This window comes from Scyliorhinus torazame, chromosome 11 (assembly GCF_047496885.1).
Source record: "Scyliorhinus torazame isolate Kashiwa2021f chromosome 11, sScyTor2.1, whole genome shotgun sequence".
NCBI classification, from domain to species: Eukaryota; Metazoa; Chordata; class Chondrichthyes; order Carcharhiniformes; family Scyliorhinidae; genus Scyliorhinus; species Scyliorhinus torazame.
The window spans coordinates 98,508,059-98,580,147 of record NC_092717.1 but is presented as its reverse complement, the minus strand read 5'-3'; the positions used below and the strand labels follow the sequence as shown (position 1 = coordinate 98,580,147).

The following is a 72,089-nucleotide window of genomic DNA, read 5'->3' as shown; positions in this document are numbered from 1 at the left end:
TCAATTCATCCTTCTTGGCAGGGTCACTCAGCAGCTCGAAACAACCTTGACAGTGACCTGCCTAGCTGCCGCATCAACCAAGTAAGTCTCCAGTCAATGCACGCTACGAGATAGGCGCTCCCAGCTACCAGTCCATACCAGCTTTTGAATCCTGCAGACTCAGAATCAAACAAAAGGCCATTTGTCCCCCTGACCTGGTGGACCAGGTCCGAAGCTATGTATAGGCCTTTTAATGATAGAGATAGTCTAGTAAGTAGAGTTTTATGCATGAGTAGTGATTGACGGTGTGTAATAAGTGTGTTTTGATTTGAATCTTACTAATTGGTGTATTGAGTTATTGATCAGCACTTGAACTTGAACCTCGTGGTGGTATCATAAAGATACCTGGCGACTCTAGAGCAAAAGTTGCAGCAAAAGAGCAAATTAAACAAATGACACAACGGGCAACATTTAAGAGCCAACCAAAAGTTAGCAACAGTATCTCACCATAAAAGGGATGAGGCACTCACACCCCACCTCTTTCCCCAGACCAACATCTACAGAGTGAGACAGGGTGTATCCTCAGCATCACACACCAGCACGTGGCTTAGAGCAAGGCTGGTTCAGTTAGACTGAGTTCCTACATTTAGATTTGGAGAGAGTCGAACTCATTGGGAATTGTGCGAATAGTTCAATAAAACACATTGAACTCACTTCAAAGTCTGGAGCATCTTTTACTCAAAACTGCATCAAGTGGCAGCTTGTGTTATTCCAAATTACATAACACAACATGATACCAGGAATCTGTTCAATCTAGTTAGTTCAACTCAGCAAGATCAGTGACGACCAGCGAATGTATACCGGTACAATGGAAAAGATTCAGGCTCCTCACCAGCTCAGGACCCCCGACAATCTCAGTGCCAACTGGCGGACTTTTAAGCAGAAATTTCAGCTTTACGTCAAAGCATTAGACCTCAATGGTGCGTCTGATGCATGGAAGATAGCTCTTTTCCTCACCACAGCGGGTGATCATGCCTCGGAAATATTCAACTCCTTTCACTTTGCCGAAGATCAGGACAAGACAAAGTTTCAGACCATCCTGGACAAGTTTGACAGCCACTGTGAGGTGGACACCAACAAAATCTTCGAGCGCTACATATTCAAGCAGCGATTGCAAGGTAAAGACGAATCCTTCACCTCATATTTCACTAACCTGAGAATGCTAGCGAAATCCTGCAGCTTCGGTGATATCACTGACTCCCATGATCAGAGACCAAATCGCTTTTGGAGTTCACTCTGATCCTCTGAGAGATCAGTTACTGAAGATCAAGCATATGACCCTGCCAGTCACGATTGAGACATGCACAGTGCATGAGCACACTAAAAATCGCTATTCCCAGCACAAAACGGCAGAAAATGATAGACTAACCTCCCACGAGGCGGAGTGTGCACCCATCTCCCGGATACCATGCCTCAACAAATGGCCTCAAGCGGCCATTTTGGGCACTCTTCCCGGGGCCCAACACATGCGCGATGCGAACGGAATAACGAAGCTGCCGAAACCCACACTGCGCAGGTGCAGACGTCTGAGGACCGCACTGCGCATGTGCAATGACACACAGAGACGTCATGACGTGTTCGAACTGTGGCACCGCCCATTTAAAGAAACACTGCCCTGCAAGAGGCAGACGCTATTTAAACTGCGTGAAACCAGGCCACTATGCAGCCCTGTGCAGATCTGCACCACCAGTCAGGAGCCAGCGCTCCCAATTCCGACGACGGCGCATCCGGAGTGTGCAACAACGCCTACAGGATTCTGATCCCGGCAGTGCAATGGATCCAGATGAAGAATGCCTGGACAATGCTTACCATGTGGGCGTTATTACAACGTGTGAATATGCCACACCAGACACATCGCAAGTCCAATCCATCCAAGCTGTGGATTCCGAGGACGAATGGCGAGCAGTGATGAAGGTCAACCACTGCCCCATCCAGTTCAAGCTGGACACAGGTGCCTCTGCCAACCTCCTCTCGCAGGCAGACTTCAGACGCATTAAGAAGCCCCCCACGGACCTTCCAGCTGCCTGCAAGCTCCTGGATTACAACGGGAATGCCATCACGGCACTGGGATTCTACTATCTGCACGTTTCTAACCGACACACACAGAAGCACGGTTAGACTTTGAAATTGTTAAGCCGGACAGGGCATCCCTACTAGGTGCACACTCCTGCAAGCAGCTGAACCTCATTCGAAGGGTTTACACCACAACATCCTCCCATGTGGATCTTCAGGCCGGCATCAACGACATCCTCGCCCAGTATCCAGATGTATTCAACGGGATGGGCACGCTGCCGTATCGATACAAGATTCTGCTATGACCTGATGCCAAGCCAATGGTCCACGCACCACGACGAGTCCCTGCTCCACTGAGAGAGCCCCTAAAGGCACAGCTCAAGGATCTTCATCAAAAAGGCATCATATCCAAGGTCACCGAACCGACTGACTGGGTCAGCTCGATGGTGTGCGTAAAGAAGCCTTCGGGGGACCTGCGCATCTGCATTGATCCCAAGGATCTCAATCAGAATATCATGCGGGAACACTACCCCATCCCGAAGCGGGAGGAATTCACGAGTGAGATGGCACTCGCGCGCTTCTTCACCAAATTGGATGAATCACAGGGATTTTAGCAAATCCAGCTGGAAGAGGCCAGCAGAAGGCTCTGCACCTTCAACACGCCTTTAGGCAGATACTGTTACAATCGCATGCCATTTGACATCATCTCGGCATCGGAGATATTCCATCGCATCATGGAGCAGATGATGGAAGGCATTGAAGGGGTTCGTGTGTATGTGGACTGACATCATCATATGGTCCACGACCCTTGAAGAACATGTGTCCCATCTCCAGAAGGTATTCCGCCGTGTACATGCCAACGGCCTAAAGTTAAACAGGTCCAAATGTTGTTTTGTCCCATCGACGCTCAAGTTCCCAAGAGACCAGATCTCACAGTATGGTGTGCGCCCAGACACAGATAAAATCAAGGCCATCGAGGCGATGAAGGTCCCCAAGGACAAAAAGGCGGTGCTGCGCTTCTTGGGTATGGTCAATTTTCTGGGCAAGTTCATTCCAAACATGGCCACACACACCACGGCCCTACGCAACCTGGTGAAAAGGTCAACTGCCTTTGAGTGGAAGACGGCACACCAGACAGAGTGGCTGGAGCTGAAAGCCAAGCTCACCACTGCACCAGTCCTGGCATTCTTCGACCAGGACCGGGAGACAAAGATATCCACAGATGCGAGTCAGGATGGCATCGGTGCGGTGTTGCTTCAATGAGATGACACATCATCCTGGGCACCAGTAGCCTCTGCATCAAGGGCGATGACGCCCACTGAAACCAGATATGCACAGATGGAGAAGGAGTGCTTGGTCTTCTCACCGGCATCCTCAAATTTCATGATTATGTCTACGACCTGCCGACATTCACTGTCGAGACGGATCATAGGCCTCTGGTCCACATCATCCACAAGGACCTGAACGACATGACGCCTCGGTTGCAGAGAATCCTGCTTAAACTTAGGAGGTATGACTTCAACTTGGTGTACACCAAGGGCAGCACGGTAGCATTGTGGATAGCACAATTGCTTCACAGCTCCAGGGTCCCAGGTTTGATTCCGGCATTGGGTCACTGTCTGTGCGGAGTTTGCACCACCTCCCCGTGTGTGCGTGGGTTTCCTCCGGGTGCTCCGGTTTCCTCCCACAGTCCAAAGATGTGCAGGTTAGGTGAATTGGCCATGCTAAAATTGCTCTTAGTGTCCAAAATTGCCTTTAAGTGTTGGGTGGGGTTACTGAGTTATGGGGATAGGGTGGAGGTATGGACCTTGGGTAGGGTGCTCTTTCCAAGAGCCGGTGCAGACTCGATGGGCCGAATGGCCTCCTTCTGCACTGTAAATTCTATCTATGATGCACACCTGGCAAGGAGCTCATCATCGCTGATGTATTGTCCCGCTCCGTCACCTCGCCCAGTGAGCCGCTGTAGATCATCCAGCACATCGAATCGCAGGTGCAACTGTGTGCTAGCACTCTCCCAGCAACAGATGAGAAGGTAGTTCTCATCCGTGATGAGACAGCCAAAGACCCCCTCTTGCAGCGCGTCATCCACAACCTCACCAATGGCTGGCAGAAAGGGCAGTGCCCACAATTTTACAATGTGAAGGATGACCTGACGGTGATTGATGGTATCCTCCTCAAGTTGGACAGGATTGTCATTCCGTTCAATTTCCAGAGCTTGGTGCTGCGCCAGATTCATGAGGGACACCTAGGTGTCTAGAAGTGCAGGCGCAGAGCCCAGCAAGCTGTCTACTGGCCCAGCATCAGCCAGGACATCACAAACATGGTCCTGAACTGTGCTAACTGTCAGCGGTTCCAGCCAACGCAGAGCAAGGAGACGCTCCAACAGCATGACATAGTGACCTCTCCATGGTCCAAGGTTGGCATCGACCTCTTTCATGCGAATGGTCGCGACTATGTATTGATCATCGACTATGTCTCGAATTACCCTGAGGTGCTGAAGCTCCCGGACCTCACCTCTCGGACCGTCATCAAAGCCTGTAAGGAGACGTTCTCAAGGCATGGCATCCCAATCACCATCATGAGCGACAATGGCCCATGCTTCAGCAGTCGAGAATGGTCCACGTTTGCCAGTCATACAATTTCCAGCATGCCACCTCCAGTCCGCACTATCCGCAGTCCAATGGAAAAGTCGAGAAAGGGGTGCACATTGTGAAACAGCTAGGCCATGGACTCTGCTTCCGACATACACCTTGCTCTGCTCACGTACAGGGTGACTCCATTGTCCACTGGCATGTTGCCGGCTCAACTCCTGATGAACAGGGACCTGCGGACGACGCTTCCAGCCATACACTTGCCCAACCTGGATCACCTCCCGGTGCTGCAGAAGATGCAGCAACTCAGAGACCGTCAAAGCAAGGCTATGATGCCCATGCCACCGATCTGGCTGTGCTATCCCTGGCAGACACTGTCAGGATCAAGATACTGGATGGTGGGTGGTCTGCTCCGGCTGTCGTTGTTCGACAGGCCGCGCCCCGCTCTTTATGTTATATGCATGGCTGATGGCTCCATCGTGCGAAGGAATCGACGGGCACTGCGCAAAGTTGCCTGCCCGCAACCTCTTTCTCCTCCATTTCCATATGTTGAATTGCCACCTCCTGATACCTCGCACCACGAGGCCACCAGTCAGGCTTCCATCCCGCCTGTCAAGGCGCCGTCGTCCCCTCCGCCACTGTCATAATATACATCATTACATTATGGTGCAATCACATACACACACTGATGGACATGTAATAGGACCAACCAGCATGCAGAACACTGCAGCCAATCATCAGTGAGAGCACAAGCACGATAAAGACAGGGGACAGGAGAGTTCCCGCAGATTCGAGCAGCAGCCAGCTCAGAGCACAGAGCCCACAGCCTGCCTCTCGACATTCACCATGTGCTGAGTGCCTCACCAAGGCTAGTGATATGAAAGGGTCCACAGTTAAGCTGGTATTGCTTATACCCACTTTTACAGTATGTTAGCATAGTTGAACAGTTAATAAAATAGCGTTCTCCCACTTCCAGCATTGTTGGCTTGTTTGTGAACCAGAACACCCAACATGACAGCCACCTCTCCAGCGGTCGACCAAGATCAAACGCAAGCCTCAGAGACTGGACTTGTGACCATTTGTTTTGTTTGCTCTGTTCTGTTGTCCTCCCGTCAGTCACGTCAGACAGACTAATTCACATGTGAATATATTCACATACGCCAACAAACCATTAAAAAAAGGGGAGATGTCATGATATGCAAACATGCAGTTAATGAACACATAGAATAGGACACGACCAATGAGCAGTCAGGACACTCAGGGGTGATATCTCACTATAAAAGGGATTTGGCACTCACACCCCGCCTCTTTCCACAGACCAATATCTACAGAGTGAGACAGGGTGTTTCCTCAGCATCACACCCCAGCACGTGGCTTAGAGCAAGGCTGGTTCAGTTAGACTGAGTTACTACATCTAGATTAGCAGAGAGTCGAACTTATTGAGAACTGTGCTAATAGCTCAATAAAACACATTGAACTCACTTCAAAGTCTGGAGCATCTTTTACTCAAAAGTGCATCAAGTGGCAGCTTGTGTTATTCCAAATTACATAACACAACAGTAACCTCCTTCCCACCCTGGGGTACAGGGTGGTCCACCTCTCCTCTATGGCGTCCAGCAGTGTCTCCAGTACAGCATCTACAGACATCAGTGCCACTATCCTTGCTGCCATCTTGTTGGCTGGAATGGTGTGTGTGAGGAGTAGCGTGCTTCTATGCAGCTGCAGCTTGTCAGCCCCCTGAGTGTCAATGCTGACTCCAGTGAGTTGGATACCATTTTCCATTGGCATCAGTCATGTTCCATGTGGCGCCAGTGCCAGGCCATCAGCAGCTGATAAATTGCTCTAGGAACAGTGCCAATTTTGCTGTCATGGAACAACACCGATTCAGTCCTGGCGTCAACACTTATTTTCTGAAATGGAGAATCCCACCGCTGAAGTTTATTGAACTAAGGCGAACTATATACACTGGACAGCACAATCTATTCCCACAACCCCCGGGCTCACACAACCTAGTCCCACAATTCCCGGGCTCACTCTGACCAAGCCCCAACAGCCAGAACCGTGGCTAAACTTCTGGCAGGCTTACGTTAACACCTTGTGTCCCCATAGGCTCTAGGCCCATCACATTCCGTCCTCCAACAAAATTCCGCATATCTACTAAATCGTCTGTTTGAAATGATCTGTTCATCTTGGTTGTATCATGGTGGCTTTTCTATGAGGCTTTCTTAGCCTCCACTGTAATGTTCTTTGGATCTTGATGTGGTAGTGTTAACAAAGAATATTAGACTTTGTTTTACAACACAACTACTTATTACTAACACTACTCTAAAGCAATACTATAATGTCTAAGATTAATACAGTTAGAAATAATGGCCTTACCACTAACTTACACTAAGATACTACAGAGCCACTAGTGACTGCTCTCAACTCCTTACTAACACCTTCTTCTGGAACACATGGTACATCTGTGTCATGTGCCTGCATACTCACACCACCTGCTGGTTGGATGCCAGAACTACAACAGTAAAACATATCTTATAATACATGTCAGATGATGATGATCTATTCATAGTATATACAGATGAGTCTACCCATCATCACATCCACTCTCCCCAATAAATTTGGAAAAGTATGGTCAAGCCGATCCCTGATATGCCTGACCATTAACAACTCAGCTGGAAGGGCAGCACGGCGCAGTGGTCAGCATTGCTGCCTCACAGTCCGAGGTCCCAGGTTCAATCCCAGCTCTGGGTCACTGTCCGTTTGGAGTTTGCATATTCTCCCCATGCCTGCGTGGGTTTCGCCCCCACAACCCAAAGATGTACTACAATAAATTGCTCTTTAATTGGAGAAAATTAATTGGGTACTCTAAATTTATTTTAAAAAAACAACTCAGGCGGTGTAACCCCAGGGGTGGTACTCGTGGTTGAATAGTACGAGAGCAAGAGGTCTGCCAAGCAAAGCACTAGTGGCTTTTGAGCTTGTTTTTTCATTGATGCTTTGAAAGTCTGGACAGCTCTTTCAGCCAGCAAGTTGGTTGTGGAGTGACATGCGGCTGTCTTTACATGTTGGATCCCACTTGATTTCACGAAGAGTTAAGTTCAGTGGCTGTGAAGGCAGTACCGTTGTCTGAGACAATCATCTCAGGCAGGCCATGAATGACAAACGTTCGGCGTAGTTTGCCCATGTGGCTGCTGCAGTGATCGAACACATAGGCTGGACATCCAGCTACTCATCCAGCTACTTCGATCGGCATCTACGACAACCAAAAACACCATACCCAAAAAGGAACCCGCAAAGTTAAGATGGCCACTCCCAGGGGTGCAAACCTGCCAGAGGCAGAAAATAGGAAATTACATCCTATGATACTTTGACAAAGGTGAACATTTCCTCCTCAACTTTCTTGAACTCTCTGCAGTCTTTGACACAGATGAGCACACAATCCTTCTTCTATGCCTCTCCATTGTCATTCATCTGGTGGGCTACATTCTTTTTTTCCCTTTCTTATCTAATCATTGCCATAGTATCACTTACAATGGCTTCTCTTCCTGCTTCCATAAAGTTACTTCTGGTATCTCCCAAAACATATCCTTGCCCCCCCCTATTTCTGATTTGCCTGTTGCTCTGACATCTTCCTTAATCATAGATTATCATAGAATTTACAGTGCAGAAGGAGGCCATTCGGCCCATCGAGTCTGCACCGGCTCTTGGAAAGAGCACCCTACCCAAGGTCAACACCTCCACCCTATCCCCATAACCCAACCCAACACTAAGGGCAATTTTGGAGACTAAGGGCAATTTATCATGGCCAATCCACCTAACCTGCACATCTTTGGACTGAGGGAGGAAACCGGAGCACCCGGAGGAAACCCACGCACACACGGGGAGGATGTGCAGACTCCGCACAGACAGTGACACAAGCCGGAATCGAACCTAGGACCCTGGAGCTGTGAAGCAATTGTGCTAACCACTATGCTACCGTGCTGCCCCGATAATCAAATCATTAGTTTCTACATGTATGTTGCCAACACCCAGCTCTACCTCACCACCACTTTTCACTCTTTCTACTGTTGCTAAATTATCAGACAGCTAATCCAACACCCTGGATGAGCAAATATTTCCTCTAATGAAAATGAAACAACCCTTGGTCTCCACTCCAAACTCAATTCCCTAGCTGCCAACTCTATCCATTTGCCCAGCGACTGGTTTAGGCTGAATCAAACAGTTGACAACCTTAATGTCAAAATTGACCCTGCAATGCACTTCTGAATACATAATCACACAATCACTAAGACCACCTAATTCACCTCTCTGTAACATTGTCAACTCGGCCTCTGCCTGAGCTCTTCGATTGCTGATTTCCTCATCCATACTTTTGTAACTTTTGGGTGGCACGGTGGTTAGACTGCTGCCTCACAGCACCAGGGACCCGGGCTCAATTCCAGCCTTGGCCGACTGTCTGTGTGGAGTTTTTACTAACTCCCCGTGTGTTATAACCTGCCTACTGACGATTGGCTGGGGTCTAATGATTATCCCACAATCCTATGGGAGTATGAACTTCCCCAATGAGGGGGGCGGAGAAACTCCTACTATAAATAAGCTGGCCAGTCCAGGAACCAGGAGGAAGGAGAAGGTAGCAAGGGAAGTTACTGCTACGGCTATGTATATGTTGTTATAGTAAATAAACTTTATTATTTTGTATCCTTAAAACTCGTGCTGGATTCTTCGTGGCCCTTACAAAACTGGCGACGAAGGTAAAAGTGAATAGCTGTCTACACTGCTGAAGCCACCTCCCTGGATTTTTGTTGGATACAGGTTGGAAGTTGTTTTCTATTATACCATGCCTCTGTACGGACGTTTGGATGTTTTTGATGCTGCGCTGGAAAGCTGGAACCAGTGCACGCAACGGATGCGTTACTATTTCCGGGCAAACAATATCACTGAAAACGAGCGCCAGGTGGTCATATTGCTCACCGCCTGCGGACCGCATACGTTTGGGGTGATTAGGAGCCTTACGTACCCAGCTGCGCCGGACACCAAAACGTTTGACGAACTTGTGAATATAGTGGGGCAACACTTTAATCCAACCCCGTCCACGATAGTCCAGCGTTACCGGTTTAATACCGCTGAGAGGACCCCTGGAGAATCCCTTGCCGATTTTTTTTATCCAGGCTACGCGGGATTGCGGAATACTGTGACTATGGTGAGACCTTGTCAGAAATGTTACGCGACCGTTTGGTTTGCGGTATTAACAATGCGGCCACCCAGAGAAAGTTGTTAGCGGAGCCAACATTGACTTTTCAACAGGCAACACAAATAGTCTTGTCCCGAGAGAGCGCAGAGCGAGGAGTACAGGAGCTACAGGGAATGGAAGTGCATGCCTTGGGGCGAAACCCTTTCCGCCCAAAAACGTCCCCCCGCACTCCTGCGGTACCTTGGGCGAGGCAACGACCAGACCGACGCCAGTGGCCATCGGACATTCCTCCCCGAAGGGAGCCTTCTCCAGAGCCAATGGATGAGGAGCCATGTCCGTGTCAGACTTGTAGGCGCCGACCCCGTCGCGGACGGCGGTCCTGGGGACGCCAGAGGCGCCGTCGTTCCGACCGAAACTGGGACCAGCCCAGGGGCCGTAACTGGGACCAGCCCAGGGGCCGCACCTTCCATGTGGATGAACCTGCGGCGACCACTCCTGAGGACGTGGAGACGGAGGACGACTGCCTGCAGCTGCATTGTGTGGCAGCTCCCTGTGTGGCCCCTATTAAGGTGACAGTACGGGTCAATGGCCACCCGCTGGAGATGGAGTTGGATACTGGCGCAGCGGTCTCCGTGATCGCCCAGAGGACATTCGACCGCATCAAGCAGGGTATACAGACCCTTACACTAACTGACTCACAGGCCAGGTTGGCCACCTACACGGGGGAACCACTGGACATTGCAGGAACTACAATGACCCCTGTTGTCTATGGACGCCAGGAGGGGCGTTTCCCACTTATCGTAGTGCGTGGCCATGGGCCCAGCCTGTTGGGTCGGGACTGGTTGTGCCATTTGCGGTTGCAATGGCAGCACATCCTCCAAACAGTTTCTGGAGGGTTGACTGAGGTGCTAGGACGATACCCAGAGGTGTTCCAGCCTGGTCTAGGGAAAATAAAAGGGGCCGTAGCCCGTATCCAAGTTGAACCAGGAGCCACACCGCGCTATTTCCGGGCGCGCCCAGTGCCTTACGCTTTGCTCGAGAAGGTAGAAGGGGAGCTCACTCGTTTGGAGAGTTTGGGTATTATCAGGCCTGTCCGTTTTGCTGACTGGGCAGCACCAATTGTGCCAGTAATGAAGCCAGATGCCACAGTTCGCTTGTGTGGCGACTATAAAGTTACAGTGAATACAGTTTCCCGACGCGACCGATACCCAATGCCTCGCATAGAGGATCTCTACGCGAAACTTGCAGGCGGACTCTCATTCACAAAATTAGATATGAGTCACGCCTACCTGCAGTTGGAGCTGGACCCTGCCTCCCGACCATATGTAACAATTAACACACACCGGGGCCTGTATGAATATACACGGTTGCCCTTTGGAGTATCCTCTGCCTGCGCAATTTTTCAACGTGTTATGGAGGGCATTTTGAGAGGTTTACCACGTGTGGCTGTCTACCTAGATGACGTGTTGATTACAGGGACGTTGGAGCAAGAGCATTTGGAAAATCTGGAGGCTGTCCTGAAACGCCTTTCGGAGGCTGGAGTCCGTTTACGTCACACAAAGTGCGTATTTCAGGCAAAAGAAGTAGTCTACCTAGGTTATCGGGTGGACCGCGAGGGTCTGCACCCCGTCGCAGAGAAGGTGCGTGCAATTCAACATGCCCCCACCCCGACTGACACTTCGCATCTTCGTTCTTTTCTCGGTCTCGTAAACTATTACGGGAAGTTCCTCCCCAATCTGGCAACTACGCTGGCCCCCTTACACCTGCTGCTAAAGAAAAATCACACCTGGGTTTGGGGTCAGCCGCAAGAAACCGCTTTCCGGCGGGTAAAGCAACAATTGTCGTCGTCTGGGTTACTAACCCACTATGATCCGGGAAAGCCTTTGCTCGTCACATGTGATGCATCCCCGTATGGTATTGGGGCTGTCCTGTCCCACAAGATGGAGAACGGGGCCGAGCGACCGATAGCTTTCGCCTCCCGCACATTGACTGCAGCGGAGAAGAAGTACGCGCAGATCGAGAAGGAGGGCCTGGCAGTGGTTTTCGCGGTGAAACGCTTCCACCAGTATGTGTACGGCTGCCATTTCACTATCGTGACTGATCATAAGCCCCTGCTGGGACTCTTCAGAGAGGATAAGCCGATACCGCCCATTGCTTCTGCACGGATCCAGCGCTGGGCTTTGTTGCTTGCTGCATATGAGTATTCTCTGGAGCACAAACCAGGTACGCAGATAGCAAATGCCGACGCACTGAGCCGATTGCCTTTATCAACCGGCCCCATGTCGACCCCCACGACCGGTGAGGTGGTCGCAACCCTAAATTTTATGGACACCTTGCCTGTCACGGCATCACAGATCCGTGAGTGGACCCAGACGGAGCCAGTCCTGTCAAAGGTTCGGCACATAGTCCTGTATGGTGGGCAGCATAGACAGCTCCCAGGCGAGTTACGGGCATTTTCCTCCAAGCTGTCAGAGTTCAGCGTGGAAGACGGCATCCTCTTGTGGGGGACGCGTGTGGTTGTCCCGGAAAAAGGCCAGGAGCTGATATTATCAGACTTGCACAATGGGCATCCGGGCGTGACCAAGATGAAAATGTTGGCCCGGAGTTATGTCTGGTGGCCAGGCCTCGACACCGACATTGAGAAGGTGGCCCAAAACTGCTCCATTTGCCAGGAGCATCAGAAGCTTCCGCCGGCCGCGCCCCTACATCACTGGGAATGGCCAGGGCGGCCTTGGGCACGCTTACATGCAGATTTCGCAGGCCCTTTTCAGGGATCCATGTTCCTTCTACTAATTGACGCCCAGTCCAAATGGCTGGAGGTGCATAAGATGCAGGGGACAACGTCCTGCGCAACAATTGAAAAAATGCGTTTATCATTTCGCACGCATGGCCTCCCCGAGGTGCTGGTCACGGATAATGGCACTCCATTCATGAGTGAGGAGTTTGCTAGGTTTACAAAGATGAACGGCATCCGCCATATCCGCACTGCCCCTTACCACCCAGCTTCAAATGGGTTGGCAGAGCGTGCAGTGCAAACATTCAAAAGAGGCCTAAAGAAGCAGTCTTCCGGATCAATGGACACGAGACTGGCTCGGTTTTTGTTTACGTACAGGACCACCCCCCATACAGTGACTGGGGTAGCTCCCGCAGAACTCCTAATGGGCCGGAGACTTCGCACCCGCCTTAGTATGGTCTTCCCGGACATTGGCGCAAAAGTACGCCGCACACAAGAACGGCAGGGACCGGAATTGTCTCGGCATCGTCCGATTCGGCAGTTTGCGCCCGGTGACCCAGTATTCGTGCGGAATTTTGCTGGTGGTGCCCAATGGGTTCCTGGGGTAATCTTTCGCCAAACGGGCCCTATATCGTACCAAGTGCAAGCCCAGGGTCGTCTCCAGCGAAAACATGTAGACTACGTCCGGTCCAGAAGATCATCCCCGCAAAAGATTCCCCGCCCCCGGAGCTCAGTTCAACAGCGGCAAAGACCAGAAACAAGGGAAGGTAGTCCTCCAAATCTTCCACTGGTGCCTCACTCAAAACCTGCGCAGGTCATGACGGGACCAAATGGGGACAGAGACGCTGACATGACGGAGGCAGCAGACTCTGACTCCGAGATGGAGACACAGGATGAATCAGAGGGGGAATCCTCGGGTCCACAGGCCGTGGATGTACAACCGCGCCGTTCATCACGGAAGCGCCGGTCTCCGTCTCGTTATACGCCGCCTGATCCAGCGCCGCGTGCAAATGGCGTCCGGCCTGCGGCCAAACGAGTTCGACGCCTCCCTTCGCCAGGGCCTACGGTGGATTCCTTGGACTTTGGGGGGGAGGGATGTTATAACCTGCCTACTGACGATTGGCTGGGGTCTAATGATTATCCCACAATCCTATGGGAGTATGAACTTCCCCAATGAGGGGGGCGGAGAAACACCTACTATAAATAAGCTGGCCAGTCCAGGAACCAGGAGGAAGGAGAAGGTAGCAAGGGAAGTTACTGCTACTGCTATGTATATGTTGTTATAGTAAATAAACTTTATTATTTTGTATCCTTAAAACTCGTGCTGGATTCTTCGGGGCCCTTACAAAACCGTGCCCGTGTGGGTTTAGTCCGGGTGCTCTGGTTTCCTCCCACCAAAGATGTGCAGATTAGATGCATTGACCATGATAAAATTACCCCTCAGTGTCCAGGGATGTAGATATTAGGTGGGGTTATGGGGGTAGGGGCGGCGGAGTTGGCCTAGGTAGGGTGCTCGTTCAGAGGGTAGAGCAGACTTCATGGGCCAAGTGACCTCCTTCTGCACTGTAGAGATTTTAACTCTAGACCCTACTGCATTCCTCCCCATCTCTCACAGAAAACGCCTGATGCCAGTATCCTAATCTGTAGCCTCATGTGACCCTATAGGTTTTCCCCTAATTATGACCTATTAACCATCCCCGATTTTAACTGCTCCAACATTGGTGGCCAGCATTCAGTTGCCTGGTCCCCAAGCTGTGGAATTCCACAAACTTCTCCATTTTCAAACTCCCTTTCCTCCTTTAAGACTCTGATTGAGATCTACCTCTGTGACCAACATGTTGGTCATTTGCCCTGATATCGACCTACGTGGCTCGGTGCTACCTGTCACATGATAGTGTTCCTGGGACCATCTTAGGATGTTACATTTTTTAAAAGATGCTATATAAATAGAGGTTTCCAACATCTGCAATGTTTAGCTTTTTTATATAAACAACAAGCCATAATGAGTAGCATTCCTGCCTCTTGAGCAGGAAGCTCTGGGTTTGAGTCCCACCCCAGGGCTTGATAGCCAAGGAAGGAGGATACATAATGCAGTTAAAGAGTTTGAGTGCGTCAACCTGCAAATCCTTCAAACATGCCAATGGCTGGCGTCAAGAGTGGGAGAGGCGTGGGCCGGGAAGACCCCGAGAGTGAGGAGGGGGTTCTTGCAGCGTAGCAGGAATAGGGGGGGGCTGGCACTACTGAGCCTAAGTGAATACTACCGGGCCGCCAATATCTCAATGGTGTCTAAGTGGATGGGATAAGGGGAGGGAGCGGCGTGGAAGAGATTGGAGATGGCGACCTGCAAGGGAACCAGCCTACAAGCAATGGTGACGGCGCCGTTGCCGTTCTCCCCGAAGAAATACACCACAAATCCAGTGGTGGTGGCAACACTAAAAATTTGGGGGCAGTGGAGACGACATAGGGGAAGGACGGGAGCCTCGGTGTGGTCCCCGATAAGAAATAACCATAGGTTTGTCCCGGGGAGAATGGATGGGGGATTTGGAGCATGGCAGAGAGCTGGGGTTGTGCAACTGAGAGATCTGTTCGTAGACTGGACGTTTGCGAGTCTGGGAGCGCTGACGGAAAAATCTGGGTTGCCCCAAGGGAATGAATTTCGATACATGCAACTGAGGGCTTTTGTGAGGCAGCAGGTGATGGAATTCCCGCAGCTCCCGATGCAGGAAATTCAAGATAGAGTGATCTCAGGGACATGGGTGGGTGATGGTAGGGTGTCGGATATATACAGGGACGAGGGGGAGATCATGGTGGATGAGCTGAAGGGGAAATGGGAAGAAGAGCTGGGGGAAGAGATTGAGGAGGGGCTGTGGGCTGATGCCCTACGTAGGGTAAACTTGTCGTCCTCGTGCGCCAGGCTAAGCCTGATACAATTCAAGGTTTTACACAGGGCGCATATGACCGGAGCAAGGCTCAGTAAATTTTTTGGGGTAGAGGATAGGTGTGGGAGATGCTCGAGAAGCCCAGCAAACCACACCCACATGTTTTGGTCATGTCCGGCACTGCAGGGGTTCTGGGTGGGGGTGGCAAAGGTGATTTCGAAGGTGGTGGGGGTCCGGGTCGAGCCAGGCTGGGGGTTGGCTATATTTGGGGTTGCAGAAGAGCCGGGAGTGCAGGAGGCGAAAGAGGCTGATGTCTTGGCCTTTGCGTCCCTAGTAGCCCGGCGAAGGATATTGCTTATGTGGAAGGAAGCCAAACCCCCGGGCGTGGAGACCTGGATAAATGACATGGCAGGGTTTATAAAACTAGAACGGATAAAGTTTGCACTACGGGGTTCGGCTCAAGGGTTCACCAGGCGGTGGCAACCGTTCATTGACTACCTCGCAGAACAATAAAGGAAATGGGAAAGTAACAGCAGCAACCCTGGGGGGGAGGGGGGGGCGGGGGAGGGCCCGGGTGGGTCCTCAGGGATGTTTGTGTATAGATATTTGTACTAGGTTATGTATATTGGATTGTTTGATTTTATTTTTGGAGAGTTATTATTTTTGATATGGCAGTTGCCATTTAGTTTATATATTATTTATTTATTTGTTAAAACGACCACTGTTATTTATACTGTTTTATTGTTGTAAAAAGGAAAACCTTTGTATTGTTTTGTTTGGCCAAAAAATTTTGAATAAAATATATATTTTTTAAAAAAAGAGTGGGAGAGGCTCCTGGTCAGCCACACTTGATGTGGAGTGGCTCCCCTCAATCAAAAGCCCCAAGCAATAGACTAGCGACTTGTTCCAGGAATTACTAGCTATGGAAACAAATGAAAGTCTGCCTTAGTGCACCACCAGATGCGGAAAGAAAACTGGAATATAAATAACAGGATGTTTTATTCTTTCATGTGATGCAGGTGTTGCTGGCTAGGCTAGCATTTGTTGTTTATCTCTAATTGCTCTTGAGAAAGTAATGGTGATCCACCTTCTTGAACCACTATAGTTCATGTAGTTTGGGTACACCCACAGTGCTGTTTAGAAGGGAATTCTCGGATTCTGACCAACAACAATGAGGGAACTACAACATTGTTCCAAGTCAGGATGGTGTGTGTCTTGATGAGGCACTTGAAGTTAGTAGTGTTCCCCTGAATCTGCTGCCCTTGTCCTTCTAGGTGGTAGAGTTTCAGGTTTGAAGATGTTGTCAAAGAAGCCTTGGTGAGTTGCTACAGTGTATTTCGTATATGATGCACACTGCTGCTACTGTGTGTTGATGCTGAAGTGAATGCATATTGAAGGTGGTAGAGGGAGTACCAATCAATTGGGATGATTTTTCCTGGATTGTGTTCAGATTTTTGAGTGTTATTGGAGTCAGGCAAGTTGAGACTCTTCATTCGCACTCCTAACTTCTGCCCTGTAGGTGGCGGACAGGCTTTGGAACGTCAGGAGATAAGTTACTTACTGCAGAATTCCCACCCTCTGACCTGCTCTTGTCATCACAGCGTGTATAGGGCTTGTCCAGTTGATTTTCTGGTCAATGGTAAGCCCCCAGGATGTTGATGGTACATGACTCAGCAATGGTAATTCTGTTGAATGTCAAGAGGAGATGATTAGATTCTCTATTGTTGGAGATGGTCTTTGCCTGACATTTGTGTGGTGCAAACTTGCCACTTATCAACCCAAGTCTGAATATTTTCCAGGACTTGCTGCTTAAGGATACAAACTGCTTCAGTATCTGAGGAGTCATGAATGATGCTGAACATAACCTCACTTCTGACTGAATGGTGAAGGAAATGTCATTAATGAAGCTGCTGAAGGTGTTTGAGCCTTGGACATTACCCTGAGAAGCTATTACAGTGATGTCCTGAGGCTGAGATAATTGGCATTTGGTAGCTACGATCATTTTGCATTGTGCTAGGTGTGTCTCCAACCAGTGGAGAATCTTACTCCTGATTCCCACGGAGTTCATTTTTGCCACAAATAGTTGAATGCTGCCTTGATGTCAAGGACAGTCACTCTCACCTCACCTCTCATGTTCAGCACTTTTGTTTATGTTTGTACCAAGGTTATAATGAGGTCAGGAGCTATAAACAGTCAGTTACAATTGGTTTAATAGTAAAGGAACCCCTAGGTAGCAATGACCACACCAAGATTGAGCTTTACATTCAGTTTGAAAGAGAGAAGAGTGGGTCTAAGACCAGTGTTTTAAAATTAATTAAAGACAATTGAAAAATGGAAAAAAAAATGAAATGAAAATTGCTTGTCACAAGTAGGCTTCAAATGAAGTTACTGTGAAAAGCCCATAGTCGCTACATTCCGGCGCCTGTTCAGGGGGGCTGGTATGGGAATTGTAAGGTTATGAGGACAGGGCTGGCTAAAGTGAATTGGGAAATTTGGTTAAGAAATGAGTCAGTAGGGATGCAGTAGAAGATATTGAAGGAGCTGTTTCATAATACTCAGCAACAATACATTCCAGTGTGTTATACCACCCCTGGGCACGTGCGCAATCAATTCCGGGCCCACATGCCCCGGAGTCACAACACAAGTGAATTAGCAATAATTCTTATAAAAATACCCAAAGTCTTTGTCCATTGGCTGCTCAATAATTACAGTCATCAGATTTGTAAGTTGAAACATAATTACTATTTATTTATAAAACGAATAATGATGAAATATGCAGTAAGTACAACTGGATAACAGCTATCTAACTGACTACCCCCTTTATCTGTCCCACCCTCTACCAGCATATGCAAGACAGACAAACTGGGGGCGTGTGAAAATAATAAGGATGAGGGTCAAAAGATAAGTCTTTGCTTCAAATGGTGGTTCATCGGCACACTTATCTCACAGAACACTGTTTGATCAAAAAACCTTGGTTTGCAGCCTGTGATGATTTTCTCTGTAGTTTAGAAATATATTACTCACAGCTTTTCGTGGAGAGGCCCCTTTGCTTCACATCAAACTCTGATTTCAATGTGTGGTTTATTTCAGGGCCTCTGCCTTCTTTGGAGAGAGTGTTGGTTGGCCTAGACTCTGCCGGCACAACCTGTAATGGTTCTCCTGCACATAGCTTCATCCTGGCTCTCTGCCAGTTCAGAAACACAGTATTTATGGAGAAAAATGGAGTGGGAGAAGAAGACAGCAGTCCTTCCTCTGAGCAGCCAAGTGACAAACTGGAACCAAAACTCAACCCTTAAAGCACTGAAACATTCCACTGGGATCATATCCAATCACCACCTGCTGCTGGGCAGACCACAGCCTTTTGGGCTAATTCACTGGCCACCAGCCAAATCAATCAAACTGAGTCATCACTGATGCCAGCCAATCTCCAATCACAAGTCTAAAACAGCACAGCCTCCCATAAATTTGTGTTTGAATTAAAGGCACAGGCTGCTAACAGGCTGATTTGCCTTAAAGTCACATGTCCATTAAACATCCATGGATCAAAAATGTAATGGCAAAAATTAAAGAAAGGGGAAATAAGGGAATAAAGAGGAACCAACAGAAGGGCATACCTCCCCCCTAAAAAAATGACACTTCAGGGCACGGACGTTTCATTATGAGATGTGCAAGACATAAATCGTAAACACATGTCCATTCCCAGTACACAAGTCCCCTTCACAGCCTCTACATTGGTAACTAATAAGCTATTAAACACGTGACAAAACATTCTCCATCCCGTCATCCTTTCCGGGAATATGTCCGAGCCCGCACCAGGCCGGAGAATCGGCAGGGGGGTGCGGGAATCCCGCCACGCCACTCCGACGCCGGGCCTCCGATTCTCCGCCGACTGGAGAATCGCCGCCAATCGTACCCGCACGGTCGCTACGGCACCCGTGGCGTTTCTCCGCGCTCGACGGGCCGAGTGCCTGCCGAGTTCCGCCGAGTCCCGCCGGTGTGGTTTACATATGGTGCCACCCGGCAGGACCTTAGCTTTCTGGCTCCGGGCGCCGTTCTGGTGGGGGGGCGAGGGGATCCGACTCCAGGGGGTGCCTCCACGGTAGGCAGGCCAGCGATCGGGGGCTACCGATCGGCGGGCGGGCTCATTCCGGGGGGAGGCCTATGTTCGTCCGCACCGGGCCCCTGTAGGGCTCTGCCATGTTGCCCCGGGGCTGATGCGTAGACGGCCATGGCGCGCATGAGCGGACCCGCGCCGGCCGTGTAGGGCCAGCTTTCGGTGCCGGAGCAGCGCACAGAACTCCGCCGTTCTAGCCCCCGAGGAAGGGGAGAATGACTGGACATGGCAGCCCATTGACACTGGCGTCGCTCGCACCGGTTTTGACGCCGGCGTCAACACTTGGCCAACGTGTCTTTAGTGGTTCAGAATTTGTTATGTCTACATCCTGGGTAGATAACAGAGTGCTCCCTTGTGTCCCTCTACACCTCTGTCTATACTCTTCATGTCTCTCATATCAGGCAGTCAGGCTTTTCTGATTATCCAATGGATTTTCATCCTAATGTAGAGGATCTTCTTCAGTCAAACTAAAAACTTTAGGGAAATTTGTATCATTCATGGCTAACTAAGGAAGTTAAATATAGTATCAAATTGAAAGAACAAGCATATAATTCTGCAAAGATTAACAGAAGATTGTACAGAATATAAAAACTGGTAATGAATGACTGCAAAAAAAGAGTGAGTTATTAGAATACGAGAGAAAGCTCATGGTGTGGGGGTAATATATTAGCATGGACGGAGGATTGGTTAGATAACAGGAAGAGAGATTAGCGATAAATATGTCATTTTTGAGTCGGCAAGATGTAACCAGTGGAGTGCAACAGGGTTTACAATCTATATCAATTTGGGCGACATGGTACCACAGTGGTTAGTACTGTTGCTTCACAGCTCCAGGGTCCCAGGTATAATTCCCGGTGTGGGTCACTGTCTGTGCGGAGTCTGCACGTTCTCCCTGTGTCTGCGTGGATTTCCTCCGGGTGCTCCGGTTTCCTCCCACATTCCAAAGATGTGCAGGTTAGGTGGATTGGCCATGCTAAATTGCCCTTTGTGTCCAAAAAGGTTGGGTGGGGTTACTGGGTTACGAGGATAGGGTGGGCTTAAGTGGGGTGCTCTTTCCAAGGGCCGGTGCAGACTCGATGGGCCAAATGGCCTCCTACTGCACTGTAAATTCTATAATTCTATGAGACAAATACAAATAGGAGAGACATTTGTGAAGAGGAATAGAGGAGTCTGAAAAGGGATAGAGATAGGTTAAGTGAATGGACAAAAATGTGGAAAGTCAAGTATTAAGTGGGAAAATGTGAACTTGTTTCATTTTGGCAGGAAGAATAGAAAATCAGTATATGACTTAATTGTAGAGAAATTGCAGAACTCTGCAATACAGAGAGATCCAGAAGCACTGGTACATGAATCACAAGCGGTTGGTATGCAGATACAGCAAGCGATTAGGAAGGCAAATAGAACATTTTTCATTTAGCATGGTGGTAGTGCCACAAAATAAGATGGAGGATATCCTCAGTATGAAGTTACAAGCTTGTCTCCACAAGAACTATGCGGTGATCACTCCTATCAATACAGTCAGGGATAGATTCATCTCTGACAGGTAGGCTGGTGAGGAAAAGGTCAAATAGGTTTATCTCCTTGGTTCTCTTACCACCTTTCACAGGCTCAGTCCAACAGATGTGTTCAGGACTTGGCCAGCTCAATCAGGAGTGTTGCTATCAAGACACTCTTGGGCATGGACATGAAAGTTCCCTATCCAGAGTACATTATGCACACTTAGTACCCTTGGTGCTTCTTACAAGTGCGTTTCAACTTGGATGAGTAGTGATTCACTAGCTGAGAGAGGGCAATAGGTGGTAATTAGCAGGGGTTTTCCTTGCCCATGTTTGACTTCATGAGGTCCAGAGTCAATATTGAGGACTCCCAGGGAAATACCCTCATGGCTGTATACCACTGTGCTGCCACATCTGCTGGGTCTGCCAATAGGATAGGATATATTCAGGCATAGTGACCATGGGTCCTGGGATATTGACAATGAGGCATGACATGGTTATGAGTATCTTAGGTTGCAGATCAGCTCTCCTAATTTTGGCACAAGCACCCAACTGTTAGTAAGGAGGATTTTGCAGGGTTGACTGGGAACATTGCACCGTTTTCATTTCCAGTGCCTCAATCGATGCCCGATGGTCCATCTGGTTTTCTTCCTTTTCCACTTTCCTGCAGCAGATTGGTGCTCAGCCATCTCAGAGGGCAGTTGAGAATCAACCACAGTACATGGGTCTCGGGTCACATGTAAATCAGACCAGGTAAGAATGGCAGATTCCCTTCCCTAAAGGGAATTAGCGAACCAGGTGGATTTTTACTAGAAGTGGATTGTTTTGTGGTCTGACCAGTTGCCGGGGTGGTATTTGCTCCCTTGTCCGCAGAACATTAGCTTGGGCCTCTGGATTACGAGTCCAGTAATATTACCACTATGCCACCATTGCATGTTTTTTTACTTGTTGTGGTGCTTCTTCCCGATCTCCTTTCAGTTCTTTAAAGTATTGAACTATAAATTCACCCAGACTGTGCAGCACGGCCATTGGATTGGATTGGATTGGATTTGTTTATTGTCACGTGGACCGAGGTACAGTGAAAAGTATTTTTCTGCGAGCAGCTCAACAGGTCATTAAGTACATGAGAAGAAAAGGGAATAAAATAAATTACATAATAGGGCATCACAACATATACAATGTAACTACATAAGCACTGGCATCGGATGAAGCATACAGGGTGTAGTGTTAATGACGTCAGTCCATAAGAGGGTCATTTAGGAGTCTGGTGACAGTGGGGAAGAAGCTGTTTTTGAGTCTGTTCGTGCGTGTTCTCAGACTTCTGTATCTCCTGCCCGATGGAAGAAGTTGGAAGAGTGAGTAAGCTGGGTGGGAGGGATCTTTGATTATGCTGCCCGCTTTCCCCAGGCAGCGGGAGGTGTAGATGGAGTCAATGGATGGGAGGCAGGTTCGTGTGATGGACTGGGCGGTGTTCACGACTCTCTGAAGTTTCTTGCGGTCCTGGGCCGAGCAGTTGCCATACCAGGCTGTGATGCAGCCCAATAGGATGCTTTCTATGGTGCATCTGTAAAAGTTGGTAAGGGTTAATGTGGACATGCCAAATTTCCTTAGTTTCCTGAGGAAGTAGAGGCGCTGTTGTGCTTTCTTGGTGGTAGCATCGACGTGGTGGACCAAGACAGATTTTTGGAGATGTGCACCCCTAGGAATTTGAAACTGCTAACCATCTCCACCTCGGCCCCGTTGATGCTGACAGGTGTGTGTACAGTACTTTGCTTCCTGAAGGCAATTACCAGCTCTTTAGTTTTGCTGGCATTGAGGGAGAGATTGTTGTCGCTACACCACTCCACTAGATTCTCTATCTCCCTCCTGTATTCGGACTCGTCGTTATTTGAGATTCGGCCCACTATGGTCGTATCATCAGCAAACTTGTAGATGGAGTTGGAACCAAGTTTTGCCACGCAGTCGTGTGTGTACAGGGAGTAGAGTAGGGGGCTAAGTACGTAGCCTTGCGGGGCGCCGGTGTTGAGGACTATTGTGGAGGAGGTGTTGTTGTTCATTCTTACTGATTGTGGTCTGTTGGTCAGAAAATCGAGGATCCAGTTGCAGAGTGGGGAGCCAAGTCCTCGGTTTTGGAGCTTTGATATGAGCTGGGATTATGGTGTTGAAGGCAGAGCTGTAGTCAATAAATAGGAGTCTGATGTAAGAGTCCTTGTTTTCGAGATGCTCTAGGGATGAGTAGGGCCAGGGAAATGATATCTGATGTGGACCGGTTGCAGCGGTATGCGAATTGCAGTGGATCATGGCGTTCTGGGAGTATGGAGGTGATACGCTTCATGATCAACCTCTTGAAGCACTTCATCGTGACTGGAGTCAGGGCCACTGGCCGGTAGTCATTGAGGCACGTTGCCTGGTTCTTCTTTGGTACCGGTATGATGGTGGTCTTCGTGAAGCAGGTGGGGACCTTGGAGTGGATTAGGGACAGGTTAAAGATGTCCGCGAATACCTCTGCCAGCTGGTCCGCGCAGGCTCTGAGTGCACGACCAGGGATCCCATCCGGGCCCGTCGCCTTCCGTGGGTTCACTTTCAGGAAGGCCAATCTGACTTCGGAAGCTGTGATGGTGGGTATGGGTGAGTTGTGGGCTGCTGGGGCACTCGACAGCGGATTGTTGGTTACCTGCTCGAACCAAGCATAGAATGCATTGAGTTCATCGGGGAGGGGTGCGCTGCTGCCAGAGATAATGTTCGGCTTCGCTTTGTAGCCCGTTGTGTTGTTTAGTCCTTGCCACAATCGCAAGGATTGGATTGGATTTGTTTATTGTCACGTGGACCGAGGTACAGTGAAAAGTATTTTTCTGCGAGCAGCTCAACAGATCATTAAGTACATGAGAAGAAAAGGGAATAAAAGAAATTACATAATAGGGCATCACAACATATACAATGTAACTACATAAGCACTGGCATCGGATGAAGCATACAGGGTGTAGAGTCTGTCTGTGACTCTATCTTGGTTTGATATTCTCTCTTGGCATCTCTGATGGCTTTGCGGAGGTCGTACCTGGATTTCTTGCATAGGTCAGGGTCGTCTGCCTTGAACGCCTCAGATCTGTCCTTCAGTAGGAAGTCAATCTCGCGATTGAGCCATGGTTTCCGGTTGGGGAACGCACGTACTGCTTTCTTTGGCACGCAGTCGTCCATACATTTGCTGATGAAGTCTGTGACGGTGGTGGCATACTCATTTAAGTTGGTCGCTGAGTTCTTAAATATGGACCAGTCCACTGTCTCTAAGCAGTCACGTAAGAGCTCTTCTGTCTCCTCGGACCAGCACTGCACAACCTTCTTAGCTGGATTCTCCCGCTTGAGTTTCTGCTTGTATGCCGGGAGAAGGAGCACCGTCTTATGGTCTGATTTCCCAAAGTGCGGTTGGGGGATGGAACGGTAGGCGCCCTTGATTTTTGAGTAGCAGTGGTCAGGAGTGTTGTCACCTCTGGTGGGACAGGAGATGTGCTGGTGGAATTTTGGCAGTACACTCTTGAGGTTGGCCTTGTTGAAGTCTCCGGCCATGATGAACAAGGCCTCCGGGTGTTCTGTTTCGTAGTTGTTTATTACTGTGTATAGTTCATAGCCATGTGTATAGCCATGTAAATTTGGCATTGCACCACCTAGTTTCCCCAGACCAATATGTTATCATATTTTTCAAATAGACTGTGGGTAATGATCTCTTTAAGCTGTGGTTATTGGAAGAATGGCCTTGGGTGGTGTGCCCTTTCCAAGAGCCGGTGCCGACTTGATGGGCCGAATGGCCTCCTTCTGCACTGTAAATTCTATTTTTTAAAAAAAATTCGATTGGGTTTTCACTGCATCCTTTAGGCATGATTTTACAGAGTGAAATGTTCCTCATTTACACCAGTTAAGTGACAACTTAGGTGCTTCAAAAATGTGAAAGGAGCATTATTAAATCCGGCTTTCATGATTGGCCAGTTTTCTTCTGTTGTCAATAATGGATTTGTATTCAGAATCGTCAGCAGCAAAATCCGCCATAGCTGTGGTTTTCATTTGGTCTGTTAAAAAACAATAAAAACAGGGCAATTAATGTTTTATTCAGATAAAAGAAAAATATGCCCCTAAATGTTTTAAATGCTGTTTTTTAATTAATTATTTTATTATCCACTTGAGCATACCAGTGATACATTAGAAAACATTGGAATATGTTTAATTTCTCAAGATGTCTATTAGAATGCTGGGAGTGATTTAAAAAATAATGAATCTTGTGATTTGTATTTGGAATGCCATAGTTGTGAGGTATTATATTAGATGTTAATACTTTCACAGCAGCTCGCACTGAATAAAAGCATTCCAGTGGGATTCAGAATTTAGGATTTGGGTAGCATTAAAGGCAGCATCTATCTGCAGTACTGCTGTGATGGTAAACACTGACACAAGTACAATATTTATGAGGTGGTGAGTGTGTGATGGAGTCAATGGGGAGATAAAATGTATTTTTTTTCTTAGCGGTGAAGTCCAGAACAATGCATGAATAATAACCATAAAATGTCGGTGTCCAACAATTTAGGAAAACCCGGAATATTTGACGTACAGGAATACCTTGAACAGTGCTACCAAAGTGTATTTTGAGCCACCACCATTCTGCAAGTACGGTTAAGCTTCTAACTCTGATTTCATTATATTTTCATTTAATAAGTTCATCATCCATGGTAGGAGAAGTGCTATTCTACAAATTAATCTCATCCACGATCAGTCTGTGCAGCAGAAGCAGAGCTCAAAATCTGCCAATCAAATCACCCTGATGAGCTCAATTTAAAGAAAAGGATTTTATTGGATAAAAGTCATCCATACAAAAGTGCTCTCATTCTCCAAATGATCTTTTCGCACAAGACTATTTTCAATATGATACATTTACGTGAGGTAAACGTTCATTTCAGTTGAATTTTCCTTGAGAATTATCTTCAGCAGGATTTTTCTAGTTGCAGCTAATATCTACACCTATCTAACTACACCTCCCGCTGCCTTGGGAAAGCGGGCAGCATAATCAAAGACCCCTCCCACCCAGCTTGCTCATTCTTCCAACTTCTTCCATCAGGCAGGAGATACAAAAGTCTGAGAACATGCATGAACAGATTCAAAAACAGTTTCTTCCCTACTGTTACCAGACTCCTAAACGACCCTCTTATGGACTGACCTGATTAATACTGCACCCCTGCATGCTTCACCCGATGTTGGTGTCTATGTATTTACATTGTGTACCTTGTGTTGCCCTATTATGTATTTTCTTTTCATGTACTAAATGATCTGTTTGAGCTGCTTGCACAAAAATATTTTTCACTGTACCTTGGTATACGTGGCAATAAACAGATCCAATCCAATCTATCCCATATTGATTATCAGCAATTTCTCCTGCCCAAGTTTTTTTCATCTCCAGAATCCCATCGGGCTCCAGCTGCAGGAATTCCGTCCGTTACATCATCCAAGTGACTGTCTTTTTATTTGTGAGGATTTCATCGTAAACTGAGTCTCCTCTCTCATTCCAGTAATAGTGCCTGGATTGTCCCCCTGGAGTAACAACTCTATCCCTGCTCCAGTTGAGAACAACATGCACTGAGGATCATACTTGATAACTTTTGTGAGGGCCACGAAGAATCCAGCATGAGTTGAAGGATAAAATTAAATAACTTTTATTTACAATAACATATATATATATATACAACAGCAGCAGCAGTAACTCCCTTGCTGCTCACTCCTCGCTACCTGGTTCTAAACAGGCCAGCTCTATTTATGCAGGGAATCTGCTAACGATTTCTCTGCGCGCCCCCCCATTGGGGAAGCTCGTACTCCCTAAGGATTGTGGGATTGCCATTAGTCCCCAGCTAGTGGTAAGCAGGCAGGTTATAATATCCCATCCTCGTCACCAGTTTTGTGAGGGCCACGAAGAATCCAGCACGAGTTGAAGGATAGAAAGAAATAACATTTATTTACAATAACATATATATACAACAGCAGCAGCAGCGGTAACTCCCTTGCTGCTCACTCCTCTCTAGCTGGTTCCAAACTAGCCAGCTTTATTTATGCAGGGAATCTGTGAATGATTTCTCCACCCCCCTCATTGGGGAAGCTCATACTCCCTTAGGATTGTGGCATTGCCATTAGTCCCCAGCCAGTGGTAAGCAGGCAGGTTATAACAATACCCTTGAACCTTTGGTAGCTTGGAGACATTAGGTACTACATTTACTCACTGAAAGCATCAACAGAATTGTTCAACAACATATTTCTTTAAAAAATGGGTTTTCAAACAGATAGCGTTGACTACAAATGAACAAAATGTCACTATTGAAAGATCATATTATTCATGTACTTGTTACTTCAAATGAACAAATTATTAAAAATCAAGTGTGAATGATTTGACTATTGAATGATCTTTGCTTGACTCTCATTTAATGTACTTTTATGGGTAGCACGGTAGCACAGTGGGTAGTGCTGTTGCTTCACAGCTCCAGGGTCCCAGGTTCGATTCCCAGCTTGAGTCACTGTCTGGTCGGAGTCTGCACTTTCTCCCCGTGTCTGTGTGGGTTTCTTCCGGGTGATCCGGTTTCCTCCTTCAAGTCCCGAAAGATGTGCTGTTAGGTAATTTGGACATTCTGAATTCTCCCTCAGTGTACCCGAACAGGTGCCTCAATGTGGCAACCAGGGGATTATCTCAATAACACCATTGAAATGAAATGAAATGAAAATTGCTTATTGTCACAAGTAGGCTTCAAATGAAGTTGCTGTGAAAAGCCCCTCGTCGCCACATTCCGGCGCCTGTTCGGGGAGGCTGGGACGGGAATTGAACCGTGCTGCTGGCCTGCTTTGGTCTGCTTTAAAAGCCAGCGATTTAGCTCTGTGGTAAATGATCTATCCCTCCCACTGACCACATGTCCATAATCCCACAGAATCTCGATCCGACGGTGCTGGCCCATCCGGGGTGGTTCCCTCCTCTGCCTCCCATGAGACCACCTCAGAGGATAGCTCCGAGGATGCCACATTCAACGCATCACAGGTGTCATCCCCATCCTCCCCTGCTGCCTCCCAAGACAACATCTCGAGGGAAGCTCCAAGGAGACCACCATATTTGCAGCACAACTATCATCTCCATCCTCAACCAGCACAGAGTTGCACACTTCAGTGTACGACAGTTGTCGTCAGGCTTATAGGGCACATTCTGGTGAGTGCCACACAGTTGCTGATGCACATTAGGTGGAGGCAAGTACACCCAGGCGATACAGTATTTGGATCCCAGGACCCAGCTGGGTCTCAGTCAGATGCTGAGCCTGCAAAATAGGTTTATCCGGAGCTGATGCAGTCAATAGGGTGCGGCCGTGATATTCAGAGGGGGATGTCAGCGACACTCCAGCAGGTTTAGCGTCGATTGCAGAAGCCCCAGAGACTACGGGCGCATGAGGTACCGCCGGCAATGCATGACACCGAGGCCAACACTGCTTGGGTGGCAACTGCAGTGGAGAGCTTGGTGCATGACGTTGGCAGCATGAGAGGTGGTGTCCAAGATGTGGTGCAGTAGGTGGCCTGACGGCCATGTATGAGGGTCCTTGAAAGGGGTTTTGGTTTATTGGATTTTATATTGAATTTGACTTTTACTAAGGGGGATTCATTAAGAGTTCTATACATTGATTACTGTAGGTGTTGTGTTTTCTTTATGTTGTAATTGATAACAAATTCTTGCTGCGTTTTATATATGTTAACTACATTCTTATAATAAACTTTGTTTTGATGAAAGCACCTGTTATAATACACACCAGTATATCATGGTGCAGATACACACACTGATGGACACACAGCGGGACTAATCAACACACACAACACCGCAGCCAATCACCAGTTAGAGCACACGCACTATAAAGACAGGAGGCATCAGAGTTCCTGCTCATTCGGGATGCAGCCTCTCAGAAGGACAAAGCTTACAGCCTGCAGCACAGATCTTCACCATGTGCTGAGTGCATAGACTGGTTAGGACAAGCATAGGTCTTTAATTTAATCTAACATCGTGTTAACCCACAGTGAAAGTATGTTCAACAGTTTCTAACTTAATAAGATAGTGTTGCACTATTTTAAGTGTTGGTGGCCTGTATGTGTTCCATGGATCCAGAGCACCCAACACATCATGATACCAGGAGTTGAGGGATATTAGAACTTCTTAGACCTACCTGCCAGTGATCTGCCTTCCACCAGCATACAGTCATCCTGCAAAATGGACAGCGTCCGCCCGCCGCCACCGCTTTGCATCACCGGTAACCTAGGGGCCAATTGGAAGATATTCAAACAACGCTTCCAGCTCTACTTGGAAGCCACAGACCGGGAAAATGCTTCAGACACCAAGAAGATCGGTCTCTTCCTATCCATGGCCTGGAAACATGCCATCCACATTTTCAATTCTCTCACCTTTGCTGATGATGAAGATAAATCAAAATTCAAGACGGTCCTCCTCAGGTTTGACACTCACTGCAACATAGGGTTAATGAAAGTTTCGAGCGCTATGTATTCCAACAGCGTTTGCAGGGTAAGGATGAAACTTTCCAGTCCTTTCTCACCCACCTCCACACCCTTGCGCAGTCCTGTAATTACGAGCCCACCTCCGACTCCATGATACGCGACCAGATCGTTTTTGGTGTTCAGTCGGACCCCCGAACGCCATCGAGACCTGCGTGCTACACGAACACGCCACTAGTCGGTATTCCCACATCCAAGCGGCTGAAATGGCGCGGCAAAGTCCCCACAAGGCAGAACGGGTCCAAGCAATCAAGCAACTCCAGGGCCTCAGCCTGGATGAGGGCGGCCATTTCGCGTGCTTTTCACGGACTCCCGCGCTTGTGCTCACTGAACGAGGGGACGGTGACGTCGACGAATGTACTGCGCAGGCGCGCACCACGTATGGCCGCACCGTGCATGCGCGGTGGTGCAGCAAACGTACTGACGCTACAACGTGCGGCAGCTGTGGCTCCACCCACTTAAAGCAGCAATGCCCTGCCAAATCGCGACAATGCCTGAGATGTAGCAAACTTGGCTACTATGCTGCTTTATGCAGATCAGCTCGGCCTGCCAATTCGTATCGCTCCGGCCAACCTCGCAGGGATGTCCAGGCCATTCAACCCACGGTCACCGAGTCCGATGCCGTCCTACTACCCAATAATGACACCGAGGACCCGAAGGCACCTTTTCGAATCGGTATCGTTACAAAAAACAGGGTGTCCCCGAAGCAAAGAATCCAGCCTCTATCGATATACAGCATCGATCCAGACGATGAGTGGTGTGCCACCCTTACGGTCAACCAGAATTCGTCACCCACCTCAAAGACTTAATTTATGAACTTTGCGGACTTATAGATTCTCTGAATTGTTTTGTTGCTTTGTTTGATCGTTTCCCTGGTTTGTATATAGTGTTGATCTCGTTATTCTTGTTGAATACTGCTTCTCTGCACCAGGCACCTTCCCATGTAAATAGCTTAGTTCTCATGTACGTAGTCCTGTAAATATGTCTTCGCACCCCACACGTAGTTAGGAACATTCTCACCATACATTATTTATTGCCACACACATACATTCTTTTATAAAAGGGGGATGTCATAATATACACCAGTATATCATGATGCAGATACACACACACTTATTGGACACACAGCAGACCAATCAACACACACAACACCGCAGCCAATCACCAGTTAGAGCACACGCACTATAAAGACAGAGGGCATCAGAGTTCCCGCTCATTCGGGATGCAGCTTCTCAGAAGGACAGAGCTTACAGCTTACAGCACAGATCCTCACCATGTGCTGTGTGCATAGACTGGTTCGGACAGGGATTGGCCTTTAGTTTAATCTAACATCGTGTTATCCCACAGTGAAAGTGTGTTCAACAGTTTCTAACTTAATAAGATAGTGTTGCACTATTTTAAGCGTTGGTGGCCTGGATGTGTTCCACGGATCCAGAGCACCCAACACATCAGCACCTAGGAAGTCTGATGAATCACACCTGAAGTGAAGGCTCTTGTGCTCACCGTAGCCAAATTCAACATAAATGTTCTAGGTCAGGTGAGTTTCATAATACACTTTGGAGTTTCTAAGCCCTGGCCCATGACAATGCTCCCAGGCATATTGAAGGCCACGGGACGTGGTAAGCAGCAACTTTCCTCCACCTTTGATGTGCATCCTAGACTGAGCAGTAGAGTACGGAAAGCTAAGCAGGTCAAGGATCACTGAGAGGGCACTAGGGCACGGGGTGGGGGGCTTGAAGTGTTGGTAATGGGAGGGCAGCATCATCGGGGGCTAGGGGTAGTTGGGGACACATGTACGGTATTAAAAAATGTTGCACCTGGGAAATATGACACCTCTGGTACTTTCTTCTGTAACGCAGGTCGACCCAGAATCTCTTGCCCCATCACCCCAGGTGCGGTGGTCCTGTATTCCCCCCCTTCCCCCACCCCCGGCATACCACATATAGGTGATGAGTGTGAGCACGCACTCAAAAAGACAGACAGGAGTCAGACTAAGGCATGCGTTGAGGAGTACCAGCGCTCAGCTATCAGCAGGTTATCATCACCCCCCCAACTTTCGACAGTGAACCATTGACAATGCCGATACATTCCTGTCATCCTGGTCAGGTGGGCTAAAAAGGATCTCAAAAAGTCACTGGCAAACAGGATTAAGGAAAATCCCAAGGCTTTTTATCCATATCTAAAGAGTGAGAGGTTTGCCAGGGAAAGAGTTAACCCACTCAAGGGCAGGGGAGGGAATCCATGCGTGGAGCCAGAGGAAGTGGGTGAGGTACTGAATGAGTACTTTGCATCAGTATTTTCCAAAGAGAAGGACTTGGATGATGAGTCTGGGGAAGGGTGTGTAGATAGTCTGGATCACATTGAGATCAAAAAGGAGAAGGTGTTGGGCATCTTGAAAAACATTAAGATAGATAAGTCCCTAGAGCCTGATCGGATCTACCCCAGAATATTGAGGGAGGCAAGGGAGGAAATTGCTGGGACCTTGGCAAAAATCTTTGCAACCTCACTGGCTACACTGAGGTCCCAGAGGACTGGAGAATAGCTTATGTTGTTTCTTTGTTTAAAAAGGGTAGCAAAGATAATCCAGGAAATTACAGACCGGTGAGCCTAACGTTAGTCGTAGGGAAACTATTGGAAAGGATTCTTCAAGACTGGATTTATGCAGGGCAGCACGGTGGCGCAGTGGTTAGCCTGCTGCCTCAGGGCCCCGAGGTCCCAGGTTCAATCCCTGCTCTTGGTCACTGTCCATGTGGAGTTTGCACATTCTCCCCATGTTTGCGTGGGTGTTGCCCCCACAACCCAAAGATGTGGAGGGTAGATGGATTGGCCATGCTAAATTGCCCCTCAATTGTAAAAAAATGAATTGGGCACTTTAAATTTATTTTTTAAAAAGACAGGATTTATTCCCATTTTGAAGCAAGTGGATGTATTAGTGAGAGACAGCATGGTTTTGTAAAAGGGAGGTTGTGTTTCATTAAAGCTTTTCGACGAAGTGATGAAGATGATTGATGAAGGTCGGGCAGTGGATGTTGTTTACATGGACTTCAGTGAGCCCTTCGGCAAGGTCCCTCATGGCAGACTGGTACAGAAGGTGAAGTCACATGGAATCAGAAGTGAACTGGCAAGAAGGATAGAGAACTGGCTCAGTCGTAGATGATAGCAGTGAAAGGGTGCTTTTCTGAATGGAGAGCTGTGAGTAATGGTGTTCCACAGGGACCAGTATTGGGACCTTTGCTGTTTGGAGTATATATAAATAATTTGGAGGAAAATGTACCTGATCTGATTAGTAAGTTTGCGGACGACACAAAGTTTGATGGAATTGTAGATAGCCATAAGGACTGTCAGAGGATACAGCAGGATAAAGATCGGTTGGAGGCTTGGACGGAGAGTTGGCAGATGGAGTTTAATCCGGACAAATGTGATGTAATGTATTTTGGAAGGTCTAGTACAGGTGGGAAACATGAAGTAAATGGCAGAACCTTTAAGAGTATTGACGGGCAGAGGGATCTGGGTATATAGGTACACAGGTCACTGAAAGTAGCAACGCAGGTGGAGAAGGTAGTCAAGAAGGCATACGGCATGCTTGCTTTCACCAGCTGGGGCATTGAGTAAAGAAATTGGCAAGTCATGCTGCAGCTGTACAGAACCTTAGTTAGACCACATTTGGAATATAGTGTTCAATTCTGGTCACCTCACTGCTAGAAGTATGTGTAGACTTTGGATAGGGTACAGAAGAGGTATGAGAAGAGATTGAATAAACTCAGATTGTTCTCACTGGAACGACGGAGGCTGATGGACAACCTGATAGAAGTTTATAAAATTAATAGGGGCATGGACAGAGTGGATAGTCAGAAGCTTTTTCCCAGGGTGAAGAGACAATTACTGAGGAACATAGGTTTAAGGAACATGGGTAAAGTTTAGAGATATGTGAGGCAAGTTTTTTTACACAGAGGGTAGTGGGTGCCTGGAACTTGCTGCCGGAGGAGGTGGTAGAAGCAGGTACAATAGTGATGTTTAAGGGGCATCTTGACAAATACATGAATGGGATGGGAATAGAGGGATACGGATCCCGAAAGTGTAGAAGGTTTTGTGTTAGATGGGCAACATGGTCGGCACAGGCTTGCAAGGCCGAAGGGCCTGTTCCTGTGCTGTACCGTTCTTTGTTCTTTGATGTCACACAGGCCCTGAGAGAGTAGAACAGGGTGGTGGTGGGGGGGTGGGGAAGGAGATGGTGGACAAAGCCACTTCCTACGTGAAATGGTTGAGGATGAGGTCCTCCCTGGCCCTCCGGGCTTGCCAAATCCGCGCCACTGCTGCCCATCCTCCATCCTCAGGCTGGTCTTGCGGTTCCGCTCCGGGTTCGTCCTACAGCACCTCCAGATCCAGTGCCTCCTCGTCCTCCTCCTTCTCGGTGGCCGCATGTTCCTCTCCCTGCAGCACATTGCCGTGCTGCTCTGCCAGCTCGTGGAGGGCGCAGCAGACCATCACGAATCTGGTGACACTCTGGGTGTACTGCATTGCAGAGTGGTCGGGGCATCAGATCGAGGCACCGCTCAATGACAGCCCAGGTGGCCACATGGGCCTCATTTTATCGGGTCTCCTCATCAGTCACCGGCCTCGCTACTGGCAAAATTAGCCAGGTCCTCAGCAGGTACCTCTTATCTCCCAAGAGCCAACCAGCCATCCTGGGTGGTCCTCGAAGAGGCTGGGGGTTACCCACTGCCCCAGGATGTAGCTGTCATGCACATTCACTGGGAAGCGTGCACACACGTGCGTGATCTTCATGTGGTGGTCGCGCATGAGCTGGATGTTCAAGGAGAGGAGCCCCTTCCTTTAGGTGTTGGGCATTCCCAGATGGCCTGGTGAGCACAAGGCGACATGCGTGCCATCTATATCCCCCTCGACCTGGGGCATCCTGTTGATGGTAGAGACTCCTGCTGCCCAGTCATCCTGTTGGTCCTGGTCCATGTCAAAGTTTATATAGTTTGCTGCCTGGGATGCACTTGAAGGCTGCAAGTTGTGAGATGCTTCATAAGTCTCCGCTCGAGCCCTGGAATGATCCTGAGGCGCAAAAACTCAGGTCTGCGGGGATCGAGATGGCCACCTGGAGTGGGTCTCCTCCTCCTCCAAGTTGTGAGGATATGGCACAGGTGCCGCACCATCTGCTGGTTGAGGTGGAGCCTCCTGTAGCACACTCTGTCCATCATCAGTTCGAAAGACTAGCGACACTTGAATACCTTGGGCCGTCACCGGCCTCGCACTCTGGGTCCCTCCCTGGCTTGGTGAGCGGCCGGGTCCTCAGGGTGTGGGAGGCACCCTGCATGTGGGCGGCTGGCTCAAGCTTCTGTTGATGCTGCTACCGTTACTTTCTCCGGTATCTTGCAGCCTGGCTTGCCAGCAGGACCGCGAGGGCAGCCTCCCCGGTGTACAAAATATCATCCATCCTGTGTAATATCTGTAAGGAATTGGAGAGGGTGTGAGACTGACAACCAGCGGTGTCTTCCTCCCCGAGATCTGCCATTCCCCCATTGCTCCCTCCCCCACCCCGCACTGAAACGCCCTTCCTACGCACCCCAGCCTCAGCGGGGTCACCTGGTCATCAGACCCCAGACCATGTAACCCAAACAACCGCACGTAACATTATCTGGTATGGGTGCACACACCCATCCTCTGGTCTCCAAAATGTCCCCGGTGCTGGGACCCAGCCCCTGGGTGTTCGGATGATAGCCGCTGCGTCCTTGGTGTTGATTCTCCGCAGCGTTCAGGCACAGTGTTCAGGCATGAAGGTCTGATTGGGATGCTGGGCAATAACTCCCACATGCTACATGGCCTGCCCACCCACGGGAATCTACTTGGGAGTTGACAAGTGTGCACTTAATTACAATTGCCAATTCCTGTTAGTAATAGTCTTCAGCCGCGCGGTCAGAGGCCGCCACGTCAGTGAGAATTATTGGTGATCGGTGGGACAGACAGGCAGAGGCTGGGTTTGCCCCGTCATGGTTAGACACAATCCGGGGGTGGCATGGCGGACCCGCAGGTGCTGAGACACCCCCACCCAGACGAGGGCGACCTCCGTCGCCACCCCCCCCCCCCCAACCCCCCCCCCCACCGCCCCCCGCCCCCCCAACAATTAATATTAGGTATTCTAAATTCACCAATGGGAGCAGGCCGGTTACATCTTAAGCCGATCGCCACCTGGTGTGCTTCCCGATTTTGGCCTCTCCAGCAATCTAACGGCCGAGTCGCACACTCGTTCAAGCATGATGCGGCTGTAAAATCGCACCCATTATGTTTTCATGTAGTACCTTTCATATAGTTAAACATAAGACCATAGGACCATTAGACAAATGAGTAGAAGTGGGCCATTCAGCCCATCGAGTCTGCTCTGATGAGATTGTGGTAGTCACCACTAGTTGTATTACATGTATTACGGCACTGCCCGTATAGTAGAGGTACATGGGTAAATCCCTGCCAGCTGGCTCCGCCCAGTAGGCGGCGTATAAATGTGTGTGCTCGCCGGTGCTGCAGCCATTCTGGTTCCAGCTACAGGAGGCACAACATCTTTGCTCAATAAAGCCTCGATTATTCCACTACTCTCGTCTTTGTGGTAATTGATAGTGCATCAGAGATGATGCCTGATCTGATATGATAATCCTCAACTCCCCTTTCCTGCCTCATCCCCATTACCCTTGATTCCTTTACTGATTAAAAATCTGTCTATCTCAGCCTTGAACAAACTTAATGTTCCTGCCTCTACAGCTCTCTGCGGTAAAGAATTCCACAGATTCACTACCCTCTGAGAGAAGAAATTCCTCCTCCATCTTAAATGGGTGATGCCTTACTCTGAGATTATGCTTTCTTGTCCTAGACCCTCCCACAAAGGGAAACAGCCTCAGTATCTACCTGTCAGCCCCTTTTAAATCTTATATGTCTCAATAAGATCATCTCTCATTTTTCTAAAGTTCAATGAGTACAGGCCCAACCTACTCAACCTCTCCTCTTAAGAAAATCCCTTCATACCCAGGATCAACCTAGTGAATCTTCTCTGGTTTGCCTTATATGCCAGTGTCGTACCCTCAATAATGACACGGGAGTGTAGAATGGTAAATGAAGGCTTTAATAAGCAGAGAACTCGTCAGTGATCGAGACGTGTGCTTACTGAGTGCCACCTACAGGGCGTCACCTTATATACGGCTCCCTGGTGGGCGGAGGCGGAGTCCCCCAGGGTTCCAAACCTGGTCTTAAAGGGGCATCACCGACATGGTGTTAAGGGTACAGTAACCATTCATCACAGCCAGTATATAGTTTCTTACGGAAGGGCAGCAAAACTGTTCACAGTATTCCAGGTGTGGCCTAAATAGTGCCTTGCATGGTTTCAATTAGACCACACCTGGAATACTGCACCCCAAAGTATTTCACAGGTGCGCAACCAGACAGAAATTGATGCAAATTGAAAGAAGGTGAAGTTCGGATGTGTGCCAAATACTTGGTGAACATGACAGGGTTTAAGCAGAGCCTTCAAGATGGAATGGCAGACAGACTTTAGGAGGGCTTAGGACAGAGATGGATGGCCACCAATGATGGGATGGCAGAAGGACAATTAAATGTTTTGGAATACCTAATTAACCTGGTTAATTAGCATCTCACTTGTGATTAATAGAATGTAGGAAGCTGAGGATTCCGAGTTTCTGAGGCTCTGGGAGTTCTGTATAACTGATTACTTAATACCAGGGAGATTTGACAGTGGAAAATCTGACATTTCCTGGTGAGACAGCCATTTAATCCAAAAGAAAGCTGAAGAATGTGGGTTTGAAATTAAGAGTTGCTTAAAAACAACTCAATTTAAAGGAGAAAAAGGCTTAAAAATCTAAACTGGTTTCATTCTACATTTTACCAAATAAATGTGATATATTATAATGTATCAATATGAGTATCCTTAGCCCAAGACTTGAGAATATTGGCCATTCTAATGTTCTTTATGGAGAACTTTTCGAAACAAATTAAGTTCTCTTTTAATGAAATGGCACAATGCAATGATCCAATTTAGGCAGCAGAGTTAAGTAGTTTCCCAGAAATTTTGGTTCTGAAACTTGTTTTGTTTTATTCAAAAAGGGGATTGAGCAATATTCCTCTGTTTCAGAATTTTGCAAGAATACAAACAAAAAATAATCATTATCTTGGTGTTAAATAATATGATTGGCATTCTAGGTACACTCAAGAATAATTTCTGTTAACATAACACCAATAGGGCGCGATTCTCTGGCCTTGTTGCGCTCGAACGAGAGTGAAATGAGGTGAATAGCGGGAGAGACAAAAAACGAGACCGCGCCTCCCATGATTCAGTGGCCACCCCAGCAAGTGCTCACACATGTGCCATTTAGTGCTCCTTTTGAAAAACGTGAACCTGGCAAAAGGGCTGCTGCGGGGAGCCGAGGAGGTGAGTAGCCATCTTCACTCACAGGCAAAGAGCCCCAGTGCTCGACAGGGGTGGGGGGTGGGGGGCAACCTCGGCCTGGGTAGGCCGCAATGGGAGGGGTCGACTGCTGGAGCGGCAACCGCTTGTGGCACCACCATGCCAACCCCTGGATCGCGTACCCCTTCCAGTGGTAACCCTTGTTCCTGCCCGTCTGTCTCACTGACCACCATAACCTCCACCGACTGCTGATAGGGAATTGGCAAACGTGGCTAAGTCAGCACTTCACTCAAGCCGAGAGGGCTCCTGTGCGTGGGCTGGCCATGTCACATGTGGGAATTCTTGCCTAGCATCCCAATCAGACCACGGGACACTGTGCAAGGTCACACGATGGACGCAGCAGCCAACATCTGAACACCCAGGGGATGGGCCACAGCTCCGGGTACATGTCTATAGTCGGAGGGTGGGTGAGTGCAACAGAGAGGCGACCAGCGCCCCATCCAGGTAATGTTATGTGCAGGTCTCAGGGATACAGGGTCTGAGGGGCGGGGCCCGTTTACGAGGGGTCAGCTATGGCGGGAGTGCGTGGGCAGGGCGTTCCAGGTGGGGAGGAGGGAGGGGAGAGAGAGATCAATGTGGAAATGGAGGGTCCCAGGGTGGGAACTACCTTTGTTTGTTAGTCTCAAACCTTCTCCGAATTCCTTACAGATATTTTGACCTGACAGAACAGCCTGAGTTGTGCTGCTATGCTGGGCAGCCTGATGCTGAAGACAGCGACAGCGGCAGCGTCTGCAGAGGCTCGAAAAGGCTGCCCATGTGCTGGACCCTGCCCCACACCCTGAGGATCCGGCCGTCCATCAGGCTAGGGTGAGACCCAGAGGGGGAGGCCCACAACAACCCAGGGTGTACAGGTGTTGCTGGTCATTCGAATAGATGACGGACAGTGCGTGCTGCAGGAGGCTCTGCCACAACAAGGAGACGGTGCGATACCGATGCCATGCCCTCACGGACCTGGCATCACGTGGAGGAGGTGGACACCCGCTCCCTGTGGCTATCAAACCGTGAACTAGTACGCCTCAGAATCCTTTCAGGGCTCGAGCAGGGACCGGTGCGGCATCTCGTAAGGCATAGCCCACAGGTGCATCCGATAGGTCACGAATGCCCTGTTTGCCCAGGAGGAAAACAGTCTCAACTTCGACAAGATGCCCGGGCAGCAGAATTCTCCACCATCGCCGGGATGTCCCAGGTCCAGTGGCTGATAGATTACATGCATGTCCCCTTGCACGCACCAGGCAAGTGCCCTACATTAATAGAAAGGAGTTCCACTCCCTGAATATGCAGCTCGTGCGTGACTACCACATGCAGAGCATGCACGTGTGTGCATACTTTCCAGGGAGTATGCACGACAGCTACATTCTGGGTCAGTCAGACACCCCCAGCCTCTTCGAGGACAATCCCAGGATGGCCGGCTGGCTCTTGGGGGATAAGGGGCACCTGCTGAGTGCCTGACTAATGTCGCCAGTATGGAGGCCGGAGACCGAGGCAGAGACCCGATATAATGAGGCCCATGTGCCCGCCGGGCTGTCTTTGAATGGTGCATCGGACTCCTCAAGATGCGGTTCCGATGTCTTGACTACTCCGGTGGTGCCCTGCAGTACACCACCCGGAGGGTCGCCCGCTTTGTTGTGGTCTGCTGTGCCCTCCACAACCTGGCACAGCAGCAGGGCAATATGCTGGGGGTGGGGGAGGAGGAACATGTGGCTACTTGTGAGGAGGACGAGGATGATGAGGAGGCCCCTGACCAGCAGGGGCGAAAGGACAATCCCAGGGCTGAACTGGGGTCCAGCCAGAGGCTGCAGGACAAGTGGCAGCAGCGAGGGTCCAACAAGCCCGGAGGGCAATGGAGGCATCATACTTGCCCGCTTCACTGAGAATGTGGCTTGGTCCGTCATCGCTACCTTACCTTACCGCCACCCCCATCTCCCACCCGCCCAGGGTCTGTGTAACATCACTGCAGGGTGCTGGCACTGTCAGCGGGTCACTGTCGCGGGCAGGAGGGTGAGCACCAGTGCTCCTCAATCTGTGTCATGGTCAGAGCCTTGCCTGTATGCTGAGTGCTCACTCACACCGATCACCAGCACACAATGTGCCCGCAGGGCAGGAGGATGCGTGCCTGGAGAGATGGGTAAAGGGTGTCATGATATGCAGACATGCAGATAATGATATACAGACAGGCAGCTAATGAACAGAGAGAACAGGACATGACCAATGAGCAGGCAGGACACTCAGGGGTGGTGTCTCACTATAAAAGGCACGAGGCACTTACACTCCGCCTCTTTCCACTGATGAACATCTACAGAGTGAGTCAGGGTGTATGTACAGTATCACATCTCCAGCACGTGGCTAAGAGCTAGTCTGGTTCAGACAGAGTAACCACACTTAGGTTAGCAGAGAGTCGAGCTCATGGAGAACTGTGCTAACTGTGCGCCTGGTTCAATAAATCAGATTGAACTAACTTCAAGGTCTGGAGTATCTTTTGATTAAAGTTGCATCCAGTTGCAGCCTGTGTTATCCCAGAGTACATAACACGACATGCTACGAGGAGACTGCTTAATCTCGGTGGTTTACCTCAGTCCGTTCCGTGACGACCAGCGAATATATCCCGGCACCATGAAGAAGATTCAGGCTCCTCACCAGCTCAGGACCTCCGGCAATCTCAGTGCCAACTGGTGGACATTCAAGCAAAAGTTTCTGCTGTACATCGAAGCTTCAGACCTCGTGGGTGCGTCTGATGCAAGGAAGATCGCGCTTCTCTTCTCAACAGCGGGTGATCAAGTCATCGAACTCTTCAACTCTTTTCACTTCACTGAAGGCCAGGACAAGACAAAGTTTCAGACCATCCTAGACAAGTTTGACAGTCACTGTGAAGTGGACACCAATTAAATCTTTGAGCGCTACATATTCAAACAGCGTCTACAAGTTAAAGATGAATCTTTCAACTCCTTCTTAACTAACCTCCACCTGCTAGCGCTGTCCTGCAACTTTGGTGATATTGCTGACTCCATGATCAAAGACCAAATCGTTTTGGTGTTCACTCTGATCCTCTGAGAGAGCAGCTCCTGAAAATCACGCATATGACCCTGCCAGTCGCGATTGAAACGTGCACAGTGCATGAGCATGCCAAAAATCGCTATGCCCAGTACGAATTGGTTGAAAATTAGAAACTTGCCTCCCACGAGGCAGAGAGTGTGCAGGCCATCTCCCGGATACAGCGCCTCAGCATTGATGAAAGCGGCCATTTCGCGCGCTTTTCCCGGGGTCCCACACATGCGCGATGCGAATTGGATAACGAAGCGGCCGACACCCGCACTGCGCATGTGCGACGACGCGCGGAGCGTAAGGACGCCAACGTCATGATGTGCTCGAACTGCAGCAACGCCCACTTAAAGAAACACTACCCTGCAAGCAGCAGGCGATGTTTAAACTGCGGGAAGCCTGGACACTATGCAGCCTTGTGCAGGTCTGCACCACCAGTCAGAGGCCAGCACTCCCATTTCCGATGACGGCGGCGCGTTCAGAGTGTGCAACAACGATTACAGGATTCTGATCCCGCCAGCACAACGGATCCAGAGGAAGAATGCCTGGACTCCGCCTACTGTGTGGGCATCATTACCAAATGTGAATGTGCCACATCCAACTCATCACAAATTCAATCCATCCTCGCTGTGGATTCTGCGGACCAATGGCGTGCGGTGATGCAGGTCAACCACTGCTCCATCCAGTTTAAGCTGGACACAGGTGCTTCTGCCAACTTCCTCTCACAGGCAGGTTTCAAATGCATCAAGAAGCCCCCCAAGGTCCTTCCAGCAGCCTGCAGGCTCCTAGACTACAACGGAAATGCGATCATGGCACTGGGATCCTGCCATCCACTCATCTCCAACCGGAGTACTCATGCACGGTTACGTTTTGAAATTGTCAAGCCAGACAGGGCATCCCTACTTGGCGCGCATGCCTGCAAGCAGCTGAACCTCGTGCAGCGGGTTTACACAACGACATCTGCCAATGTGGATCTTCAGGCCGGCATTGACGACATCCTCGCTCAGTATCTGGATGTGTTCAACGGGATGGGCACGCTGCCATATCGATACAAGATTCTGCTACGACCTGATGCCAAGCCAGTGGTCCATGCACCACGCCGGGTCCCGGCTCCGCTGAGGGGGCGCCTGAAGGCACAGCTCAAGGATCTTCAGCAATAGGGCATCATCTAAGGTAACCAAACCGACTGACTGGGTCAGCTCGATGGTATGTGTTAGAAAGCCTTCGTGAGACCTGTGCATCTGCATTGATCCCAAGGATCTCAATAAGAAGATAATGCGTGAACACTACCCCATCCCGAAGCGGGAGGAACTCACCAGTGAGATGGCACACGCACGTTTTTTCACCAAGTTAGATGCGTCACATGGATTTTGGCAAATCCAGCTGGGTGAGTCCAGCAGAAGGCTCTGCACCTTCAACACACCGTTTGGCAGATACTGCTATAATCGCATGCCGTTTGGCATTGTCTTGGCATCAGAGATCTTCCATCGCACCGTGGAGCAGATGACGGAGGACATTGAAGGAGTTCGTGTGTACGTGGACGACATCATCATATGGTCCACGACCCCTGAAGAGCATGTTTCCCGTATCCAGCAGGTATTCCGCTGTGTCCATGCCAAGGGCCTGAACCTGAACAGGTCCAAATGTTGCTTCGGCATGTCAACACTCAAGTTCCTAGGTGACCAGATCTCTCAGCAGGGCGTGCGCCCGGACACAGACAAGGTCAAGGCCATCGAAGCCATGAAGATCCCTGAAGACACGAAGGCGGTGTTGCGCTTCCTGGCATGGTCAATTTTCTGGGCAAGTTCATCCCAAACCTGGCCTCACACACCACGGCCCTACGAAACCTAGTGAAGAAGTCCACTGCCTTTGAGTGGAAGGCGGCCCATCAGGCAGAGTGGTTGGAGCTGAAAGCCAAGCTCACCACTGCACCCGTCTTGGCATTTTCGACCTAGACAGGGAGACGAAGATCTCGACAGATGTGAGCCAGGATGGCATCGGTGCGGTGCTGCTTCAACGCGATGACACTTCATCCTGGGCACCGGTATCCTGTGCATCGAGGGCCATGATACCCACTGAAACAAGGTATGCGCAAATAGAGAAGGAATGCCTGGGTTTCTCACTGGCATTCTCAAGTTTCACGACTATGTCTACGGCCTGCCGACATTCACTGTCGAGACGGACCATAGGCCTCTGGTCCACATTACCCAGAAGGACCTGAATGACATGACGTCTCGATTGCAGCGCGGTTCAATTCCCGTACCAGCCTCCCCGAACCGGCGCCGGAATGTGGCGACTAGGGGCTTTTCACATTATCTTCATTTGAAGCCTACTTGTGACAATAAGCGATTTTCATTTTCATTTCATCCTCCTCAAACTCAGAAGGTACGACTTTGACTTAGTGTACACGCCTGGCAAGGAGCTCATCATCACTGATGCATTGTCCCGCTCCATCCCATTGCCTAGTGAACCGCTGGAAATCATCCGGCAGATTGAATCACGGGTGCAGCTGTGTGCTAGCACCTTCCCGGCGACTGATGAGAAGGTGTTTCAAATCCGCGAGGAGACAGCCAAAGACCCCCTCTTGCAGCGTGTCATGCACCACCTCGCCAATGGCTGGCAGAAATGGCAGTGCCCTCAATTTTACAATGTAAAGGACGACCTGACAGTGATTGATGGTATCCTCCTCAAGCTGGACCGGATTGTCATTCCACTCAGTCTCCAGAGCTTGGTGCTCTGCCAAATCCATGAGGGACACCTGGGCGTTGAGAAGTGCAGACGCAGAGCCAGGCAGGCTGTCTATTGGCCCGGTATTAGCCAGGACATCACGAACATGGTCCTCAACTGTGCGACCTGTCAACGCTTCCAGCCAGCGCAGAGCAAGGAGACGCACCAGCAGCATGAAATCGAGACCTCCCCGTGGTCCAAGATTGGCATCGACTTCTTTCGTGCGAATGGTCGTGACTACGTGTTGATTATTGACTATTTCTCCAATTACCCTGAAGTCATGAAGCTCTCAGACCTCACATCTCTGACCGTCATCAAGGCCTGTAAGGAGACGTTCTCCAGGCATGGTTTCCCACTCACTGTCATGAGTGACAATGGCCCGTGCTTCAACAGCCATGAGTGGTCTGTTTGCCAAGTCATACCATTTTAAACATGTCACTTCCAGCCCACACTCCACAATCCAATGGGAAGGTTGAAAAAGGGGTGCACGTTGTGAAACAGCTCATCTGCAAGGCCGTGGATTCTGCTTCTGACATCTACCTCGCGCTGCTTGCGTACAGGGCGACCCCACTGTCCACTGGCATGTCGCCGGCTCAACTCCTGATGAACAGGGACCTGCGGACGACACTTCCAGCCATGCACTTGCCCAACCTGGATCACCTCCCGGTGCTGCAGAAGGTGCAGTAACTCCGAAACCAGCAAAAGCAGGGCTATGATGCTCATGTCACCGATTTGCCCGTGTTATCCCCGGCAGACACTGTCAGGATCAAGATACCAGATGGTGGCTGGTCTGCTCCAGCTGTCGTTGTTCGACAGGCTGCGCCCCGCTTGTATGTTGTACGTATGGCTGATGGTTCTGTTGTGCAACGAAACTGATGGGCACTGTGCAAAGTTGCCTGCCCGCAACCGCTTTCTTCTCCCTTTCCATCCGTTGTTTTGCCACCTCCTGATACCTCGAGCGACGAGGCTACCAGTTTGGCTTCCATCCCGCCTGTCAAGGCACCGTCACCCCCACCACCACCTCTCCGGCGGTCGACAAGGATCAGACGCAAGCCCCAGAGACTGAACCTATGAACATTTGTTTTGTTTGCTATGTTCTGTTTTCTCACATTAGACAGCTGTCTTCACATGTAAATACGTTCACATATGCCACCGCTTGTCAATATGTTAATATATGCCATCACATGTAAGTACGTTCTCATGTGCCAACAAAACTTAAATAAAAAGGGGAGATGTCATGATATGCAGACATGCAGATAATGATATACAGACAGGCACAGACAGGCAGCAAATGAACACAGAGAACAGGACATGACCAATGAGCAGGCAGGACACTCAGGGGAGGTATCTCACTATAAAAGGCACAAGACACTCACACTCTGCCTCTTTCCAGATGAACATCTACAGAGTGAGTCAGGGTGTATGTACAGTATCACACATGGCTAAGAGCTAGTCTGGTTCAGTCAGACAGACTCACCACACTTAGGTTAGCAGAGAGTCGAACTCACAGAGAACTGTGCTGATTGTGCTACTGGTTCAATAAATCAGATTCAACTAACTTCAAGGTCTGGAGTATCTTTTGGTTAAAGCTGCATCCAGTTGCAGCCTGTGTTATCCCAGAATACATAACATGTCAAAGGGTTCAGAGGTCAGCCCGCATTGCGGAAAACGTGACAGAGGCGTCATACTGATTGTGGTGAAGAGATTTTAATGTTTCACAGGTGTCGAACAATGCCCAATCTCCCAATAGTGTCGCTCCACTCTCCCCACCACCCTCTCACCCCTCCATCCCCTACCTTCCCTCCCTCCCCTGGTGCCCTCAATGATCCTCAGTATGCTTTGACTTCCTTGCTCTTCCACTACATCTAGGCATGCTCCCAGGATGCACATCAGAGGCGGAGGCAGCCAGCTGTTTACCTTGTCCCATGGCCTTCGATGTCCCTGGCGGGCGTCTTCTGGGGGCTCCGGAACCAAGGATCCCGGCGCAGTTGGCGGCAGCACATGCACAGCCATGCCACCCTGTCCCATGTGCTCACTGCGAAATGTGGCCTCATCAGGGGGGTGGAACTGGGGAGAGCTGATGGCCAAAACCCCCACTCCATGGGACGGATCCGGGTAGGCACGCAGCACCCGCTCCTCCTGGTCAGGGCCTATAGGGCCCTGGGGTTCATATGGGGAAGGGGGGAAGCTGGTTCGAGCCCTGGCTGCCCCTGCGTCATCTGGATCTGCCAGCCCTGGCGGTTCCCCATTGTCTGCACCATTGTGTCGACACCCTCAGCGATGCTCCTCAGTGATTGGGCTCTACGGCACCTTGGCAATGCCCATCTGCAACTTGGACAAGCTCCGCAGTGCCTCGACAATTCCCATTTGAAACCGGTACATGTCCCGCGGAACCTCATTAAGATCGGCCTGGTACTGAGTCAAATCCCCCATGGGGTCGAACATTCTGCCGAGACCCTCAGCCATGGCCGTCACCAAGTGTGCCACTCCTTGGATATCTCCATTAATGCTGCTGACATCTTCCACCAGGCTCTCCATTCCAGTCACCACCTTAGCCGTGTTGGCCTCCGTGCTACGCATTGTGACACCCCCTCGTCCGTAGCCTCTGGGGCTCCTCCAATCGGCTAAGGACCTGCAGGAGTGTCGCTAACATCTCCCTCTGAATGTCCCAGCCAGTCCGTAATGTCTCCATCAGCTCCGGGATAGCCTGGTTCATAGGCTCAGCATCTGGCTGGGACTAAGCTGGATCCTGGGATCCAGCAGACCTCTGACTGTTGCCTTGCCTGGGCCTTACTGCCTTGACCAAATGTACATCGGGAACTGAATAGTGCTCATCAGAATGTGCTCCAGAAGCCTGACCACTGACGTTGGCCATCGAGGTATGTGTATCTGCGCTGGTGGAGGGTGGGGATGACAGCTGTTACGTGTTGAATGTGGCATCCTCGGAGATATCCTCTAAGGTGGTCTCATGGGAGGTAGGGGAGGGGGCCACCCCGGATGGGCCGGCGGCGTCGGCTGGAGGACCTGCGGGAGAATGGACATGTCACCGGGGGAGATGGGTCAGTGTGTATGGCAATAACAACTTTTATTTGACAGGTCCTCCGTGTGGGGCCCGGTGGATCCTCACCTCTGCGGCGTGCGCCGACCTCTGCATTTGTGACCGCTCTGTCCTCGGCCACCCTGGTCACCTCCAGGATCCGTTCCTTGAAGGTCATGAGGATTCTTATGTTCGGCACCCCTCTGCCAGTCTAGGTCCTCTCCCGGCGATTGTGGCGAGCTTCTCCTGTGGAGACACAGAGGCCATTGTTAGCCACACATATTGTTCACAGTGGTGGTGGTGGCAGCGGGGTAAAGGAAATGGTGACGGAGAGGGATGAAGGGAGGGGGGTGTCGGGAAGGTTGGATGCCACATGAAGCAACCCTTCATTTGGCAAGGGGGATGCTCGCATGGGGGTGGAAAGGTCTCAGGGGTGGGGTGGGGGTTTGGTGTCAACTCACCCATGCTGCCCAGTGTAGGTCATTGGCCTTCTTGCGGCACTGGAAGCCAGTCCTCATGGTCACACTTCCCGAGCTGACGGCCGCTGCCACTTATTCCCAGGTGGCACTGCCCTGCGGCTCACCCTCCGGGATACTCGGGCCAACAGGACATCCCTCCCTGCCTTGACCGCATCTAGGAGCCTCCCCAGGTCCATGTGTCCAAACTTTGGGGCCGGCATCTCGCTGCCATGGCTGCGGCTGTTTAAGTGCTCCTCGACCTTGTTCGCGGGGGTCTGGCGAGCACGGTCCCGGCGAGTCGGTTAGAGTCAATTGCGGCACGAAGCATGAGGGGCCTCATTACGTGGAGCAATTAACATTGTATTGTGTTGCAAGCCTCGCCAGGCTGAGAGCCGAGAAGCTAGCGGCAGTTCCCTCTCGCTATCACACTTAGAAATATTTCCAGAGAATTGCGCCCATAGGGGCAACTGTTGATGTTTCTCTGAGTTGCTAACTAAGGTAGTCAGAACATTGCCACAGAACTTTGGACTCCATAATAACATTTTGTTCCAATAGATTTGGCTGGAATATTTTATTGGACGAATGAAGTGAAGAGACAAACTGTTTTCTAGTTTGTTGCATTAACAGAATGACTATGCTTCAAAACTATTATTCTAAGGAGTGACATTGGTAATGAAAAATGGTATGATTGCACAAAACTTTGAAACGCATCTTTGATTTAATAGTTTTTTGCAGGAAAATAATCATCCAAAGTAGAAAGAAACTACTGTAAATGGTTTTAGAATTAACAATATCACATCATGACTGATGATTCATAGACCATTTTCTGTTCATATTAGAAATTCTGCTTTGAATGCCCCAGAACCAATATGATCAGTAAAATAAGTGTGATGAGGACTAATGGCCTGGTAAGTTTGTTTCTCTGAGGGAAACAGAAGTTCTAGCATATGAAAGAACATTTACAGTGATATCTTTACAGCTTAATGACAGCTGCTTGCGTTCCATATTCTAACGTTTCCACTTAAAATCGTAGTTTTTTTTCTCCTGCATTACTCCAGCAGTTTTATATGATACATTAAGATTAACAGCTTAATGTCAACAACCATAAAATTATTCCAGGATCCCACTTAATTTGCTGCACTCAGTCCAACCAACAATTCAGTAGCATGTGGTCAGGAGATTATTACAGTAATTGACATGCTGAACTTCGTTTGCTTTTGTAGCATCTGCCAATAAACATTAATTCCACTGATTTAAGAGTCCAATGTCAGAGCAGTAACTACGTAATTAGTTCTAATTTTAAGAAAGTAGATAACACTAGAAATATGATTCTAAATTGTTTCTGCGAGATTAAAATTTGATGTCATTGTCTTTTGTTCTACAACAGTACAATGTTGTATCTGGCCCAAGCTACTTCTAAATGAATGTCAACTTATTTTACCTCGGCTGCAACCAATCGATACTTCATTAGGGTGAATTGTCTTGTGCCCATGCAACCTTGAAGCTGTAGCTTAATTACCACCCATATTATGCAGTGGCTGTGGGAGACATGCACAGCTGTGTCTGACTTTGACAATTGCTATGCTGTTGGCTACAGCATCAGAAAGACTAACCACCTCTACCTCACGGCACTTTGAGGGAATTTAAGTGCCTTACTCTTAAAAGTTCAACACAGGAGAGGTTAAATGAATGACTCACAAAGGTTAAAGATATTTCTTCTGATAATTTTGTTTAGAAATACATAAGGTTAAAAAAAGCCTTCTTATTAGTACAGCAAATTGTAAAAATGATATTAGATTACTTTCATCAAGACAACATTTGTCTTGAAAACAAAAACAAAATCTAAAAAACTAGCAGCCAAATGGCAATTGTGACAAATGACAGCTCTTGTCTGGTAGTCACTTTTCCTCACTAGACTGATTTGTCATCCTCACTTTTGACATTTTTCATCCTACTACCAAATCAAATTGACAGGATAAGATATTTTGTAAACCTCCAAAGTTGACAGCGGGGCCAAAATAATTTGCACTGTATCTATCTTTCTTTTTCAGTTTTTGACTTTCCAATTGTTCAAGGTAATATCTAGTAGTGTGTTTACGCCCTACAACAGCCAATAACATAGCAATAATATTATTAATTAGATTCAATTGTGGCTTAAACTTGGGGTCTTTAAATGGTCATAACTTTGTAAGTTTAATTAGAACTAAAATATCTGAAATGTGCATTACATTTCCAGCATCATTGTTAAATTAATTGAAAGATCACAATTAAACAATTTTTAATTAATCAATTATTTAGAGTTTCTTTTGGTTAATAGGAAAGTTGGAATAATATCCATGCAGTAACACCAGCACTGTAAGTATGGAATAATTGTCAGATACGGTTTTTGATCTGAACAAATGAAGCTTGGAGCATTTATTCTTCAATTTCAGTGACCTAAATGTCAGATTCAGAATTTAAATGATCAAGTGTTTTGTGTCTGCATTATGTCATTCTCTCATGTCTTTCTGTCTCATGGTAATGTACATTCAACATTAAAATAGCAAGACTTTAGGTGGAAATATAATGCCATGACAGCAATCACAGCAAGCATTGAGAATTTAGCAAATGCTACCAATTTAACTTATAATGAATATGCAAGTGAAAAAAAGAGTAAAAGCAAAATATCATCTGCTTCTTATCACTTCATATAACCAATTTCAAATTGTTTGATTTTAATTTGATAATTGTTTGGGTCTATCCAGGGGATTTTTCCTGTGTAGTTCTATGTTCCACTTCTCTGTCACACATTGCAAAAGAAAAATCAGCAGAATGTGCTGTATCTATGAATTCATCACAATGTACTTGCACTTCCACGAATTGATTAATAAAGAACTCACCGGCTTGAATAGAGCACCATTAATAATATTTCTGCTGTTACATCTTGCACAAATTTCATTTCTGCAAATTAAGGTAAGATATTTCATCAATATAACACCTTGTGTACAGGAGCCAGGCTGGTTGTTGGTGACTTTTAAACTCAGAACACTGCATGCTGCCTGTTATTAATGTGTATTATTACTTTTGCTGTGTCACAAGAAGAGACAAACAATCAGAGCCCAAAAATTATCCTTCATTTACTGGCTTATCTAGCCAGAAAAACATAACTAAAATTATTCAGAAGAAGAATAAAAAAACTCTGGTATCTTCTTGGATGCTGATAACAAAGCCCCGGCCTAATATGCTCTGATATTTTTGACACTCATTTATCATACAACCTTTCTTGCTATCAATAATACCATAGAAGGATACAGCAGATATGTTGAGATGAAGGTGCATAGAAGTCAGATTGCTTCCAAACGTAGCAGTGGTCAGCCATACCAATTTGTGCTCGCATTCAAACTAGAGGTTTCTGGAGAGAAGAATTTGTTATTAAAATTTGATATTGCTGTATAGGCACTGCCACCTAGAATTTGCAACTTTCAGTTGTGATGGGAGCACCAGGGGGGTTAACTGAATTTCTGTTTGAATTATGATATTAATAAAATACAACACAGTTGTTCAAACATTCATTCTGTTTGAAATAAAATTTAGTAATACCTATTTAAAGGACTTGATCAGCTTTTCTTTTTCGCCCAAGTGTGTAGAATCAAGTTATCGTTATTAGCTATATGTTTTTTGTGATTATGTTACAATCAAAAAATAATTTAAAGCATTTCTTATATGAGACAAATAATTATAATCCTGTTTTAGCTGAAACAGTTGTTTGGCAAATTTTTTGGAAAGCTAAATCTAAAATATTATCCGGTAGAAATTGGTTTTGATCCATTATTTGGATCAAACTAGGCAATGCAATTAAAATGTCAGAAAACCAAGGATCATGTGAAATTGGGCCTTTGGCTGGCTTCATTTTAATAAGAAGGAACTGCCTCTCTCGCCTGTGAGGCAATTCACCCAGTATTGAGGATCACATTTGGGTCGGCTGCTTTCTGTACAGCCATCTCATGTAAGTCCTGGGTTGGATTTATAAGCAAATGGGATTACAGTCCTGCTGAAGTCAATGGAAGTTTGAATAGCTCGCTTCATTTTAAGATCCCGCCACGTCAGAACCGTAAAGTTGGGCTTCTGGTGTGTGATCAGAGACGAATGTCGGAATACAGTGCAATGGAACCAGAAGGAGCATTTCTAATTTTTCAGGGTTCACCAGTGGTGATATGCCAAAAAAACGGTTTTCTACCATCTGTTTGGCAAGTTCTAGAAGTCCTTTTAATGGTCACGGGTTAGGCCGATACAGAACTGGAGACATGGGACCATCATACAACATAAAAAATCAATGAGCTCCATCATGACAGTGGATATGCTGCCATCGCATATGTTTGACAAAGGAGCTCTTGCCTAAAAATTGGGAAACATTGCCCCTATTTTAAGTCCGAATTAAGCCAAATTGTATTCTAACTTCTACCCCTATTCCGGCTATTTTTACATAATATACTTACTAAATAACGCACAAAATGAATGACACTTTTGTGATCTACCTGAAATCTGTGAAAATGAAGGAGAGCGAAGAATTTTCCTTTCAAATATATTATTGTTCAGTCTAATCTTTGGCTTGTACTTCTTGGAAATGAAATGCTTTTATTAAAGATCAATCCTTTAAATATAAAAGAATAACATGCTTGAGGTGATGTTGCAAACAGAGGTCCTCTAAATGGGTCCCGAAGAGACCTGCACATATGAAATAAATTGTTAAATTCTGGCCATAACAAGCAAAGGGTGAGCCAAGAACCTGAAGTTTAAACTGTAATGAATGAATGTTGTGCTTTGATCTTCTTAATAACTACATTCAGCAGTTTCTCACATCTCCTGCATACATTTGATTCAATTTATTTTTTGCAAGCATTTCTATGCATTCCATTTTCAGTCCCATTGTCATCTTTTTTCAAATCATGGAAACTGCCAACTATTGTTTGTGTAGATTAAATTCTTAAGAAAATAAAAAAAATTTGGTATTCAGCTGTTATGCAATAACAGAAAATTTTCTCTCTGAGTCTAGACATTCTACCTGAGGACACCAATAAATGCACCTGTCAGTGCAGACCGCAAGACACCCCACAGTTCGAGCAGTCAATTCCAAAGTGGAGATTGCATTTATGCAGCAATGAAAATAACTGGCAGCATAGCAATATGTTTTGTCAAATGATTGCATTGATATATATTTTTATGTTTTTTGTTTCTTTAAATTTAAAGTACCCAATTATTTTTTTTTCCAATTAAGGGGCAATTTAGCATGTCCAATCCACCTACTGTGCACGTCTTTGGGTTGGGGGGTGAAACCCACGCAGACACTGGGAGAATGTGCAAACTCCACCCGGACAGTGACCCAAGGCCTTCGAACGCGGTCCTCAGTGCCGCAGTCCCAGTGCTATCCACTGCGCCACATGCCACCCCTATATTTTTATGTTTGATTTGTTGATATACTTCTGTGATCTGAAATCTTTATCACAAATTGGTCTATGTGGCATTAAAAAAGAAGCTGCCAATCAAAATTCAGGCGCAGCTAATTGTCCTTAAATTATGGATTGGATGCAACACCAGCTACAGGAATAGAAAGCAAAAACAAGAACAAGTACATTTAGAGTGGGCATGTCACTGACTGCTCAAGTTATACAAGGGATAAAATAATACAAAAAAAAACAATAAATAATGACTGAAATTTGCCCTATAATGAGGTACTTTAAGAGTGCCCTGCATTTCAATGATTCCGTCATGTACTTCGATGAGTATAGGCATCTGCATGAAAGAGAAAAAACATCTTGACAGGAATACAACCCAAATATATACTTTATGCTGCTTAAAACCAAAATCAGGGTCTGATTCATTATTATCTTCAATGCACCTGCCTTGCAAATTGGTTCAAGTGGCTAGTTTTTGAAATGTAGCTACATAAATTCATGGTGACACTTTTTGTGTGTGATAGAAATATAATATTGGAGGGAATGCTTTAAAGTTAATAGAGAGCAGAACATGACCATGAATGGAGCTAGAACTTTAATTTCATAAATGGAAAGACAATTTAATTCACAAGCCCTGCAGAGACTTCTAAATTATTCAGATCTTCTAACAAGAAAAATAAAATTCCGGATTTCAGTGCCTCCTGTATATTTAAGTTACATTCACTGCAGTTTTCATGTTTACAAGGCAATAAATGGTTTACCCGTGCTGAATAAATAGAAAAGATAAGTTCCCCTGGAAGAGTCATTTTCACTGGATACATTCAGCAACTGCAACATATCAAAATATTATGCCAGTATACGTTGTCAGTAGTTGGTGGTGTAACGATTTTCTTTGGAATTTTTGATTATTTTATGATTTTTTTTAAAAATGTGTCCAATTTTTTGATATTAAAAAAATGCATCACAGTTTCATCAAATAACAGACACTTTTTAAAAGAATTAACTCTGCAGTAATTATATGACAGCTATTATTTCAGTCACGTGTTGTGTAAAATAGTTGTCTTTTCCCAGAGATATTGATGGCAGTGCACAGTTGCTTTAAAATTCTTTCAGCCAGGTGGGAGATTCTTTGTTTTCCATTGGCAGATAAGTCATAATTTCTTCCAAGTTTCAATTGCCCAGTTTTGGGTACAACAGTTCTGATGAAACTGTTGACAATGAATCAGTCAGCCAGCAGACCATTTTCCAAACTGCCTTCAGAAGTAAGGGTGAGGAAATTGGAGAAATTATAACCTTATAAACTTGGACAAAGTACATGCGTACTGCAGGTCTGACTGAGTTATTGGGCAGAATGCCATGCTCCGATGCCTCAACAGCGGCGTGAATGTGTTCTACGCCGCACACCAGCGTGGGCATGCAAATTGTACAGTAAAGGCCATTGGCATATTATTAACGGCCCCCGACCTGGCATTTTCCGGACCTTTCACGATGCACCACCTCTGCCAGGAGGCATTACCGACAGCAAGGTTCACTTGTAGTATTTCAAATTGGGAAATGGGCGTTGTGGCTGCTGAGGGTGCAGGAGGGGGTACAAACAGTGTCCAACATCACTGTAGTGTGCTGACAGTTTGCCACTGGCCCGGGGTGGCGTCTGCCAGGACTGGGGTGAGTAGTATGGGGTGGTTATTAGGTGGACTGTGGGGTTGGGGTGGCTGGGGATGGACTGCCATTGCCGCAGCCTGCAAGTACCCACTGGGAACTTTAGAACCATGGATCGTATGGGTGCTTCCCCAGTCCACCCCCCTAGGTACCCTCTGGCCCCAGCCAACCCATCTGCTCAAGCACAACAGTGCAATCACCTTGGGTGGTTTGAGAGTCGGCAAGCGTTGGAATTGCGTGAGTTCTCGGTGGCACCAGTTCTAGCCCATTAACTGGATCTGAATGACTTTGAGACTGGCACCGTTTTCGTCCACGTAGAATACTCGCAATTCATTCCCGGCGTCAACACTTAGTCTCTCAAATGGAGAATTCGCCCCATGGTTTTCCTTCATACAAACAGGAACATATTGGATTGTTCAACAGATAAAGAACTATTAATGGAAACTTCACTCTTTTAAACTTACGTTGGACATTATACACTGCTGTTAACAGTTAAGTGCAATGTGCTAAAGGAGACTTGTATAATTTCAATTTGATTAATCCTCATTCCTTATGTGAATATAGTTTAAAAAAATGTTTTGGACTTAGTTAACTAAGGAATCAAATTGTTTCTATCCCTGTGTCTCTGAATAAGCTGGAATAAGATGTAATTTGGAGTTCCTGCTACATGTGCCACCTGGGAAACAGAATCAGGTTCAGGTTGGACAAGGATAAACTGCTTCTCTCTGTATCTGTCCATCTAAATGTAAAAGGGTGGTCCTAAGTAAAGTTGTTGGAGGGCTATAATGCTCCTCTTTATAAAAATTAATCTTATTGATATTTTATCTAAAACATCAATATGAACATAAAATGGGGTTTACGTTCTTGAACTCCTGAGAACTTCTTTGTTCTTAAGTTATTTTAGCAAGAATTTCACTGTCTAATTGGTGTGCGGATTGGAATTAAATCTGTCCAAAGATGCCAAATTACATAGCACCACATAGGTACTTTTTTATGAATTTGTTTTTGTAGCTTTACACACAAGTAAAATATTGATCTTGAGAGCAGTGGAGTTAGCAGTCATACACACAAGTTTATCCCAGTTGTGACCGATTGCAGTAATTGAATAGTGACTTTGCCACTCCCAAGTTATTGGATTGAAGAATCTCTGGCAAATAGTCAATTGCTCCCAATAATACCTAACTGCTTACCAGGAATAAAAGAAGCATAATTCAAATGTACCTATCCATAAAGTAGGAATCTTCCTCTGTTCAGTCTTTACATGAATTGTAAATTTGAATGTTAGTATACATTTGAATCTCAAAACTTTGCTATGTTTAACATATTAACATATTAGCTGTTAGATAGGAATATTCGTAAGATTATAAAATTATGTTTCTCTTTGAACATTATTGAAGAATCATTGTAGACATATTTGATGGGGTTTCTTAAAATTGTATTGTTTTAAGCTGTTATTTAATAAAAATAAAAATACAGTGAAATGCAAAATGTGGTGAAGATTTTCATTCCATCTCCATGAAGAACTACAATTTCAATGTTCCTGGATAAGTCTTGTCTTTTCATTATTTTAACAAATCTCATGACTATTTAGAGAAAATGGTCCAAATTATATATATTTTGCAACTCAAGTAGAAGCTACAACTGAAATGAAGAGTGTCAAACCTATGGAGCACCCTATATAAAAATAAAGTGAATGTTGAGAAGTTTTCACGTTATTTGAACTGTAAAGGCTCATTGCTGCGAGATGTGAGTGAAATCAGTCAGCATCTATCAAAATTCTGGCTAATGGAGTTGATTAGTTTTAATCTCAATATTTGTTCAACAAGTTTTGATCTTTCAGAATACCTTTAATATGTGAGGAAAATCCTCATATTTTCATCAAAGTCTGTAACCTCACATCGTTGCCTCCAGTGTCAAAGGAATGCAGAGCCTGCTTGCTACCAATCAGTGAAAGGTTGCCATGGTTACAAGGTCAGGAAATATGCCTTTTCCCCTGCGTGTCCAAGACTCGCACATGTCACTTCTGAAACTATGAATTTTATATACAGGTCACAAGACGCATATCAAACAAAATAACCAACAAAGCGCAGCATAATGACAGTTAATGTTCGAATGTCCTTAAATTTTCAAATTTTTCCTTTTACAAAAAAGCATCCTGTCATCTTGAACAGATGGTATCATTTATATAAAATGCTAGTAGCAATTTTTGTCATGTAAATTTCCTTAGTCATTATGAAATGAGGTATGTTGTATTTTATTATAGTTTAACAGATAGAGAAATAATTAAAATCAAAATATTAAGTGCCCACATAACTTTACAATTGTAAAGAAAAATTATAAAAATATTGTAATTGTGTGAGATTTAAGCACCCCGACATAATGCAACTCAGGAAAATGGATTTAATCATGCAATATGTATCTGTTGACAAGTTGCAGGTAGAGGTCGAAATGAATTGCAGATTGTTCATCCTTTGAAGTATAAAGTCTCTTTAGTCAAAGGAGGTAGTTTAATGTAATTTGCATAAGTTCAAAAACTCCTTCAACATCATGAAGTATTTTAAGTGATTTATAACAAAAACCTTTTAAAAATAGGTGTCTACAATCAAATAATTCACTTACCAACAATGTCTATTGACCACAGCATTAATTTTGGAGATTTATTATCATGCCACAGATAAGATAGGGCAAGTAAATTCTTTGCTAACTCTTCCCTTTTAGTTTGTTGGTTTGTTCACTTGAAAAGTAGCACTCATTTTCATACTGTGAACTAAATTAATCTTTATGAGCGCAGCCTAATTTTACCGTTTCACACACCAGTGCAATCATCATTATGCATCAATCAGAACCATAATTCCTGGAATTATATATGTTAGCATTTTATATTGTCTTCCCTCATTAAAGTAATGAAATTATTATTTTGATGATATTTTGATTCACGACAACCACTTCTATGTTTTGTGTACAGGCTGAATGATAGTTATAAGAAATTATTCCCCCCCCACCCCACCCACATTCTTTCCATGCAATGTATTTTTGTGTAAATAATGATGTTATGTATTGTTTTAACTGATCAAAATTAGCCTCATATTTTGACATGGTGATGAGTTATTGAAAATAATAACCAAAAAATAATGAGAATTCAGTTAAACAGAGATACCTTTTGGATTCTGCAATGAGATTCGTTCTGGAGATACAAGGGACAGTTTCTGAGATGGTTTCCATAACTGCATGTTTACCTGGATTTATAATGAGATATCCTGTTCATTGGCAGTATCTCCCTATTACTGGAATTTAAAGACAGGTAATTTAGGAAGCAAATTGGTTACTCATATTTTATAATTTCATCTCCCGAAAGTACAATGCTCAAAAGGGAGAGCGGTCAGGGAGGGCGAGTAGAGGAGAAGTTGAGAAATCATTTCATATTTGTTTTAAAATGGATGATTATCTTTTACTGATAACAATAATCAATTTTGTGGACAAAGGTTGTACATCGTCGACTAACACACCCATAAAAATACAAAATAAGTTCATCATACTTCGACAAGACAAATCTAATTTTTGAACTGCATCTACAGAATCTTGCACTCACCACCAAAAACAAATAGTTGGAATGTCATTAAGACATAAAGGATGGGATTTAATGTAGTCGACATGGGGTCTTGTCCACCAGTTGGAGAAGAAGTGGGAGCCCCATGTTGTTTTCTCCAGGAGGCCTGATACAATTACATTCCAATCAGGCATTTACCTGGGCAGTGCAGGCCTCCAATCAAACTGATCCCGCCCTTGAGAACTGCTGGCCAATCAAAGGTTAGGAACGGTGGTCACTGCTGGTACTACAATTGGGCCTTCACCAGGATGTTGATGGATCCTGAAGAGACGTGACTGTGGGAAGGATGGGAGCTCAGGGGAAGCGATCAATGAGGGGGGGGGGGGGAAGATCAGAAGGAAGAGCAGTGGGTTGGTTCCTCCAGATCACCTGGTCCTTTGATTGGGCACATAATGCCAGTGAATAAGGGACTATCCTCCGTAGGCTGCTAGCAGATCTGATAGCGAGTCCCCTGCCCCATTGCTGGTCAAACCTAGTGACAGCAGGATCAGGCCCTTTATAGGCCTCAATTGACTTCTGGGCAGGAAGGTTGCCCACAAGCTCCCTGCTTCCAAACTCACCTGGGGGAGGCATTACATTTTGTTACATTTTTAAACAAATATTAAGATCTCTTTGAGTTCAAATGGGCCAGCACAGACTCAATAAGCTAATTGGCCTTCTCTGGTGCCATTGATTGTTCTGCTTCTGTGAAACATTTTGAGAAATATATTCCACATGGTAAATAAGCTCTTATCTATGATGGAAAATATGGTATTTTTGTGCCCTGTGAGCGCTAAACCCACAGTTTACTTTTCACTTTCTGGCGACCTGAAAGTGCATTAGCATTTCTTTCCCAACAATTGTGTAGTAATAAATATTGACCACATCAAAAAATTATTTGTCATAAGGGGTTTTAAGTGATGGTATGTGACCATAGGATAATAAAAAATGATGCCATAACGGATCACATTTATAATTTAAAGGTTTACTATTCCTGTCCTACCAAAATCTAAAAGAAAAGATTTTTACTTCCATCTATTTATTTTTTTAAATGTATATTTTTCTAGTCCATCTGAGTCATAACTTGCATTTATTTTTTCCTGCTAATGTCTGAAGTACATCTCATAGTTGGTTCAATGACATTAAAAGCCTGAAATAGATTAAAATGGGACATTAAATACAATAGAACAGATATCGGCCTACCTGCATACTGCACTGTGGCTTTTGTTCCTCTGCACATGGCTTTTTTCTCCGCTCAGGAAAGATTAGTCTTCGCAGACAATGATAACAATCCAGCCTATTTTCGCAGAAAGCAGCATTCAAATCAGAAACTAAGTACATTTATTTTCGACAGACAATTTACCCCATGGTGAGATGTGCTTTCACTTATTTTCTTCCGACATTCTAGCATCCAGCAACACAGCAGGCATCCTGAGGTTAGACTTCAAATAAAGGATAACGATGCTCGTATATTAATAGATTCATTGTATGAATAATGTCATATTATTGCTGCATTTATTTCTTTTAGTTCCATCTTAAAAATTGCTTCATAATTGAACTAGTAATTTTACCATGGATTCAGGTGAATTTATTTGCATTTTGTTCTGTCATCATTGTGGAAATAGCCTATAAATGTTTGCCTTTCAGTAGAATCATTCTGCATGAGCTTTGTGCTATTTATTATTACTAATTTTCAGATATTAAAAGTCCAAAATACATTTTTGCTCAGACATTAATATAAAAATATTGCAAATATTCATTCATGAGTCATTTACCTTCTACTAGAAACCTTGCATTAACTAAAATTTGTGATGTAGGGAAACCTCCCTTTGCCATTATTTATGAATATTGAAGATTGTGATTTGATTCTAATTTTTTCTAATGGCTTTCAAATGATAAGTACATGGCTCACACTGTTAATATAGTTTAATAGGTGTATGTAATTATCATTTCATTGAAATGTATTGGTTTTAATCCATTATTTACTGTACATTGGATTCACCATATCATGTTTTTGATCATTTAAATCAAACTTGTAATGTGAGTGCCATTTCTTTATGTTTTGGCCTAAGATAATAGCATATTTGCATTTTTGCCAGTTTGGAATACTTGATTTACTGTTATTATAAATAGTTTAATTAGGATAAGGTATTAAAAGGTCTTATTTAATCAATAAAGATTCTGACCTTCTGTTTTTAGCAGCCAAGCTAATCAGCAACACTGTAACTAATGATTTGTATGAATCAGAACTTGTTTTCCTCCTGCGATTTCTTAACGATGAAGCCCTATTATGCTACCTCATACGTTTTCCTCTTCACTGACCTTTTTTGTATGGCCACTGAGTTGGGTTCATATATCTCATAGCTAGGGTACAACCCAGACCATTAGCCAGTCCCTAACCACTACCATGAACCATCAACCCCATGATTTCTGCAGTTCATTCATTTTGCAGTTCCCTAACGATCTCTGCCCCAGCTCTAAATCCTGCTTTTATTGTAGACAGAGCTGACAACAGGCAGCCTTGTCTTTCATTTCCTTGATGTACTTTGTACTGCAGTATGGCTTTTGTTAGTATTGATGCAAACATTACCATAAACCACCACCTAGGGACTAGAAACAATTGACTAACTGTTTTCAAATCCAATACACTTAACTTGATCAGACACAAAGTTTAAGTACAGTTAGCTGCAGAAACACCATTGCTGTGTGGTCTCAGCTTGTGTAGACCAGAGAGAGCAAGGCCAGAATAATGCTGGGGCCCATACACTGCATGAATGAATTTCATGACATATGTCTAGATGGTGGAGCATGTAATTATTTCTAATATGGATGTAAAGTTCTCTCAAACTTTGGAATTTTGGAAGCATTTGGGCTTCTCCAGAGAAAGCATCCATTCATTATTGCCGCAATTTTTTTTTACAAAATCGAACTTATGTTTAGAAATGTTACTGTTTTGCAAATGACTTTATCCGTCCATTTTTAATATGAGGTATATTTTAAATCAAACTGTTTTGGAAAAAAAAATCTTAATTGAATGGCAAAGAAACTGGATTCATTATGAATACATTTTCTGCTGCTTGTGAAACAATATCCAAGTCACATGCATTATTTATCTAAAACTGCGCCTGACCCTTTTTTGTAACGGGAGCAATGGTCGGGTCATTTGCCGTTTGAGCTTGGCTAGATTCTGGAGTCGAGCTTTTGTAAAGGTCCATTCAGGTCTATTTTCTATCCTATGCTTCAAAGCTGTCAGCTGCATCTTTGATGTTTCTTCTTAAATTAAGCAATTCCAAGCAAAACAAAAGAGGTAGAAATGAAGAGGACTTATGTTCATTGCCAGCCCAGATTCTGCTTTTGCAGTCATTTCAATGTTGCATACTTAATCACTTGAAGCCTTTAATGGTAAATGAATGAATACAATAACAATGCTCCAACACTATGCATTTATTTTGAACTCTATTGAATTTTAAAAAAAATTAAAATGTTTACATTTTCCCAACGCAGTAAACCTGTTCTTCTAAATTTGATCCAATGCAAATGAGACTTACAGAAAATACATACATATCTGAACAAAAAAAAAGAAGCTGTGCCTCCAACAATGTCACACTGTGGAGCTTGTGTGGTAACTCTATTTTTAGATTTCTGCTTTTGCACTTGTTTCTAAAACACGACTAAAATAAAATAAAAGCCTTGATAATAGTAATTACTCTATTCACCTGTTCTGCATCACACTTTTCCCAGGCTATGCTTTATTTTATCAACACTGTAAAGATATGGCAGAGTTTGCGTTGTTCATTTTTAAAGGCTCCAAGTTGGCTTGCAAATGTGATTAAATTAGTAATCTACCACTGCACAGAGGGAAGAGGAGATGAGCTGATCGTTCTCCTGACAAAGTGCAATTGGAATTCTCATTCCACCATTGACATTTTACTATCATGGATTGCTTTGGTGTCAAAGGTTTCTAGCTGATTATTTGTTTCCGGTTAGATAAATAATGACAATTGATCAGTTTTAACTGTCTTTAACAAAATAAACAAATGGAATATTATAAAGCAGGCTGAGAGACAACTTGCACAAAAGCACTTCATCAAGACAAGAATTTATATTCATAATAGTTGCAATTAATGAGATATATTTTCCTGAACTCCATTTGAAATGCCCAGTGAATTTTAAAATTAATAATTGACACTTCCATTTAAAGAATTACTGTTAAAAGTGTGTTATTATCTTGATTTATATTCCATCCTGGCAAAGAAAGCTTTTGAATTTTTATCAGCTGAGTTTAAGCATAACAATTATTTAGTGAACCAAGGGACAAATGTGTAAGAGCACTGGAACTGTATGTTTTAACTCGTTAATGTTTTCTCATTAATTTGTTTTATATAATTTCCTGGAATTAAAGATATTTATTTTACTAAAATGATTTAAAATAGTGAAGTCAGTAGACACTCCTGTAACTGTAAGTTAATCTTTCTTTTTACAGTTTTGATATTAGAAATGTAATTATATCAATTGTATTAATTTCAGGTTAAAGGCATGAAAAAATATCGCATGGAAAATAAACAGATTTTTTTCTCCTCAGGCACATATATTTCAAATATCCTTAAAGTAACAGTAATAAATATTCTTCCTTTCACAAACATTGGAAATTATTTTATTTTATGAATTCAGAAATTTAACAGAAACTATCATTTCAAATATGCAAAGTTTGTTTTGCTCAAAGATAGTGCAATTTAATATGCATAGATACTTAACCTATATTATATGTAGGATATTGACTATAATTCAAAATATTGTAAACAGCAGCATATCACCATGTAAGTTCTGCATTGCAGACATGTAGGAATGCAGGAGTGAATTAATGAAAAGTTCAGCATGTCTCACCTTTATGCCATTGTCCTTTTTTAACCATCATCCAATGGACAGCATAAAATGTAAGGGGGTTGATAGCTTTACTCACAAAATTTATGTGCAGGATGCACAGTGCCATAGATGGATTGTAAAAAGAACCTTTTTGTTGCATATGACATTTTCAGTTTATTAATGTGTTCCATAATCAAATGGATATCTTACCATTTGCCTCGATTTATTTACCATGCATAACTAGCCACACAGCTGGATTTCAGGGGGAAAGTGGTGAAAGCCAGAGATCATATTGATGAAGAAGGTAGCTGACACTCGGAGAAGATTTAGCGCCTGATTCATACACTGGTTGAAGAGCGTTAGGTATGGCTGACAGGAGAAGACCAATAGGAGGCATTGGCAATCCGTGCAATTTTACTGGCACTGTAATTGAACCTTTTTAAAATGGAAAGGAAATTGACTCTTTACAGATTGGAGTGAGGTGTTATAGTATGTGACCTCATTGTTGTAACAATTATGCAAACCTTTTTAAAAATTGTCCTTTTTTTTGAAAGGATTATATGATTTGTTTCACAGGACTAAAGAAAGATTTTCTTTAGCAGCATTAGAAATCAATAGGGAGATTTGAACAGTGAAAGGGCCAGCTGAAAATAGAATTATTCTTTCATGTATTGTGCTTCTGTTCTTTTAAAAAGAGTGGTGTTATCAATAATGAAAATATCATTTTGCAGTTTGGTAGTTTCCTTCATTTAAACATGTGTCCAATCAATAAGGATGTATGATAGTTATCATTCAGAGCCAGGAACACTTTCAACAAGCCACATCCTCATTTGAGCATTTTCACACGTCATGTCGAAGGTACTAGTTTCAAAGAATATTCCAATCTGGTTCCTCTGAGCTTCAGTTTTCCGTTGGAAATTTTGTACAGCTTAATGTTTCTGTGCTTTGGATGCCATGGTTTACAATATTGGTACGCTGCTTTTGTTGTATTTGAATGTGCATTTGTACATACCAGCAGAGCTTCTTTTCTCTCTCTCGTGGGATTAGAGAGCTTAGAGATGCGACCTATGAGACCTAAATGAGGCAGAAGCAAACAGTTCAAGGAGCAAGCTATTACATTGGACTTTATTCGCAGTGTTACGTTTTGGTCAAAAGTATACACAAATACCACTGTAGACAACAGCCCAATTTCATATATGCAATTTGCATCTGCAACAGCACAGCAACATTTCACACACGCACCCTTTGTGTGGAATGTAAAAATATGCATTTTATCTTGATAATGTCCCATTGTTGTCTGCTGTTTTCTCAACATGAAACCAAATGAGTTTTTAAGTTATAAGCAGACTGGCAATACCTGTTTAATTCTGTCCATCGAAAGAAATTATATAATCAAATGCTAAAAATAAACAGCAAGTCCAACAACCCCGGAGAGAGCAAAGGCAGGTTATGGTTTGAGGCCGAGTTTGTCAGAAATGACAGATGCATTGTGAAATAATTAAATATTATGCTGAACATATTCATGGGTCTCCAACCCACGAAGGAAATTTTTACAGTTTTTTCAAATTTTAAATAATAATTAATGACATATAATGTGCGTGATACAACACCACATAACACCCTGTGACCAGTCCCATTATTTTTATCTAACTGCAATTTTCTCCTGCCACTTTCACTGCCCACTTTAATTTTAATTAGGAGCATGTTGCAAAGCAGCAGACACCTGCCTCTCTACCCAAGGAAGAGGAAGGACATTTCTCAGCTGGTACAGTAATCAGCCGGTCTTACTGTCAGATATTCACTTCCTGCTTTCTCGACCGCGTTCCCACTAAACTGCTGAACAATCAAATTCTAATCATGGTTCCCATGCCGCCTGACATTATAGCTGGTTCCCTCGACTCAGGTACTGCCTCTGCTCCCTCCCCTAAACTGCCATCCTCAATGCTCCCATTAACATTTTTTATCTCAATCGCTCTGTCTTTATAAACTATCACGCCATGTCCAACCTTTCCTGGGTAATATGTATTATATAAACATATAAAAATATATTATGGATTGTGGTGGATCGAGACAGACACTGGAGGCTTCCAGTAGTTAACAAAGGGGTTTATTTATGAAAGGCAAAGGCAGATAAGTAACAGGCACAGAACACTTCACAACAGGTCTTTACACTTCGGCTCTCTGGTCCATTATGCCCGGGGTCCTGCTCCCAGGGGCCCACACAAACTTCCCATTGGCCAGGGTTCACGTGCTCCTGCGCGCTTGGCCCCACACCGGTCAGGAGGCCTGTGGAGCTCACCCCCTTAAAGGAATCGCATTGCCATCTCTCCCCTTTTAAATCTTTTATTACAACTACCCCAAAATCCATTCACAGAGTTACAAATGTCAACAGAGAAAGTAGGCGAACGAAAGTCCATCAAAATCAGTCTGCAGCCCGCTGGGCCTTCCCGGACCTCCACAGTCCTCTGGGTCCTCCCGGACCTCCACAGCCCTCTGGGCCCTCCCCTACCGCCACAGCCCTCTGGGCCCTCCCGGATCTCCACAGCCCTCTGGGTCCTCCCGGACCTCCGCAGCCCTCTGGGCCCTCCCGGACCTCCGCAGCCCTCTGATTCCTCCCAGACCTCTGCAGGCCCCTGGGCCCTCCCAGACCTCCGCAGCCCTCTGGGCCCTCCCGGACCTCCGCAACCCTCTGGGCCCTCCCGGACCTCTGCAGGCCCCTGGGCCCTCCCGGACCTCTGCAGCCCTCTGGGCCCTCCCGGACCTCTGCAGGCCCCTGGCCCCTCCTGGACCTCCGTAGCCCTCTGGGCCCTCCCGGACCTCCGCAACCCTCTGGGCCCTCCCGGACCTCCGCAGCCCTCTGGGCCCTCCAGGACCTCCGCAGCCCTCTGATTCCTCCCAGACCTCTGCAGGCCCCTGGGCCCTCCCGGACCTCCGCAGCCCTCTGGGACCTCCCGGATCTCTGCAGGCCCCTTGGCCCTCCCGGACCTCCGCAGCCCTCTGGGCCCTCCCGGACCTCCGCAACCCTCTGGGCCCGCACGGACCTCTGCAGGCCCCTTGGCCCTCCTGGACCTCCGCAGCCCTCTGGGCCCTCCCGGACCTCCGCAACCCTCTGGGCCCGCACGGACCTCCGCAGGCCCCTGGGCCCTCCTAGACCTCCGCAGCCCTCTGGGCCCTCCCAGACCTGCGCAGCCCTCTGGGCCCTCCAAGACCTCCGCAGTCCTCTGGGCCTTCCCGGACCTCTGCAACCCTCTGGGCCCTCCCGGACCTCCGCAGCCCTCTGGGCCCTCCCAGACCTCTGCAGCCCTCCGGGCCCTCCAGACCTCTACAGCCCTCTGAGCCGTCCTAGACCTCTGCAGCCCTCTGGGCCCTCCCGGACCTCTGCAGGCCCCTGGCCCCTCCCGGACCTCCGCAACCCTCTGGGCCCGCACGGACCTCTGCAGGCCCCTTGGCCCTCCTGGACCTCCGCAGCCCTCTGGGCCCTCCCGGACCTCCGCAACCCTCTGGGCCCGCACGGACCTCCGCAGGCCCCTGGGCCCTCCTAGACCTCCGCAGCCCTCTGGGCCCTCCCAGACCTGCGCAGCCCTCTGGGCCCTCCAAGACCTCCGCAGTCCTCTGGGCCTTCCCGGACCTCTGCAACCCTCTGGGCCCTCCCGGACCTCCGCAGCCCTCTGGGCCCTCCCAGACCTCTGCAGCCCTCCGGGCCCTCCAGACCTCTACAGCCCTCTGAGCCGTCCTAGACCTCTGCAGCCCTCTGGGCCCTCCCGGACCTCTGCAGGCCCCTGGCCCCTCCCGGACCTCCGCAACCCTCTGGGCCCGCACGGACCTCTGCAGGCCCCTTGGCCCTCCTGGACCTCCGCAGCCCTCTGGGCCCTCCCGGACCTCCGCAACCCTCTGGGCCCGCACGGACCTCCGCAGGCCCCTGGGCCCTCCTAGACCTCCGCAGCCCTCTGGGCCCTCCCAGACCTGCGCAGCCCTCTGGGCCCTCCAAGACCTCCGCAGTCCTCTGGGCCTTCCCGGACCTCTGCAACCCTCTGGGCCCTCCCGGACCTCCGCAGCCCTCTGGGCCCTCCCAGACCTCTGCAGCCCTCCGGGCCCTCCAGACCTCTACAGCCCTCTGAGCCGTCCTAGACCTCTGCAGCCCTCTGGGCCCTCCGGACTTCTGCAGCCCTCTGGGCCCTCCGGACCTCTGCAGCCCTCTGGGCCCTCCGGACCTCTGTGCCCCTCTGGGCCCTCTGGACCTCTGCAGCCCTCTGGGCCCTTCTGGACCTCCACAGCCCTGCCACAAGCTCGGAACTCTTTTGGTTGACCGAGTCATCCACAGTCAGTGCTGCCTCAGGAGGCACCACTTCGATGACAAGTGAACAAACTTCACTTGCCTCAGCAGACTCAGCAGGTCAAACAGAAACGGGAGTCCCTGGCTCACCTTGGCTGGACAGAGCTACAGGAGTATTCACAATGCTAGTTGGACTTGGTGACTCCACGTTGGGAGGAGCCACTCCTCAAGTGGTTGATGTGCTAATTGATGTTCTTTCCGTTCACATTGACCACAAAAGACATTGGCCCTACGAGGCCACAAGTCGTCCTTCTAACCAAACCAAACCTGAGGCCCAATTATGGACCAAAACCCAGTCGCCCAGCCAGAGTAATCTGTCGCACCTCTGCTTTGATTGCTGACTCTTCTGGGATTCCTAGAATGCCTCCAACCTCCCCACCAAATATCAGACACCAAGTCAGGCGTGAGGAGGTCGTTAAATCGTGCCCTCAAGATCTAATCGGGTTCTCAATCGATGGCCCATGAGCAGCTCAGCTGGTGTGACCCCCATGGAGATTACTTTTTTATGGCACTCTTGAAAGTTTGGATGGTCTTCACAGCCAAACCATTCGACACAGGCTTGCAATTGGCTTGCACAAAAACCTGGAAATCATCATTGGTGAAGAGGGTGCTGTTGTCCGAAACAATTGACTCAGGAAACCCATGAATGGAAAACACTTGGAACAAGGCATCTACCATGGCTGCCGTGATAGTGGTCCCGGTCTCTTAGACCATAAGACCACAAGACATAGAAGCAGAATTAGGCCATCCGACCAATCACGCCTGCTCCACCAGTCAATCATGGCTAATCATGGGCGTGATCTTCAAGCCTTGTTACACTCACACTCAAGCGGGGTGGGCAATCGTTCGTGGCACCACCATGCCATCTCCATTCCAGGGGCAACCCTTGTCCCTGCCTGTCTGCCCCACCAATCACCCATAACGCCAACGACCGCTGAGGACTCTGGCTGAAGGCTGAAGGCTATCGCTAATAGGGAATTGGCAATCGTGGGTAGGTGAGCACATGACACATGCCAAGTGGATTCCTGTGGATGAGAGGGCCATGTAGCATGTGGGAGTCATTGCCTAGCATTCCAATTGCACCTTGATGCCTGGACATGGTGCTTGAACACTGCGGGAGGCAACACCACACACGCAGCAGCCAACATCCGAATACCCAGCGATGGTACACAGCTCTGGGGACATGAGCACAGCCAGAGGGAGGGAGGGGGGGTTGCCTGGAAAGATGGGCAAAGGGTCCGGGGGTCAGCCTGCATTGTGGAAGACAGTGACAGAAGCATCATAATCGTTGTGCAAAAAGTTGTTGAATGTGCTGTACAATGCCCTATTCCCGATAGTGCCGCCTCCCCAACACCCCAGCCCCCAACCCCACCCCATCCCCTCCCCCAACCTACCTCCTACCCCGGTGCCCTCAGTGATCGTTAACATGCCTGGCCCTCCAAGCTCTACAACTCAGTTTTGATTATTGCCCAGGATGCATATCTGAGGTGGAGGTATCCAGCTGCTTACCTTCTGCCATGGCCCTCGATGCTCCTGGTGGGAGTCCTCTGGGGGCTCTGGGGCCGGGGGGCCCCGGCTCATTTGTTGGCGGTGTCATGATATTCAAACACACACATCATGATAGACACACCAACAGACAAATCAGAACACACAACACCACAACCAATGACAGAAAGATATAAAAGCACAAACACGACACCTGGTGGTCAGTATTAGCTGGAGACAAGGACCAGGACAGACCTGCTACACGACACACTCAGGGAGACAGCACGTGCAGAGTATCCAGAACGAACTGTAAATAAGAGTTAAAATAAAATAGAGTTGTACCACATACAACTGTGTTGGCTCATCTGTGCACCAGAGAACCCAACACCACATGGTACAGGAGTGGATCGATACCTGCCGGCATACCTCAGTGTACAGAGACAACCAGCAGTGCCCAGGCAAAATGATAGAGCTCCCGGTTCCGCAGCCGCTCCAGTGCCACGGCGATCTCCGTGAAAACTGGCGGCGATTCCGGCAAGTGTTCGAATTGTTCCTGGTGGCAGCTGAACTCCAAGACCTGGATGATAGCGAAAAAATTGAATTTCTCCTCACCACCGCCGGTGCAAGGGCAAGAGAAATATTCACAAGGTTCAGGTTCTTCAGGAAGCAGCAAAGGGACGATTACCAGGCAGTCCTGGACAAATTCTCCAAGTACTGTGAAGAAAACGCAATCCAATCGGCAAGTAAAGGTAAGAAAAGCGGCAGTACTCACCTCGTGGCCGGGATCCCGGAGCCCGAATTCCCAGAGGCCGAAATCCCGGGCCTGAGAGAGGGCTGGGTCGAGGTCGGCGGCCATCTTGCTAAAGGCATCACGCTAGCACAGTTGCGCGAGCAGTGCGCAGAACCGGAAGTTTTGTTTGCGCATGCGCGAGATGCTGCGCATGCGCAGTCATGAAAACGGCCATCGGTAAAGGAACAGCGATCTGAGCATGCGCAGTCGCTTCCTACGTGCTACATACCGAGCGTCAGGATGTCAGAGGCCCCAGACCACACCAATTTAAAGGAGAAACGTCCCAAATCCAATTTAAAAGGGAAACGTCCCAAATCAAAAAAACCAAAAACCTGTTAAAGCTGTAAAACAACCTTCCCTCACCTGGAATGACAGCACATTGCCGCAAATTGACCCAGGAGATTAATTTGACCTCCGAAGAACCCTCCGACAAGCAGTTACCTACGCACAAGCTGATGATTCCGACCTCGAATACTTCGATGACGATCTTTACAGCATTTCCGGACCTCGCAAGCCCAATGATAGCTCCGTGGTCCGATACGACTATGACTCGGACGAACCTTTCGTGTTGCACATTGGCGGCCCCCACATTGAATCCGACGCAGATGCGGATTCATTTCTCGGATTTGAGGATCTTCAATCCAGCAGATATGACGTCCCAACTTATCAGTACCGGATGATGCTGCAGCCTGACATTAACAGACAGGGAGCGCTGCAAGCACACGGAGAGCGCCCTGCTGCCACACAGAGCGTGGTCCACGTCCCGCTCAACGTTCCCGACTCTATGAAAGAAGACATGCAAGACTCCAGAGCGCAGTCCTCGCATTAACCAGAAGTGACTCCAGAGTCACAAGCCTCCACAGCAAGTTCGTGGACAGACTCCACAATTGCAGAAACGCAAGACTCCAGAGCGCAGTCCTTGCACGAACAAGAAGTGACTCCAGTGTCACAAGCCTCCACAGAGAGCTCGTGGACAGCCTCCACGATAGAAGCAACGCAAGACTCCAGAGCGCAGTCCTTGCATGAACAAGAAGTGACTCCAGAGTCACAAGCCTCCACAGAGAGCTCGTGGACAGCCTCCACGATAGAAGCAACGCAAGACTCCAGAGCGCAGTCCTTGCATGAACAAGAAGTGACTCCAGTGTCACAAGCCTCCACAGAGAGCTCGTGGACAGCCTCCACGATAGAAGCAACGCAAGACTCCAATGTGCGGTCCTTGCAGGAACAAGACTATGAGGGTCTAGCAACCTCTCCTGACCAACCAGCGGCAGACGATGCAAGTCTACCATGCTCACGTGAACAGCAAGAAGGCTATAACAGCCTACCATGCTCCACTACACAGCAGCATGACCATGACGGTCTCTCATGCTACAATGAAGGGCACAGCGCTGAAGACTGTTCAAGCCCAACTGAAGACAAGCCAAAGGAATTGCCTCTTCCAAGCCCGAAGAAAAAAGGTTTATGCGCTGACCTTCAGGATCATTATAGCCGAACAGAGATTAATAATGCTGCACGGTCACAGAAGGATGCTGAGGATTTGCTAAAGAAATTAATTGAATGTTTAACTTGCAAGGAGCAGACTGAGAATTGCCAGTGTTTTAGTACGGATCGAAAAAATGGACAAGACATTGATCCTCAGGTAATGGAAATAACACAACCTGAATCATATCTACAGCAGGGAGAAATGTCTCCCTTCAACACAACGCCGCAAAGTCCCAACTTCGGAGACCAGCAGTTAGTCAGTAATGACTCTTCAAACCTTGAGGGGAACATTAATTGCATTGAACCTATACACACTCCACTGATAAATGAGCAGAACATTGGAGCAAGAATCCTGAGGACACCGACATCGAGTAGCCAGATAACGAATTTAAAACCCGCAGCAGTTTCAAGTGAACCAAGTGTGCTTTCCACTAATGGTGAAGATGCAGATAAGGTCGACCCGATTATCCATTGTACCACACTAACCCCAGTGATTAAGCAGTTATGTATGGGGAGTATAATGTGGGCAATTGAGAACAGTAAAAGAGAGACTGTGACCATGCCAGTCCCAGCAAAGTCAGACCCAGAGACCATGAAGGCATGTACATTAGACAAAGATACATATGAGGTACCTGAGAAGAAAAGTGAAACGGAATGTTCTTTGGAAAATAGTACAATGTCGATAGAAACATTGGATCCTATATTCGAGACCACACATATGGGAGAATTTGGGGGTCATAAACAAGGTTCTGCAATGTCTGGGGGAAGATTTAAAATTCCAAAGAAGAAAAGCCCAAATGAAGGACAACGGCAAGACAATGACAGTCCACCGACATGGTGTGCACCACCAGATGAAAACTCTGACAATTTACCCAACCCTAGTGAACAGCAAGCTGCTAATGACGATCTATCCACGGGATGTGAGACGAGTGACGACAGCATCCCACTTCCCATGCAAAAGGTGTAAGGTGACAGACCTCGCCTAGTGCGTACCGAGGCACTCGACGATCACGGTGGGACCACTGACGACTGCGGTGGTGGCGCACCGCTTCCACCCTCGATGGCTCGAGCCTCTCCACTGGTTGGTGCATTCCTGCATGTTCCGACTCCAG

At 47.0% G+C, this 72,089-nt stretch overlaps 1 long non-coding RNA gene across 1 annotated transcript; it reads right to left on the bottom strand.

Moving 5' to 3' along the window:
* Positions 1-18,272: 18,272 nt before the first annotated feature.
* Positions 18,273-59,413, bottom strand: LOC140385406 (uncharacterized). Its single transcript, XR_011933358.1, has 4 exons — positions 59,228-59,413; positions 57,596-57,722; positions 50,227-50,287; positions 18,273-25,118 (listed from the first exon to the last, which is right to left on the bottom strand). It is a non-coding gene; the product is annotated as an uncharacterized lncRNA (long non-coding RNA).
* Positions 59,414-72,089: the final 12,676 nt, after the last annotated feature.